We start from the raw sequence: 72,089 nt of genomic DNA on the forward strand, positions 1-72,089 counted from the left end.
TACCGGTATTAATTATTTATTAATCTTTTGGTTGATGTTTTTTGGTTGTTGCAAATATCCTTGTCATAATTAAACTTATAGCAATGATGGCTACTGAAAAAGGTCTATTTTACCTCACTGGTGATATAATAATGAATATTATTCAGCAAAGTTATGTTATTATCATTTCCATTGAATTCAGTTTATTTATACAGCTTTAATTATTTTTTCATGTCTTTTTGAGATACAGAAATATATAAAGATGTGGTTTATATTCATAAATATGGGAAATAATTTGGTGTAGTGAGGGCTTGGATTGAATTAGCCCGCCCACACAGAGCGGACACAGACTTTATTATCGATCATATTCTGTTCATCTTAATTAGTTTTATACATACATGTATGAATAAATCTACATTATCTATAACATATTTGGTTAAAATAGATATTTTGAATTAATAAATATATTAATCAAAATTGATTTTAAACAGCAGTAGGTGCAAATGGGTCAGAAAAAGATGCAAGCATAATGTTTTTCATCTGTGTTGAGGCCAGACGTTTGGTTCTCTTGTCTGCTTTTATCAGTAAAGGTCTCAGTGTCTTTGAAACATTAAATCCAACATTTGAGTCCAGACATAATTTATTTTAACAAGAAAATTTAATCTTTTTATTAGTGTCCTTAATTTAAGCCCAATCTTTAATTTTCCTTCAGAAAAATCTGTAAATGGGACCATTGATCACACTGATTATCTTATAAAGCACACACATCATTTAGTTTTAAAATACGTTTTATTTCATAAAAGAACTTTACCTGAATGCTTCATCAAAAATATTTAGTCTTATTTGATCAAAAATTACATCCAAACATGTTTTGCAAATATTTGCTTTGAGGCAGAGAACAGTTTTGCAAATTAATCTGATGCTTGTTTGTCATTGGTGCATGGACCAGCTGGATTAAAACTTTTCTGAAGTTTGCTCCAGCAACCATTGATTCACTTGCTTCTTGTTCAGGGCCACCCAGTTAATGTTGGCCTTGGTTCTCTCCAGCACTTGATCAAAAACCCCAGCAGCTGATTCAAGCTGTGCTTCAACCTCCTCTTTGAACAGCTGCAGCTACAGAGGAGAAAGTGGGAGAAGCGATTATCACTGCTAATGCTCCTAAAACATAAACATTTATATATGTTTAAATCATTGAATGCCTACCTGTTTGTATTCAAACTGAGTGGAGAATCGTTCAGTCAGTCCATTCAGAATTCTACTAAGGGAAATTGATCCACGACCATATCTGAAGATATAGAAAAACAAATGTTTTGTTTTTTGCAGAAATAATACATTTAGACAAATATGTTACATAAACACAAGCTAATCTGTCTGCCCCTACTGTCGCCGACACTAACAGCCTACCCAAAGAGACAGTTCATGGTTTTCAGCTACAAACAGAGGTGTCAAAAGTATTAATGTTTATTATTCCAGTAGAAGTATAAATCCTACAGTTTAAAAACACTTTTGTAGAGGTCAGAGGATCAGCTTAAGCTTTTTTACTCCAGTAAAAGTGTTAAAGTACCATTTTTAAAGATACTTAAAGTATCAAAGTAAAGGTAATGCAGAAAAAATATTAAGGACAGAAGCTTTACTGCACTACCCTATTAAAGGAACATTTTTCTACAACTTTGGATGATAACTTCCTTAGACTTAATTTTCTTAGTTTTATAACTAATGGTAACAGTGTTAAATTTAACGTTGCATCATCTTAAAAAATATCTATTTATTTTGGTATGTTGTGAACAGCACATTGAGGCAGCACTGAGTCCAACTACATACTGTAGAAATAAATTGTCTGGATTTTTATTTTATTTTTGTTAAACATCAACAGGCCATAATGAAAATGAGCTAAAATAAAACAAAACTAATGAGTCTATTTTTAAAATGTGAGGAGTGGAAACTAGAGATAATTTTAGTTAAAAAAAAAATGTAAGGAGTAGAAGAGTAAAGTTTTCTAAAAAACAATAATTATTCCAGTAAAGAATAGAACAGATAGCCTAAATTTCTACTGAAGTAAGATAACCAAGTATTCATACTTTGTTATATGAGATCTCTGGTTATGAAGCATTAATGCATTTATATATTTGAACAATGAAAAGACTCACTCATTCAATAAATAGTCCCAGTTGCCTCTAAGAAAGTCCCAAACAAGAGGATGGCCGATAGCGTTACGTGCGATGTAAACAAGAGTAAAAGCAACATCCTGCTTCCGGATCTTCTCTGGATCCAAGCAAAGCTGTATATACCTGATATTGACAAAAGGGTTTATAGAAGAAAAACAATTAGTCTACTTAGAAATTAGAAAAGCAAATGAAACCATGAGGGTCAGTCATGTCTTTGTCTGAGACCTGTTTAGCAGCCAGGGCTCCTTGGTGCAGGACAGAGCGTACATTAGCTTCTCTGCCTCTGTGGCAATAGTAGCATTCATATACATTTTCCATGCAAAGTCCCACTCTTTTTCTCCTCCTGCTGCAATCGCATTGCAGTATACTGTAGACTTCAGGTTCACATTTATGCTGCAGTGTTTGATAAAACAAAAAAAAGTTAGAAAAAAAGTCCTAATGAATAATTAAGGTCCACTTTTTAGCAGAAGTTTACTTGTTGACAGCAGGGTTGTTCATCCACTCTTTGAACCATCCAGATGTCAGTTCTTTGCAGCCTTCCACTCCTGCACTGCAGGCCAAGGAGATGGCATTGACCTGATTATATCTGGACAGAAAGAATACAGCTACCATGAGAAGGTCTGAAACCACACAGCTGTCCACTGAAAGAAACAGAGGCAAAGAGCAAAACACGTCAAACATAATGCAAAAGCAAATTTCAGAAAAAAATTATTCCGATCTTTTTTGCTACATGTGCCGCAGCCTTCACTCTTATTTCAAATTCTAGAGAAAAACATGCATAGAAGCCTGGATTCCCCTTTGATAGATCCAACTCAGCTTTGCATCAAATTCAGCAGAAATCTGCTCATGATCCATTAATACAAATCAAGTCTGTGAGAGTAGCATCTCCAGATCAAGGGTTCTTAAAGTGGGGGGGTTATGAGGAGTGCTAGGCATAGAGCTTGGAATCCTGAGGTTGTGAGTTCAAAACCCACTCCCATAGACTGCTATTCTGGGTCCCTGAGCAAAGACCCTTAACACCACACTGATCTCCGGGTGCTGCAGAGTCTTGACCCCCACTTTAAGAACATTTGATCTAGAAATGCTACTTCCACAGATTTGATTTAGATTAATGGAAAAAACAAAGTAAACCTAATTAAGTTTGTCTGATTGTAATATTTGTTCTGTATTTTCTTCCCAATTCATCCAGTTCAAATGTGATTATAGGAGAGTTGCTCCGAGGAGCTCCAGTTTTATAAACACAGATTTATAATATGAATTTATTCTGTATTCATTTTCATTCCTTACTAACTTCCAGGAAAAACATTTATGTTGTTTTTTTCTTATTTGAGATGGAAAGAATACAATGATAAGAATTAAATGCTCAAATTGAAAGATTAGGTAAAATAGTTTTGTTTTATAACCAGTTATGGTACTGGTGAAGAATTTCAGTCGTCCTTGTCATAGTCATTCCAAAAAATAAAAAAACAATCCACTGGACTTTGTATCCAACTCTGAAGATGTTTCGGTTCCCATCCAGGAAGCTTTTTTCATTCTAAATGTCAGCCATTGAGTTACCATTGAGTTCCAAAGTTTATGGAGTAGCCCAACAAAGCCTTGTTTTGGTTTAGAAAATATGCAAATTAAACCAGAAGAACTCCCTGTTCCTAAGTCCACCCTTTAGGAATGGGGGGTTGTTTGAGGTATTTGTTAGCTTGCAATGCCCAATACTGGTCTGCTGTAACATAACGGTAGGAAGATTAAACACAAAAACATCTCCATCCCATACATTGCTGGAGTCTCTGAAAAACTCAAGAGGATTTTCTCCAAACACAAAATCCCAGTACATTTCAAACCAAACAAGACCCTTAAACAGAGACCTTGAAACGGTGTAGGACTTGCAGAGATCTATTTTTTTTTTTTATTATTTGTAAGAAGGGATGGTTAAAATTTCACCCATTTATTTCAGTATTTTTTACTCCCCAGGGTAAAGCTGTTGGGATCCTCAGGCTTGCCCACCAGAGGGCGCCGAGGATCCTCCTGTTTTATGTTGTTTTTCTCTTAGGACTGGGGTTACTGTTGGGATCTGGAGAGTTACCATCTGTCTCCAGCAGAGTGCGCTGTGGGTCTTCTGGGCTGGAGCCCTCCAGCACACCTGAAGCTCGTCAGTCCATCAGGAGACCTTTCCTACTTAAGCAGCGACCAGACCTGTCTTCAACGCCGCAGTGTTGACTAAGTTTGGAAACCAGGGGCCTGTTTCAATAAGGAAGTTCAACCAACTCTGAGTTCAAACTTGAACTCTGGGTTGACTTATCCTGAGATTGGAAACTCTGAGTTTTGGGTTTCAGAACAGCTGAAATGAGTTAGTTCAATCAACTCTAAATTGACTGACTCTGAGTTAAGCGTGTGCACCACAACTATAAAAAGCCATTATCAATGGAGCACAGATATTAGGAGTCACCATGGCAACAGCGTCAGACAAAAAAAGGTGTGCATATTTCTCACCAGCAGAACTGGATGTGCTTATGCAAGCATATGCAGAATTTGAACATGTATTTAAAAAAAAAGCAACACGGCTGCAGTGGTGAAGGAGAGAGAGTTAGCTTGGGTGAAAATAGCTGCTCAAGTCAATGTGTAAGTTTACATTTTAATTATTTTTATACAGTGTTGGGTGCAATTAATTAAGTTACTTAAGTCATATAAATACTGTAATTAAATTAAAGACTATAAAACAATAGTGGATTTAATATCAAATTTTAAAAGGTATATTTTGGTTTGAACTTTCTCCCTCTAGTTACACACTTTGGTCAATTTAAGATTAATTCATGCAACTGAATATTGTTTATTTGAAAGCATTAGAAGTGCAGTTTCTTGTCTCTCCTTGTATTGTTCAAGTTGTTGAGGTTGATTTGGGATTTAGAAAGTAATAAGTAAGTAAAACAAATTAGTAAGTAGACCAATACTTTCTAGAGACAGTAATTATTACATTAATCTAATTAGACTTGTTGAAGATAAAATTTGTAGTTAGTAATTAAGAACTATTTTAGAGTAACTTACCCAACTGTTATAATATCAGAGGTGAAACTGGAAGAACAGTATTTTATTAAACCTAATTTAGTTTTCATGGATAGGTGCAATCCTGCAGGCATCAAAAGAACATGGCAGCAGCTGAAAATGAAATATAAAAACATACTTCAAGCAGGTAAGCCTTGAGCACATCATGGGAGTAGAGTAGCTACCTGGCTTTACAAACAGGATCATCCATAAAAGGACATGCCATTTCATTCCCTTTGATGCGCTCTACGTGACTGAAATGTGTGCAATGAATACTGTATGTCCCCAAAGAATCAATGAGGTGTTTAAACACCACTTCCTCTTTAAAAAAGGGCAGGAGACCAAAATAAACTCTGGATTTTCTGAAGAAATCCTGCTCCCGACCAGGTTAGGTTCAAAGAGTAAATTCCCATGGTAACTGACTCTGAGTATAAGTTATCTCTCTTTCATAAACGGGCTTGACTTACTCTGCTTTCTCAGGTTTAACTTACCTCCCTTTCTGAAACAGAAAACCCAGAGTTTCCCTCATTTCAGCGTTAACAAACTCAGAGTTTTCACTTAACCTCCTTTCTGAGACAGGCCCCAGATCAAAGTCTGAAACTCTGGATGAGCTTTGTCTGGAAACCTGCCTGCCTGCCCAAGGAAGCCAAACCTGAAGGTCTTAGTCTGGATTCCTCCTTCAGCTCTCAGGGGAGAGCTAGGAAGTTGAACCTGAAGATCTCAGTCTGGATTCCTCCCTCAGCTCTCAGGGAAGAGCTAGGAACCATACCCACGTTTGAGGCCCACTAGCCAGAAACTAGACGCTGCTGCTGCTAACTTCAAGCCTCAGACCTCAGCCAGCCGTCTGCCTCTGAACCCTCCTGGTTCCCTCCTTCGTCCTGCTAACCTCAAGCCTCAGACTTCAGTCTACTGTCTCAGAATCCGCCTTGGACTAAAACCCCTCTGCTGCTCAACTCAGCTCCAGGCAGGAACTCAGCTTAGACCAGCCCTGGACCTGATGACTTCCTGATCTGCTTATTCAAATTATAATAAACCTTTGAACTTTTTCCCTGCCTCCTGGTTGTGTTTCTGCATATGGGCTTGAATCCTTAACCCATCATGACAAAAGCTTACCTTTAAAATGCAAAGAATAAATACTTAAAAAGATATATGAATACAGCTCATTTATATGAACCTTTTAAGAGTTCCAGTAACCATAACATTGCTGAATTTTTGAGGAATAAACAAGCAAAATATTTTTTTCCTCCCCACTGTCCCTACAAGCATGCTTGGTGCTAGGGATTGCCTTTGAGTCAATGAGTCGATGCAATCAGCTGGTTTTCCTTAGATAGAAAACTACATTGTAAATAACCTGACTGGATGATCTGGTTAAATTGTCTCTGTAAAGTGCCTTGAGATGACATGTGTTGAAAATATAAATAAACTGAAAAGAATTTATATGCAATTATTAAGGTTTCCAGTAACCGTGACACTGCTGAATTTTTTTCTGTCAAAAATTTCACTTACATCAAAATTTGTGTTTGCTTCAATATTTCAGAGATTTATCTTTTTCTGTCCGACAAATTTATGTTTAGCTTTGTGTCACATCTTTTACCGAGGTGCCAGAAATATTTGACAGCATGTATGTGCTCTAAAAAGAAAAACAAAACGGAAAAGATGCTAAACATTCTTACTGATCTGTGTGATTCTCTGGGATCTTTGTCCAGTTTAGAGTGAGAGCCTCAAAGTGATGAAACAGAGGGGTTACCTGCTTTCTTATATAGGCCTGAAGGTGAAGGACATTAACATTTATTTGTTATTTTCTTCTGTGATAATATGAGAAAATCACATTTATATTAAAGTCTTAATGTTGGAAGGATCAGTTATTGAGCAAACCTTCATGGGACCATACACCTCAGTGCGGTCAAACATAAGGAAGAAGTAATTCAAGTTGCGTCTGGCCGTCTCCCAGGGCATATATTCAAACTCTTTGTTCAGGAATGTAGTTGTCCTCAGAGCCAAGGTTGTATTTATTATCTTTGCCCTGAAAGTAAAAAAGAAAAAGAAAAAAAGAAATTAAACGCTTGAAGCTCAACCAAATGTTTTACTAAATGTTATGCTTACTTGGCAAGATTAAAGGCGTCATCGATAATCTGAGCTCTGTTGATCACAGAAATGTCCTGAAAATGAAGGAAAAGGCTGTGAGCAACATTAATATCAGCAACAGAGCAGAGCTGCTGTCAGTGTATGGAGTGAACTTTGTTCCAGTATTTTTGTAAGCAAAGAACCAATTTTGTAGATGGACATTTATAAAACTAATAATTGTTTTACTAATGGAAATTTGAATAAACAAATTAACTCATGTCCAAAAATTATAAATAAAAAAATGAAAAAAATTAAGAAATAATAATAAAATGTATTAAATCTGAAAAAACAGCAAGGTTCCTCTCAAAGCCTTTTTTTAATTAAGAAGTTAATTTCTTGATTGGGTTTTTATTTCCATTTAAGAATCGTTTTCTCTTATTGGAGCAATAATTGAAAAAAATTCACACCATATCAACGTCGTTTGAGCTCAGCTTGGCAATTAGACGCTCCCAGTTGGCCTCGTCGTAATTGACTCTATAGAAACCCTTCATGTTGATGTTGGCCACCAGCCAATCAGCATCGCCAACAACCAAATCTGGGTTTGTAACTGAGCATGAGGAGGAAAATACAGAGTTAATTAAACAACAACAGTAACCATCTCTCTTAGTTGTAATGAATCTAACCTTCCTTGCTGAGAAACCAGAACTGCTGTTCAGAACCACCCGTCTTAATCCAGGTAAGAGGGACAAACCACTCATAGCTTGAACCAAATCCACGGAACAGCACATGGAAACGAATAGAAGCAGCATTCAGAGACATGAAGAAGTTTGACACCTTTTTTTTTTTAGACGTTGGATCCTACTTGAACTCAGAGGGTCTGTCTACAACAGACTCTGGATCCAACAGGAAATGTTCCTGTGTGATTTTTCCTGTGCGGGTGTCGATGGTGACCACTGGGAAGCCCATTTGAAGAATCCAGCGGTTCATAATGTCCTCCACAGAATGGGGCAGCTGTATGTCCGCTTTATCTACTGCCTTAAAAAAAGCAAAGATTTGGTAAGAAAGAAGCTGCTCTGCTTCACGGAAAGCAAATCCAATCCATGTTTACAGCATATTTTCCAGCCTAGTCCATGCAGGTTTGGTATTACATTGCAGTGCCAAATTAAATCATTCTTATAAAAAGAAGTTTCTGCTCAATGATCACTAAGGTTCGTTCAAACGTGACATATTTAAGCCGAAACTCTATTGACCACCTAATAAAGGATTCATCAGTCTAAGATCGTCCTTGCCTCCTCTTCTTAAAGATGCCTAAACCAGGAGTCTGCAACCTGCAGCTCCAGAGCCAATGAGGCTCTTTAAGCCCTCTACTGTGGCTCTTAATATGGCAAAAAATGATATAAAGATTTAAGTTATACACTATAATAATAAATACCATTCCTAGAACCTTGTTGTTTTTTATAAAATATATTTAAATTGAATTTTTACTACAGAATGACATTAAAAGCATCAGAAATATATTTAGTAGAGCTATTTTTCTTGTTTTTTAATTATCTTCTTTTTTTGTGCATCCAATAATACTCTTTAGAAGAAAGCCATGCTTCATATTTATTCAATTCAATTCAGTTTATTTATATAGCGCCAAATTCACAACGCATGTCATCTCAAGGCACTTTACAGTTCAACCAGATCATACAATCAAATTGATACAAAGTTTTCTATCTAAGGAAAACCAGCTGATTGCATCGACTCATTGACTCTTCAGCAATCCCTCACACTAAGCATGCTTGTAGCGACAGTGGAGAGGAAAAGCTCCCTTTTAACAGGAAGAAACCTCCAGCAGAACCAGGCTCAGTGTGAGCGGCCATATTTATGAATTATGTCACTGTCTTATGCTAAAAAATAAAATATATAGTTTGTTGTTTAAGATGGCAACAGATTTCCAATAGCAGATTTTTAACAAAAATAAAAAGTTGTTTTATTATAAAAAGTCATATTTTGCGGCTCTAAATGATTTTTTTACGTAGCCGAACTCAGGGCAAAACGGCTCTTTGTATATTTAACGATTCAGAACCCTGGTATAAACCAACAAATTAGGTCTTGTGATTTTGCTTGTTCAATGTTTATTCTTTTGCATTTTGCGGGGGGAAAAATGTCTTACTGATTGCTCTGCAAGGTTATTAATTAGGTTATGGAGCCTTAGGGATGTTTATTGCTAACTTTAAAGATCCACAATATTATCAACATGCTATTGGTAACAGCTAACATTGATTAAAAAACAAAATATCAGACATCGTTTATTCCAACAATAGGATTCACCAGCAGTGCTTCTCAGGATTATGCTTACGCTAGCAGGTTACTTGCACCCAACTGATGCAAAAGTCTGTAACAAAGGAGATGCTTAAGTACAAAAGTTGCATAAACCGATACTGTAAATACTATTTGCACTACCTAAACAGGACAGGAGAGAACTACGCATTGTTTGTGAGTAGATCTAGGGTAAAATATTATCAGCTGATTTTGGTTTAACAATATCTGCATATCAGATATCAGCCACATTTCAAATGTTGTGCGTCCCTTGTTAAATGTAATTACTAGTACGAAATTTCACTTTTGTAAACTGTATATAGGTAGAATCACGACAAGTGGTCTAAGAATCTCGTTTTGTTAATTAAAAATGTTATGATTATTTATTTCAAAATACAATGGCTAATAATCTGCTGGTGCAATGAGGTATGGATTGAAAGCAAGAGGGGAAAAAATTATAACGTTTTGGTAAGAAACAAAAACACCAACGTGTAAATATACGTTAGGTTTGGTTTTTGTACAAAGCAAAGGGAACCACATGTTTAGGACTGAAAACACTGATTACTGCTGCATTTTATATTGTAATGTTATCTTATTCCAACTGCAGTGTAATTACACGTGTAAGCTGTATGTAGCAAAAGTTTGTTTTCTATAAACTGTGCATATAAAATGACAATAAAATCTAAGTCTCAATAGAACCTCATAGCAGCTTAAGGCCAAAGAAAGTGAGTAAAGAGAAATGATTGATATCATGTATCATTAGCATGATTGGAAAAAATGAAAGTTTAGGAGTGGCTTATTCAAAGTTAAGAGGTAAATCTGACTGAGATATGATTTAAATTGAGACAGTTGTACGAATAAGAAGAAGCCAGAATTTCTCCATTCTGACAGATTTGAAAACAGTTGATGGATTTAGTGTGAGGGAGGCCTGGTCCAGTTAGCCATTAATGATCGTATTTAAGCTGGGTTATCTTTCTCTGTAACCACAAAGTGTTTATTGACCTCAAACGGTAGTACAATTTGAAAGAAATAGTACTTTTAGGAGAAGGTTAACTATGCAGTACTTCTGTCTTTTACTTGAGTAATATTTTTGTAAAGTATCTCTACTCCTATTTGAGTGAAACTCTGACTACTCCGTCCTCTGGGAGTCATTTGAACTTTTCCAAATCAAGTAAAAATACAGTAAACATTAGATATTAGCAGTGGAAGTTTGTTACATTATTCTTACATATATACAGTTCTCATTGTAAGGATTGGTTCTCTCAGTTTTATGTTGAACAGAAAAAATTGCTAAAAGTATTTTTTTTCTACACCAACTTGTTCTTATATATTTGTTACATTTATTTGTATTTTTTAGGCATTTGAGTCTTTAAAACACATAAACTAAACTGGCACATAAAGTCTGTTAATCAGCATAATTTCTAAACATGAAATCTGATGTTATCCTACAGTTGCTTTTACTTTTACTTGAGTTAAAAATGTTTTTTAAAGTACTGCTACTCTTACTTAACATTTTTGGGTAATCTCCCCATATTGTAATTCTGCCCCTTCTGGACTGTTTGTTTTCTTTTTGGATTCTCAGTTATGCTTTATTTTATGTTATTTTGTGTTTGTCAGGTTTTTATAATTTTTTTCATTCTTGGTTTTTCTCTCTCTTGTTATTTCTTCCAGTTATCTCTTTTCAGCCTTTTTTTGGTATCTTTGGTCTAGTTTTAGCTGTAGTCATTAGTTGTTTTTTTTCCCCTTTAGCTTCATTTAAGTTCTTTCCAAGTTCCAGTTAGATCCTGTTTTCTTGGTTGTTCTTTGTTGCCCCCTAGTGTACGTTTCTTTCCCCTTATCTCCTTTTTAGTTACTCCTGTTCACACCTGCTCCCTATCAGCTGATTAGTCCATTCATTGTTTGTTTCTCCCATATAAACACCTCCTGCGTAGTTCCTGTATGCTGGATTCTCTTCTTTTTATGTGTATATTCCTCCCAAGTCTCTCCTGCTTTTGTTTTCAAAGTTCCCTTCCGGTTTAGTCTGGATTTATACTTCTATTGCCACCAACATCATTATTAAACCTACAAGAAAGCGTCTGTGCATTTGCGTCCTCTACAAATATCCACCAAACCTGACAACCCACCTCTGAGAGTCGAGTATCTAACCCGTTCTTCAATAAACATGAGAATCCCTGAAATCTTGTCCTTTGTAACATTTAGCACTAATTACTTCTTTTACACCTCAAACTGTTTTTCAAACTCTGAGGCCATCTTTTGTCTTACCATTTGCAGGTGCTTCCAGAGGTCCTTGTAGCCTGTGGTGCTATACTGAAACTCCTCTAGATATGTCTGCAGATAGATAAAATGTTGTTATAAAACTTGTATTGTTGTGAGGCTTCTGCCATTAAAAGGATGTTTAAATTATTAGTGCTAATATCTTGAATCCATACGCACATGAAGTCCTTTTGAGAAGACGGCCTCTGTGATAAATTCTGAGAGCATTCGGAGGACTGCTGAACCCTGCAATGGAAAACAGGTTTTAGATGGAAACCTTTGAGCTACGATGATATAATCACCCACTGTTCCCTATAACAACAGTTAGAAGAGCATCTGAATGAAAGGATGCCCCAATCATATGTTACGGTTAAAGCAACTGACCTTGCTGTAGGTGATGGAGTCAAACAGCTGATTGATCTGGTCTGGTCTCAGGATTTCCTCTTCTTTGGAGGAGAGGGGGTGGGAGTAAGCCGAAGCATCCACAGACATCACCCCGATAATCTCATTCAGGACTATTAATTCTTTCTGCGGATGCAAGTTAAATATATTTTCTATCAATTGCCTTTAACTTTTATTATTATTATTAATTAATTGCTAATTGTCATGAGAAAACACCTAAACTCACCATATTCCATTTAGGTTCAGCATAATCAGCTCCTAGGTAAGAAACGTAGGTGGCAAACCCTTCATTGAGCCACAAGTCATTCCACCACCTCATGGTCACCAAGTTTCCAAACCACTGAGAGGAGAGATCTTCACTCATTATACTTTAATACGTTTCACTGTAGGTGGAGGAGTACTTTATAGTTTACCATGTGAGCCAGTTCATGGGAAATGACGGTTGCCACCCACTCTTTGTCCCCGTTAGAGGACACTCCAGGATTATAAAGCAGTGCTGTCTCTCTGTAGGTGATCAAACCCCAGTTCTCCATGGCTCCAGCGGCGAAGTCAGGAAGAGCGATCTGGTCTGGAAGCAACAACTAAACTCAGAGCAGATCATCTTTTTATCCTTTTCTATTTTCTTTCATCTTCACAGCAAAAAAAGAAAATTTCTCAGAATCTGAGCGGACTGACTGAAGAAGTATGTTTCTTTAAACCTCTACCTGACTTTCTGAGAGGGTAAGAAGAGTTGTAGTAGTTCTCAAAAAATGCTAGAATGGGTCCGGTCTTCTCCAGAGCGTAGTCTCCCTGGCCTTCTTCGATGGCCTTCTTGCGAGCCCAGATCCTGATCTGAAAAGGCCAAAAAGAGAAAAAAATAGAATTCAAGCATCAAGACTCGAGCTGTAGACGGATATCTGAGTCCAACAGGGGGCAGCACAGCCGTAGTGCATTGATTTTACAGCTCTGTTTGAAATATGAGGTCCATTTATTATATACACTCATAAAACACATGGTTTAGGTGAAGGCTATGGCAGGCTGTTTTGACACTTATTAGCTTGACTGAATATGTTATCCAGATGTCTCAAATTCATTTCTTCTTAGTCAAAATGAACATTTCAGGTATCTAAAATAACATTCTTCCTATCTAAAATAAACATTTTAGAAATCTTAAGTGTAATTCTTACTAGTACAAATTATTTAACGTTTCCCATTCATTTGTATTGGGCTTTTACTTCCAGATATCTAAAATAAACATTCTTCCTTTCTAAAACTGAATTCTAATTTCAGATCTCTATAATAAAGTAACTGCTAGTCATAATTACTAATTCAGATATCCAAAATCTATTTAATATTATAGAACCCAGAAATCCAGTCATATATCAATAGTTGATATCTGCAAATATATTTCTATGAGTACAAATATATTTTTAGTTAATTATGAGTAGAAATATATTTTAGATGTCAAGACATCTGAAATATATTTCTACTCATAGAAATACATTTGCAGATATCAACTATTGAAATATGGCTAGTTACATTTTAATTACATATATCTAAATTTTTATAATGCCTATCCAAAATGCAGTTTTAGAAACTTAAAAACATATTTTGACTAACATTCAAAATAGAAACAGGGCTCTGTTTTTACATAAAATAGCCAGGCTGAGTAGTAACATTTCTATTATAGATAGCACTAAAGCATTCTCCCTAATTGCAATGACAATACTCCTAGTCAGAATTGTATTTTAGATATCACTAATTACATTTCTACCAGTAAAAAATTAAATTTTAAGTACTCTGGAATCAAATGAGTACTATTAAGAACTACATTTCAGATATCTACAAATCTTTACTTATTTTAAGCGGCCGTTTTAACATATATTTGTTTGTATTTCAGATATCTTTAAAAGTATTCCTCCTATCTAAAATGATCATTTCAGATATTTGAAATGTAATTCTTACTAGAACAGATGACATTACTTTTTCCCATTCATGTCTATTGGCCCGTTACTTTCAGATATCCGAAATTACATTAGTCCTATCAGATCTCCGTAATCGAATTGTTACCGGTCACAATTTTTATGACCATTATATCCGGAATTCTAATTTAACTAGTCATAAAATAAGTAGTTGATGTCTGTAATTAAATTTCTACTAGCAGAAATATACTTTAGATGTCAAAAATTGGATTTCTAGATATCTGTAATGTTATATTCATTTTTTGATTTCTGAAATTGTAATTTTGACTGGCAGTAACTCTATTATGGAGATCTGAAATTAGGAATTCATCCTCATCAGAATTTATTTTTAGAAAGAAAGAATGTTTATTTTAGATATCTGGAAGTAAAGTAGAAATAAAAGCCCAATACACATGAATGGGAAACATGATGTCATCTATACTATTAAGGATTATATTTAAGATATCTGAAATGCACATTTTAGATAGTAAGAATGTTATTTTAGATATCTGAAATGTTAATTTGACCAACAATAAATGCATTTGAGACATCTGAAATATATATTCAGTCAAGCAACTTAAAATTTTTAAAGATTTCTTGGTATTTGAAGGTTTATTCTTACTAGAACAATTATATGTTTGGTAGCCTGAAATGTAATTTTGCTGGCAAAAATGTAATTTAGGATATCTATATGTACATTTCTGGCTGGTAGGAATGCAGTTTTGAACAGGAAGAATCTTATTTTAGAGATCAACAAATGGAACAATAAGAGACGGCGCTTCTATTAAATGTCAAAAAAGCCTGCCATAGTTACCGATCATTTGAATAGAGCTTTCAGCTGCAGTGATCTGCTGGAAAAGGAAACCGGCAGATCCATAAAGCTTGGCAGCAGGCAGAAGTGCTGTGAATTACCCTATAAATATAAGCCTGAATTGATTACGGACATGATAAAATACAGCACATAAGCACGCCCTCAGCACAAAAGCTTCCAAATGGACCTTAAACAAGTCTGACTTTAGGCCTTTAAACGCTTCCTCCTGACTCCTGGAGCATGAGTCCTCAATGAAATATAAAATCTATTTTTGTCTGAAAAGAGGACTTTAGACTAGTGAGTAACAGTTTAGTCATTTTAATCCGAAATGCAGCAAAAAAAAAAAAGAGATCTGTCTTGTTTTTCATTCAAATTAACAAAGAGTTTTGGTGCTCCTCCAAATAAAATACTGCAAAATGATCTAGAAAGAAATAAAAATGTCTTAAATTAGGTGTATTTACGTTTGATTTGAGTAGGTAAATAAGATGTTCTTCCAAAGAATTTGTTTTTTTACTCTTAAAATATGATAATTGGATAATATGCACTTTAAATAAGACAATGCAATTGTTTTTTTTATTATTTTAAATGTACATTGTCTTGTTCCATTGGCAAAGCATCTCACCTCCTCAATTTATGAACAAATCCACCTATTTTAAGAAAAAAATTACTTTTTTAGATTTAGTTTTTTTAACTGTGTGTTATTGTTCTTAAAGGACTGACTCCACCTGCAGTCAACATATTGTTAATTTCTACCAAACGTTTCAGCATTCATTTAAACATTTCTTTCTACTCAAACTGCATGCATGCAGCAATTAGTCATTGACTTAGGAAATTTTATGGCTTACCCCCCCCCCCCCCCCCCCCCCCCCCTATGGTGACGATCTCTATGATAACTGCCATGTCAGCACTTTTCCTCCCGTAGTTACATGACACATCTGTACTTAAGCCCTTATTACATATTAAAACTGCAACGCTGCAATAGAGGTACAAACGTTCTTCTTTTTTGTCTCTCAAAGTTCTTATTTCTTAAGAAAAAAAAAAAAACATTTGAAATAATCAGTTTTAAGATCTGCAAGCATAAGCTGCATTAATTCCTTCTTTATGTTTTCATACGGCACCAATCTGTTTTATCAAAGGTCAGGGGTGGCGGAAAATATGGGGCTAATGTTTAACCACTTTATTGCATTTTCTCCTTTAATATTTTAGCATTGATTCCTTTATATGACAGCTTTTACTGTGGTTCCTATAGTCAGTTTCCACCTCAAATGTTCAAGTTCACAAGCAGACGCCTGCTGAGGTTTGTCTCACTCATTTCACTGCATATATATGTTTTAATTTAAAACAAATCATATTATCCTAAAGAAAACAACTTGTTCTGTGTTTCCAGGAATAATTACCAAAACTTCTGCATCCGGGTTTGATCCAATGTAGGTAAATTCACATACAACAAAAGCCAACAAGTATGTGGACATGATCTCTGTGGGTTCAAAGCTGGTCTGAATTAAACTCTCGCCGTCCACAGTGATGTTGACAGGCTCTGCGAAGGATCAGAAACAACAGCAGGTTCACAACCATAAGTAAATAAAACCATATGTAACCATAAGAGTATCTTATTAATTGGTTTTTGGGTGAGCAGCTTCCTCTCTCTCAGTGATAAAGGGTCAGACTCACCATAGTTCATGGAGTTAGACAAAGCCACCGTCCCCTGAGGGTGAATCAGAGTCATGTGGAAGACAGCTTTCATAGCTGGCTCATCGAAGCAGGGAAAGGCTTTCCTGGCATCTGTTGGCTGCATCTGAGTCGTCGCTACGACTCTGATAAGCATGAAACACAGTAATGATGCCAACGTGGAGGTAAAAACTGAAAAGACTTTTCATAAACTGGATTTTCCTGTAGATCATTAAACATTTTGACTCTTAATTTAATCTAAAGATCAATGCAACATATATTGCATTAGTTTTTATTGAATTTATTCTTCCTGTCTACTGCTTTTCATCTAGTTAGATTAGACGACCATCATTTAGCTCTAAACTACCACCTCAAATGAAGAGTCTTACTGGAGATACTGGGAGCAGATGCAGGCAAGCGACCGGATGCTGCTGCCGTTTTATCCCAGGTACTGAGCAGCTTGTCAAACACTTTGGGCCGGATCTATCAAAGGTTTGCGTGTATAAAAACGTGAGCTATTTCACTGCGCACGCTAAAAAATGTACAAACTGATCTATCAACAGCGTGCTAAAAGGATTTGGTCTTTAAAACTTGCTAAATAGCGCCTCTTATCCATTTAGTACTTTTTCTGCAATGAATATGCAATATGGGGCGTTTACACGCAAAAGTGCGTCTTTTGGGAGGAGAACATGTAAATATATTAATTTAGCACTCGCAAAGTGATTTATTAAACCTGAAAGCAATTTTGCTAACGGTATCTGACTCTATATTTAACACGTTTCAAAAGAAGGTGCAAATGGTCTGTATGCGTAATTGCGCACACATGGCAGCGGTTATTGTCGCAAGAAGGAGACATTGAAATGAAGCAAGGAGACGCAGAGAACGCATTTTTTCACTCCGTGTGAATATTTTTGGAATGAACGAGGAAACGATCATCAAAACATATCGTTTATCCAGCATTGCCATTTTGGAGCTGTTGGGGGAACTCCGAATGGATTTGGAGCCAGCCACAAGGAGGACCCACGCAATACCAGATATCACAAAACTCCTTGCAACGTTGCACTTTTTTGCATCTGGGTCATTCCAGCGTACGGTTGCAGCGAGAGCTGGGATCTCCCAATCTCGTTTTTCAGAAGTGCTGTCCGACGTTCTAAATGCCATGTCGCCCTGACGCCCTACCGGAGAACCAGGACCTCTGTGCCTGTGGAGCACTATGCCAATGCTGCGGGGATGCGTACGCGCAGTCATCTCATCCACAGTCACTTCTTGTGAGCCATTTGGTATGTGCATTTTTCTACAGGCCAATACAAAATACCTGTTTTTTTTTTTGTTTTTTTTACTGCAGTGAAGTAGAAATTCAGCCACATACCACCTTAGGGAATAAAGGTTGCCAAAGTTTTTATATATATATATTTTTGGAGGGGGTGGGGGGTCACTGTAAGAATTTCTCAATGCACTAGTTTGCACAAACTACAAACTACTTTGCCGCAAACCACAAAACGAGCCAAACCATCATTTAAATAGGGCGTCTCCAACAGTTTTGCACCTGCCACCAGTTACGCAATCACTCTTGTTAAATCACCCGCAAACCATGGTTCAGCCCCTCGCGCAAAATTCCAGTTTGCGAGCGCAAATTACTGCACGCAAAATTGGATCTTGATAAATCCGGCCCTTAGTGTCTCATCGGATGTTACGCTTTCTCTAAAGGCTTTTGTTGTTCAAGGCAGGATTGTTACTTACGCTTTGCTGTTTTCCTTTTGTTTTTTTGTTGGCAAGAGATAAAAAAAAAACATCTAACAATGCTTTAAGAAATGGAAGAAATAGCAGAACAGAATATTTAAACTACATCAGAGCTGAGGTCCAAAATGTCCAGGAGGAATCGCACTTTGAAGAAGATTAATGCCATTGAAAAGTAGTTGCATTAATGTGGATTTAAATGGCCTATTTGCCAGGTGTTTCTAGCATTGCCGTTGCCAAACTGGTTCTTATTTATCAAAGTATCATCTGTATTTCACCACTTAGTTACATACTGGGAACAATGGGAGAGACTAGAAGGAGGTCTTTACTGTTTTGGACCAGGTACTATTGCATCGTTTATATTTATAATATGTGTTTATATTAAATACGTCATTATTTGATTAACTACTATGACTTTTCACAAACCAAATTTGTTTATTCTAAAAATATATATATATTTCATACAAGGAAAAGTGTTTAGCTTATTGAAATCTTATGGTAGTGATATCATTTCTTCATTTCGTTGTTTTTAACAGTCTCTTTTAGTTATCTTTAATCTTTGTATTTCCATGTTTACTCAGTTAGGCTTAAAGTTAATAAAATAGGCTTCATGATACTTTGAATTCAGATCCTATTGATTTGATTTACAACTAGCTTCGTTTTCTTGTTATTACTAATAAGATCAATAGATAAATCTGTAAAAAAACAACATATTACTCATATTTTTTGTTGCATATTTAAATGGCATTAAGGGGGAAGTGATGCTTATTTTAATCCACTTAAAGCCCAAATTAAAAGCAAGACCCTGAATGTTTTCACAAAGATAATTTTAACTCATATTTCTGCTAATTTAGATGTTTATGGCCTTAAGCTAATAAAAGAGAGGCTAAAGAAAGATCTACATTCCTGGTCTGCACCTGAAGACTCTCTTAAGAAGGGTGGAGATGAACATAGTCATGTTGCTTGAGGTCAAATGTGATGTGGGGAGCCGCTGCTCGATCAGAGCCCAGATTTTGGTTTACATCTGCTGACGAGCTTCAAAGCGGCACTGGTTTTAGTTCCCAGCAGGACTCTCAGTACCAGTACCAGCCTTAGAAGCCATTGTTTCCCTGTGTTTTAATAAATAACTTGCCTCATCTAAACCTCTGAAAATGTTTTCTAAAGTCCGACCCAACAACACAGACCAGGTGAAGGAAGCAACCTCAGCTCCTCATCATCAGAGCCACAGGCTGCTCTCTATGCTTAAAGCCACAATTATCAGAACTAACAGAATCAAAAGCAAATCTAACCTAATCAACATCCAGATGCTGATATATGAGAATTTTAGCATTTTCTTCTTAAATCTCAGAACACGCAGTAAGTTGACTAACTTTTATGACTCCTGTAGTTATATCAGTAGAAAACACTTCAATTGATGTGTCTTAAAAGTATGATGAAAAACATCAACCTAACCCATTAAAAAATAAAACCCACTTTTTCACGCCGTCTTCATCGTATTCGCTCCTGTAGAAGCCTCCGAGGTCATCTGACAGCTCTCCAACAAACTCTGTGTAGAGTTCATACGTGCTGCCCTGCTGCAGCGGCTCGTTGAGCTGAATCACTAGGAACTGGGTGGGTTCCACCAGCTTTGTCTCTTTCATGGTTGGTGCTGTAGCTCCATCCAGACCCTTAAGTATGGCATGAAATCCTTCAAACTTGGTGAAGTTCAGCCTGTTGGAGTGGATGAGGATGAGGTCCGTCTTGTTCACACATCTGAACACCACCCTGGAGTGTCCGGTGAAGATGTACAGACCATCGGCGTTTGGCTGTAGCCGTGGCCATAGGGTGTTATTGTAGTAGACAGGAGAAAGGTTTCCTGGAAGCCTGTAGTAGTCCCATGGCTCTTTGGGTCCAGAAGGTGTGGTACTAGGAGTGCTGGTTGTGTTGGGTCCGGACGTGGTTGGAAGTAGCTGTTGGTTCTTTGCCCTCTCCTGACTGTACACCACTGAGAGGGCTATGATGGTCGCCAAAGCTGCAGCAGCTATAACCAGACCGGTCAGTGCCACCACTTTGCTGATGTAGAATCCTTCCCCCATGTCTCCAGCTCAGAAGAGGAAGAAGACAGAAGGAGGACTGTTACTCTATTTATGTCCAGCCTTTCAGAGTCCAGCCCAAGAAGTTAATCATTGATACAGTGGGCAGGAATCTCAGCTGAAAGTCCAAAACATTCCCATTTAAAATGTTCCTTATGATTAGAAAAACGTTCTGCCTTCACATAAACTTCCATCTTGGTGACCTTAGATAATGTTGGACTGGAGAACATGAAGCTAGATCTGTGTTTGTCCTTCTCTGTATGTTTTTATTTAATTTCAAGTGTGCCCGGGTGTGGCTGTCTGAATGTCAAATGGACTGAAGCTGCATCCTAACAGATACCAAACACGGGTTTATAGAGCAGACTAAACTTTTATGCTCTACATCATTTCATCTAATCTTAATTTGATGTGTATCAGAACTGATTTACTGTAAGATAAAGGTCTGAAAGTCAGCTGATTGATATTGCTGCTCAGGGCCAAAGGCAAGAAGAATTTTAAAGCAGAACAAATTTAAAGACTTTGCTGCAAACCCAAAACATTATTTGTTAGTCTACATAGAAACAGAATGGCGGGGATAGACTACATTTGGTACCCCAGAGGCCCTCTGTCCAGGACTTTTAGTTTTCCAGAGCCAGGATTCACTGCAGACCCATCTGACTCTGGTAAAAACCTATTCCAACTTCTCCCCTCTGGTTGGCGCTACAGAGCACCATATGCCAAAAACAACAAATTCAAGAACATATTCTTCCCAGAAATCATCACTCAGTTGACTCTGACTCACCATGTCTGGAATAACTCCTGCCCAAAAATCTAGCAACTCAACTTCTATACAGACTGCTTTGGACTCCTGCTTAATGTTTTAATCCACCTATTCTGTAAACAGTCCATCCAAATCTCCTCTTTATTCTGTATTCTGCATTTGAATTATTATTTTTTTAATTACTGCTTATTGAGCCCAATACTCATACGCGGCAATTAAAGCAGATTAAAGCTGATTCTGATGTGTTTGGGGGTTAAATGATAGTATAGGGGAGATAAAAGGGATTTTAGATCACTTTTACATTCAGGTCCTGTTATAACTCCAGGCCTGTAAACATAGTTTAGTTTTCTTTTCTTTCCTTTTTGTACAAATGCAATTATGTTAAGAGTCTTTAAAGAATCTGGAGAATTCATTCACCTCTTTGGAGGTTTATTTTTCTTCTTCAGGGAACCATTCAAGGAGTAATAGCCCACACTTAGAATCTGCTTGGATCCCTCTTACCTGCGTCATCGTTTGTTTTGTTCAAATTAATCTCTTAATCCAGCAAATGCAAAAAAAAAAAATTATAAAATCATGTTTTCCCTATTTTGCATCCATCTTGTAAAACTAAAGGAAGAGTGCCATCTTGGCAGGCGAACAATAGTCCAACATTGTCCTTAGGTGCCTTTCTAACTTATGCAAAAGTTACACATTGAGTTTCTCTGCTGGCTGATGTGCCTTTCTGTTTTAGTCATCATAGGTTTCGTCCATAATTTCTGTGAACGCCAGGTTGCATAACTGCAATAAAGGGTATTGTTTTCTACATCTGTGCCAGTGTTTTTGTAGAACCAGTCCAAACTGAGGATATATGACTCTGCTGGCTACAGAGAGAGGAGCTGTTCCTGTCAGCAGAAGAAAGTGTTAAATAGCAGATTGTTTTACATTGCTTATAATACCAGACCTACATTTAGGTGTGAATGAACGGTCAGTATGTTTGAAACCTTTTACGACTCTGTTGAAGCATCAGCCATCTTCTATGGTCAGCCAGCCCTATCTGAGGATGCCTTTAGAAAAATCATTTCACCAATTGAACATTGTCTCCTACTCCTTGCATTGATCCGTTGTCAAAACAGAGTTCCTTCAAAGCAAGTTAATTAATGCAGCACATTTGAGTAGCAACTTAATTCAGTGTTGCACATTATATGAAAACTTGCAGGGAAAAGAAGACTGAAAGAAGAATAAAGAAGAATTATCATGATCAATAGTAAAATGGAAGAGATTTGGACCAAAGTCCACTCAAAAAAACAACTTATTATTTTAGCATTTTTACGGTTTTGTGGTTGTTGGTTCACATTAGTGGAGCTTAATAACTTTAACTTCCTTTTTCATGTTTGGTTTTGGTTCTGCAGAGCAGATAGAGAGCAGGAGGTCTGAGTCGGTAACGAAGGAGTCCTAATTCATGCCTTATTCTAAGCCTCCTTAAAACAGAAAAATGGAATTCACTGTCGGTCAAAACGGGTTGGATCGGGCAGTAATGGTATAGCCTCGTGAGACCATCCTGATCTCGCAAGCTTTCAAGGTTTCACTCGCTAATCAGTCTGGCTACTTTCCGTTAAAGAAAATTTGGAGCCGTTCACCAAACGAACGTCCAATCAGCGTTGGCTTTGAGGCGGGTTGAGGTGTGACGCAACGAGAAGCGCGACAGTTCAGTCTAAAGAACATGACGGCTTCAGCCGATGAAACTAGCGTTAGCGTGGCTATCGAGCAAGTTTTATGGGAATTACAGAGTATTTCTTCACTGAAAGAAGAGCAAAACACTGCTCTGGAGGCTTTTCTCAGAGGAAAAGATGTTTTTGCTCTTCTCCCGACTGGTTTCGGCAAGAGTTTGATCTATCAATTGGCTCCTCTTCGTCGTCGCTCTGTTAGTACGTCATATGCTTCGTTGATCTGATTGGTTTATTTGGCCCGTCTATCACCAACATAGGCCAATCAGCTAACCAGTGTTTCTTCCCAAAATTACTTCAACAAAAGGTTTTCAGATGGATATGCGGAGCTAATCCATCTGGCGGAGTCAGGTTAGCAATGGTAGGCGACGGTGGCAAAATTGTGTGATTAGGAATCATTAGTTTTCTGTCACCCAAAACAGGCTTAAGATGTTTCTAGGTGAAAATTTAACTTTGTTGAGCTTAAATATTTGCTCAGTTTGTAAAGATTTTGCTTCATCAAAAAAAAAAAAAAGAGCGGTGTCGTTTCTCTCCACAAAAAAAAAAGAGCGGTGTCGTTTCTCTCCACCAGCTGACTTTGGCAGCTGTAAGCCAACAAGGCGACCTTCCCTTCTCTCCTAAACCTTCTGTTGGGTTAAACTACTACTGGAAACACATAACTCAGGGAAGTAATATAAGCCCATGTTTGGCTTATTTAAATCTTCTGTTTGTTACTCAGCAAATACAGGCTGATATAAAAGCGTAGCTTCAAAATTAGATCCATTTGTCTAACTCTAATCACTTACTGGAGGGGATTGGTTTTTTCATCTTGGACACAAGTCTTGGATTAAATTAACTTTAAAAAAAATTGGAGCAAAAAGTTTGGATACAGACCATCTTAAATGTGTTCTCAATTTTGTGAATTCAACATTCATCTGTATGATCAAAAACCTGATTGTTCCTGTCGGTAATATACAAATTATATTTTTTGAATATTACCCCTAAATGTATATATTTGCATGAGGAAATTAGTTTTTTCTTCAATTCTCTGAAATGCATCAACACAAAAAATGCTGAAAGAATGCCCTGTTTGAGTTTTGATGTATTAATAATGAAACACAGGACTCCTCATCTTCATCTTAATAATAACTGCTAATTTAGTAACATGGCTTTTGTGGTACTACCTTTAATTTGCATTTCTATAAAGATTTCTTCATCAAAGATAATAGCGTGTTATGTTTGTGTTCCCTTCAATAAACTATATTTAAATCAGCATAAAGAACAATAAAAAATATATATATAAAATCCAGGCTCCACTGGCTTTGCAGGTCTATTCCTAATGGTGTCACAGTTGAGACAGCTGCTAAAGGCTAAATGTCCTTATTCGTAGTTGATCACTCCCGGACTTCATTGCTTTTGAGGATGCAGCCCCTGCATCGAGATACACTCTTAGTTTTCACATCCATGCTGTTTTCTGTAAAGTTTGTTCTTTCTTTAATGTTCCTTTGTTTCTTATTCTGACTCCTGTTTTTAGTGGCATTTTTTTTTATCTGATCATTTTTGCTTTTTTCCTTTCCTTTTTTAAGAAGTGGGATCCTATTTCTTCTGTTTACCCTTTTTGCTTTAGTGATGGAATATCTGAATTTCCAACTGTGTAAAGAAAATGATATTTTTGTATTTATATTCTCCCATAGGACCTTTGAGAATGGGCTGATTGCCTTCGTGAGTAACATCTATGAACCAATCCAAGGTTAACTCTTTATTACTGGAAATTACAGCTGCGTTTTACAGAAAGTAAATAATTCCTTTAGGCAGTATCTCCACTGGGACTGTAAAATAACTATGGTAAGAGCCAAATAAATTACTCTTATATGTTGTAAGGTTTAAGCATCTATCCTTTGTAATTATTGAGCTTGTTTCTGACATGGTGGCTGCATACTTAAAGAGGCCAGGACTGGGAAAAAGTGAGGCCGTCAAAAAGTTAGTAAGGCCATCAATGAGTTAACCTGGGTATACAGGAAAGTGAACTGTCTGCACTTGTGCACAGGTGTTCAGCTCTGTTTACTGGCTTTGTCTCCTGTTAGGTAAGAGGCTTTTCTGTTTCATGAGTTGATTTAGATATTGTCATGCGTTTGGCTCTTACTGTGTGAGCATTGTTCTCGGGAGCAGGCTGTGAGAATCACCCCGCCTCTAAACTACGTGAGGACGTGGGCAAGTTAGACGGGGTTGTTTTAGTTAGGAAGGTAATGAGTAAAAGGGATGGTTGCTTTAGGCTTTGTGCCGTGCACGTGTTTTCACTTCATTGTAGTGTATAGCCTTGGTGTGTATTCAGTTGCGTGCATGTATTTTGTCAGAACAGATGCAAAGATGGAGGCCCTTGTGACTAATTCCACAAGGGAGCAGCTTGATGTTTATATCAAATGAGGAAATTCACTCTGCATTTAACCCATCCCATTGGGAAGCAGGGTGGGGTATAGCCTCATGAGGCCATCCTGATCTCGCAAGCTTTCAAGGTTTCACTCGCAGATCAGTCTGGAGACTCTCCGTTGAAGAAAATTTGGAGCCGTTCACCAAACGAACGTCCAATCAGCGTTGGCTTTGAGGCGGGTTGAGGTGTGACGCAACGAGAAGCGCGACAGTTCAGTCTAAAGAACATGGCGGCTTCAGCCGATGAAACTAGCGTTAGCGTGGCTATCGAGCAAGTGTTATCGGAATCAGAGTATTTCTTCACTGAAAGAAGAGCAAAACACTGCTCTGGAGGCTTTTCTCAGAGGAAAAGATGTTTTTGCTCTTCTCCCGACTGGTTTCGGCAAGAGTTTGATCTATCAATTGGCTCCTCTTCGTTGTCGCTCTGTTAGTACGTCATATGCTTCGTTGATCTGATTGGTTTATTTGGCCCATCTATCACCAACATAGGCCAATCAGCTAACCAGTATTTCTTCCCAAAATTACTTCAACAAAAGGTTTTCAGATGGATATGCGGAGCTAATCCATCTGGCGGAGTCAGATGGTCAATGGTAGGCGACGGTGGCAAAATTGTGTGATTAGGAATCATTAGTTTTCTGTCACCCAAAACAGGCTTAAGATGTTTCTAGGTGAAAATTTAACTTTGTTGAGCTTAAATATTTGCTCAGTTTGTAAAGATTTTGCTTCATCAAAAAAAAAAAAAAAAGAGCGGTGTCGTTTCTCTCCACCAGCTGACTTTGGCAGCTGTAAGCCAACAAGGCGACCTTCCCTTCTCTCCTAAACCTTCTGTTGGGTTAAACTACTACTGGAAACACATAACTCAGGGAAGTAATATAAGCCCATGTTTGGCTTATTTAAATCTTCTGTTTGTTAATCAGCAAATACAGGCTGATATAAAAGCGTAGCTTCAAAATTAGATCCATTTGTCTAACTCTAATCACTTACTGGAGGGGATTGGTTTTTTCATCTTGGACACAAGTCTTGGATTAAATTAACTTAAAAAAAAATTGGAGCAAAAAGTTTGGATACAGACCATCTTAAATGTGTTCTCAATTTTGTGAATTCAACATTCATCTATATGATCAAAAACCTGATTGTTCATGTCGGTAATATACAAATGATATTTTTTGAATATTACCCCTAAATTTACATATTTGCATGAGGAAATTAGTTTTTTCTTCAATTCTCTGAATTAGAGTATTTCTTCACTGAAAGAAGAGCAAAACACTGCTCTGGAGGCTTTTCTCAGAGGAAAATATGTTTTTGCTCTTCTCCCGACTGGTTTCGGCAAGAGTTTGATCTATCAATTGGCTCCTCTTCGTTGTCGCTCTGTTAGTACGTCATATGCTTCGTTGATCTGATTGGTTTATTTGGCCCGTCTATCACCAACATAGGCCAATCAGCTAACCAGTATTTTCGCCCCTTCCCAAAATTACTTCAACGGAAGGTTTCCAGATGGATATGCGGAGCAAATCCATCTGGCGGAGTCAGGTTAGGGGTTAAGGGTCTTGCTCAAGGACCCAGAGTGCAGGGTTTGAACCAGGTGCTTCGAACCTACTCAGAGCACAAGCGCACTGCTCTAACCAACTAGGCCAACACTTCCTACGTTTATGACATTTAAGTGATAAAGCAGGATAAGAAAGACTTGACCAGTCATGTGACCAGGCCACCCTGGAATGGTTACATGACTGACGCCTGGCCTAAATAAATCTCCCAGTCTACCCCTACGAGTCCATAATCACATTCTTGAGAATTGAGAAATGGCCATGCATTGCTAACAAAGCCAACAACACGCTGAACTCATTTGTATGGTTATAAATCAGTAGGTGAATTTTCTTCACCCAGAATACATGTAACTTTACACATTCTTGTTATCTGGACACAAGACTGGCTAAAGATGTCATTTAAACACCAGAAGTTTCAATTTAATGTGTTTAATAAGAGGTATTTTATGTAAACATCTGTTGTTGTTTTTTTAGGTGGAATTAACTTTTAGGGTATTTAAACCTCATTTACAGAAGCCCAGAATAATTTACTCTTAAATTCACATCAACGTCATCCTCTAGGAATTATTCGATCGTAAAATGAGCAGTTAAGGCTTTGTACAAGGTGAGAAATACTTATCAAGTTTGGGTATGTTTTGTTTGTTTGTGGGGTGGATAGACCACAAGGATTTTAAACTGCCCTCATTAATCAGGTATCTTTACCACTATCAGATTTGACTTTTTATATTTCAGAAATATTCAATATTATAGGCTAAACATTATTCAAAATGTAAAATGCAGAAGCTTATTTATCAGAGTTGTTAAAGAAATTGTGTTTTTAAGATTTTGTTGAAATGTATCTTCTTAAGAGTGGTTGATAAAACAAAACAAAACCTAAACAGCTGAAGATGTTTTCTGTTAAACTCGTATGATTTTGCAGAAGTTAGAAGGTAAAAAAAAAACAGATCTATAGCTATCAGCATTACATAGTGCAGGGTATGTTAAACATCCACAAGAAAAAAATCTGGTAATTACAAAGGAATGCAAAAGACTTGAACAATCACTGTTGGCTAGATCTTTTTTTAAAGTAAAAAATGAGTAACAGAATTGCACCTCTTCAAAAACAACCAGGTTTTTTGCTGATTTCCAGAGAAGTCCTGTTTAACAGATCACCTAAAATAAAATGCACAGAAACACACAGTCTGATAGGGAACTGCTCTAAGAGTTCTTTATATTAAAGCTTTCCCAGCTTACCTGCTGTACGTCCTCAGAGGTGCTCTGCATGCTACTGCCATACAACAAAACTTTCCTTTCTCAGAACAAGACAAAACTTTTGAAGCAATCCTTTCCAAACTTGTTCCATCATGTCTGACCTTAAAGACTAACTGTTTCTGCCTTCTCTGCTGAAGGTTATCATAAAAAACAGCATTTTGGTCATGTCTGTAATAGACATTTTAGAATATATTTTCTTTTTACATTGTTGATTTAAATACAGACATGAATGTTGCACATATCTGTACAGTCTCGAGTTTAAAACGAGTCCAAATGATTCTGATCCGTTAATACACCAGGAAACCCCAAGTTAAACAGGAAGTATTTCATTCAAGCTTAAACAAACAGATGTTCACTGATGGTTTCTGTCAAACGGAAACAATGAGTAGATGCTTCACTGAAACAGTCCAACATGCTGGATGCCAAGGCTGAATCTCCAGATGCACTCGCATATCCTCTCAGGGTATCTTATTTTTTCTACAGCTGAAATAAGATACCAAAGTGAGGAAATATTGGCTCAATAACGTCAACATACTTAATAGTGGCATTATTAAAGTCAAAATAGGAGGTTATTAGATCCCTTACTCTGATAAACATTTAAATGTTGAAATCTCTCCCTAAACCTAATTTGTGACCTCAAATTAAAAACATTGTTGTGTGGTTATTATCATGACTGTTGTGCAACCCTTGTTATCAGTCCATGTCATCACCTTGAACTGTGTCAGACCGGCTGCTTCGGACAAGCAGAAACAAGGGAAGTGCCTTTAGCACGCCATTCATCATTGGTCCTAAACTATAACAGATGCTGAGTCTTTTCTAAAAAGTTTTTGATTTATGTATCGCTGTTCAGTAATAATAATAATAATCTCTCAACTTCAGATGATTCTGAACCTGACCAGCAGCAAACCTTTTTTAGGATAATTTGGTTATTTTATGAAATCTTACTTTGTCTTGTTTTTCACTAATAAACTGCAGGGAAAAATTAAGCTCATATAAGAATGATTAGTATGAGAAAATCCTTCAGTAACATTAAGACAACAAAAAAATGTACTTAATTTATCAGATCAAGATACACTATATTGCCAAAAGTATTTGCTCACCTGCCTTGACTCACATATGGGCTTAAGTGACATCCCGTTCCTAATCCATAGGGTTCAATATGACGTCGGTCCACCCTTTGCAGCTAGAACAGCTTCAACTCTTCTGGGAAGGCTGTCCACAAGGTTTAGGAGTGTGTTTATGGGAATTTTTGACCATTCTTCCAGAAGCGCATTTGTGAGGTCGCACACTGATGTTGGACGAGAAGGCCTGGCTCTCAGTCTCCGCTCTAATTCATCCCAAAGGTGTTCTATCGGGTTGAGGTCAGGACTCTGTGCAGGCCAGTCAAGTTCATCCACACCAGACTCTGTCATCCATGTCTTTATGGACCTTGCTTTGTGCACTGGTGCACAGTCATGTTGGAAGAGGAAGGGGCCAGCTCCAAACTGTTCCCACAAAGTTGGGAGCATGGAATTGTCCAAAATGTCTTGGTATGCTGAAGCATTCAGAGTTCCTTTCACTGGAACTAAGGGGCCAAGCCCAGCTCCTGAAAAACAACCCCACACCATAATCCCCCCTCCACCAAACTTTACACTTGGCACAATGCAGTCAGACAAGTACCGTTCTCCTGGCAACCGCCAAACCCAGACCCGTCCATCAGATTGCCAGATGGAGAAGCGCGATTCGTCACTCCAGAGAACGCGTCTCCACTGCTCTAGAGTCCAGTGGCGGCGTGCTTTACACCACCGCATCCGACGCTTTGCATTGCACTTGGTGATGTATGGCTTGGATGCAGCTGCTCGACCATGGAAACCCATTCCATGAAGCTCTCTGCGCACTGTTCTTGAGCTAATCTGAAGGCCACATGAAGTTTGGAGGTCTGTAGTGATTGACTCTGCAGAAAGTTGGCGACCTCTTCGCACTATGCGCGTCAGCATCCGCTGACCCCGCTCCGTCAGTTTACGTGGCCTACCACTTCGTGGCTGAGTTGCTGTCGTTCCCAAACACTTCCATTTTCTTATAATACAGCTGACAGTTGACTGTGGAATATTTAGGAGCGAGGAAATTTCACGACTGGATTTGTTGCACAGGTGGCATCCTATCACAGTTCCACGCTGGAATTCACTGAGCTCCTGAGAGCGACCCATTCTTTCACAAATGTTTGTAAAAACAGTCTGCATGCCTAGGTGCTTGAATTTATACACCTGTGGCCATGGAAGTGATTGGAACACCTGATTCCAATAATTTGGATGGGTGAGCAAATACTTTTGGCAATATAGTGTAGTTACCTCATAAAATATCATCTCAGTCCATTGCTGAATTGTTGAATGATGATTTGAAAAGTTTTCTTTTTTGGTTTTGAAAACAAAAAGGAAAACAGTAATGTGTAATCGATAATTGTCGAATTGATTTGTTTAAAGCGGTTCCCAAACTTTTCAGATTCTGACAAACCAGAGTCGTCTCACGAACAGGAACCGACCAAAGGAGGTTTTGTCTGTTTTTAAGTTATGCATCTCTATATCACTTTAGCATAAATATTTATTTCCCTCGTTGTCTCCTCTCACACCTGCTCCTTGTCAGCTCGTTAGCCCTCCCTTTGTCTCACTCAGCTATATATACTCTCCCTCTGCTCTCTCTTTGTTGGTTCCTTGTCTTTGCTGTCCTCCCATGCTGTTGTCCACCTACCTTGTCTCTCCCTGACTCCTAGTGTTTGGTTTCCCCTAGATGTCTCCATAGTTCTGGTTTGCTTTTCTTTATTAGTTGGATTTTTGCATTCCTGCCTTTGTTTACTTTTTCCTTTGATTAAATCCACAAAAAATCACCTCAGCCTCTCTGCCGCTGCATTTGGGTCCTAAACCACAACCAACCCTGACAGATTGATAAAAAACTCCAACTTTAGGGATTGATGGTTTAAAGAACTGCCCATTAGACAAAACAGTGGAAAGACTTAAAAGTAGTGAATAAAAATAAAAATTCAGACACCCCGAAAAATACCCATCCTAAAGCTTAGTGGTGTTGTTTATGCAGTCCAGTGCAGCAAAGGCTTTATGGACTAGATAGGGACATCCTTATACACTTTTTAATTTCAGATCCAACACCGATATTGCAGCTTTGAGTATGAAATATAACAATATTGACCCAATATGCTATTGACATGAATCATACATACTTTGATTGCAAATTTTAAAGTGTGGAGGCTTGATCAAGTGATATTTCTCAGACAGAGAACAGTAAGCAACAACTTGAGGTATGAAAACAGCTAACCCATTTCTTATTTAGCAGATAGAAGTGTTTCTATGAGCTACCTAATGTCTGAGATTTTAGAGGCAGGTCAATAAAGTTCAATATTCTTTTTTGGCTAATATCGCATTGATTTCCTAAATCCTTATTGAATCAAAACTGTCTTATTTTGGACACCTGTATTTCAGAAACCAAACAACAACAAAAACCCATGGTGCAGCCCAGGAGAACCAGCAGCTCTTTGCAGGATACAGGTGTAAATTCACACCTCAAGAACAAAGTACACAACTTTGACAACTGAAATGTTCAGATTATGTACTGAGAAGACAGATGGTTTGAAAAGGGGGAGGAAGCCATCTTTGTTCAAAGAGAACAACCATCACTGAACGAGGGGGTAAGAATACAGTTTCAGCTCACATGCATCTTAAATAATATAAGCTCACTCATCATGATTCAAATGGCCAAACATAAACCCATACACAACAACCCAGGAGAACCATGAGTGGGTGTTGGATTTGCATCCAACTTAGGACGATGGACCCCCATGCTGTTTAAAAATATCAGCACTTCAATTATAGATTGCTCTGGTGAGAGCCAACATTACCTACATAAGTGTCTTCGGAAAAACTGAGCAAAAGTCTGGTTGCCTCCTGCTTTGTAGTTTCCATGAGCCATATTTGCACACTTCCTGTTTATCATAGCCCAGCGTAAGCTAAATGCGTGGTAACACTACGCTATGCATCGCCTGGCTACCTCATTCCAGTGGATTGAAACACTTTTGATTTGCTTTTGCGTTTTTATTTAACAATATAAAAGTTAACTCAAAATTTGCATTACATGTGGTGGAAAACAAGGCTAGGAATATATTAAAGGTGCATTGTCACAATATATGCCTATACAAAAAAAGACTGAAAACCATGATGTCAGGATTGTGCCGAAAGTCCACGCACCTAATAAATACTCTTACAAGCAGCTTTACCTCATACAGACTCTCATAAAATTCTACTCACAGGCATATTTTGCATTTTAAATGCACAAATATTTTACCACTTGCCCCAAATATATCCCCCACGAGTGCTTTTTCCTTCTTTGCACGCTCAAAGTCTCCCTCGTCTTCGCGTGTGGACCTGCTCTCTGCTCACTCCTGTCAACTTGTCTTTTTGAAGGCGTTACCCACCAGACAACAAATTTAGCCTAAACTTTTTTTGCATGCCCTATAACCCTTTTTAATGGACAACCTACAGCCAATCAGAATCCATCTTTCATCCAGACCATGCTATATAATGATGACTTTGCTTTTCAACTTCAAACCCTTGAAGATAATTGGTTAGTCTTGACTTGATTTTCCAGTAGGAAGAAGTGTACAGCCTCAAGAGGCAGGTTTTCCTGAAAAGTAGCCAATTACAGACAAAATAAGCGTATGTAACACATTAAATATGCATGTGGGGAGTAGTTTATGAGTGTCTGTATGAAGTAACGCTGCTTGTAAGTGTCTATATTGCCTGTGTGGACCTTTAGCAGAATCCTGACGCCATACAAACCATTTATCGAGTTAAGTTATACACACCGAATATCTGTCTTGATAGTGTTTATATAACTTCTATCTAAGCTTTAAAGTCGTAGAGAAACGGCTCTTTCAACCGTTGCATTTCCGAATTCTCCCGAGTGGTGTCCAACTTTACACGAGTGAATAAAGTGAATGTGATTGGTCGATTATCAGGGGGGCGGGATTGTTGTGGCGGAAGCTTTACAAGCAAGTTTGGTTGTGGCCGGTTTCTCTGAAGCATCTTGCTAACCAGTTAGCAACTTAGAGCTAGCAGGTTCCCAATGGGAAATTCCATTGGGACCAAGTAGCACTAAATTGGTGACTTAGAAACGACGCTGTCAAGGAACGCTATGGACAGCGGAAACACGCAAGAGGAGGAGAGTTTAGTGTCGGAGGTCGTGGATGAGTCTCCTCCGTCTTCCATTTTTTATTTAGAGGAGGAAAGCGGGGACGAAGATGTTGTGGAAGAGGACGCCAGGGCGGCAGAAGCTTGGTTTGGTGTAGAAGGCTTCCAGCCGTACATGTTTGAGCCCTTGCCTCGCAACGCTGCCAGTTCTGTTAGCTCTACGCCTGCCGAAGACACAGACGTCCATCCCCGTGAACACTGGGACGCAACTCAATGGGAAAGGAAATTATTCTCATTTCTTATTTCAACCGTTGCGTATATTAGCTGAGACACATGAATCAAGATGCTATGACCAAAAAATTTGATTGACAGATGACCGTTGATATATGATTGGCCGAATTTAGGTGTTCAGGCTGACGTACAACTAACTGGCCTGCAGAAGATAACAGGAAAAAAAAACAGATTTTAAGAAAGGATTTTTTTAATAATAGAAATTTTAAACTTTTGGGACAATATCATCTGATGAAGAGAACATTTATATAGATGTTTAAGCCATAATGATTTGACATTTAAATATGACTTCCCTACGATTTTAACAGATGTGTTTCCAGCAACCACATCTGAACGCCTCAGCAGACGGTATTCCCAGCCTGTCAAGAGTCTTATTCCTCTCAGAATCTAATATTTTTTGTGATTTTTTTTACACCGGATCTTATATTTTTCTTTATTATTTCCTCACCTCCCTGGGGGGTGCTAACTGGCTTAGCCCTGGTAAGCTACTTCCTTGTTGACCCCCTGCACACATGCTGAGCACTGTTCCTCTGTTTTTGTAGATATACAAGAAAGGCTTCCTTGACTAACAAAGTGAGCAAAAACAAAGTGTACAACACAAAAAATTATAAATACTGTAATAAAACAGAAAAAACATTTAATTTAACCAGAGTGACTTACACGGCTAGGAAATTAATTTTTTTTTTAAATAATATGACTATGCACCTTTAAGCTTTTGAGTGCAGCTGACACTTTAATAAGACATTCCTCTTTATCGTTGCATGTTTTTTTGATTAGTACTCATAGACAGGAGGCAAGCAAATATTTTTTTTAATTATCATCTAATTTGTTATATATAAAGTGGTGAGATTAGTTGAACAGTTCCAGTCTAAGTTTCTGGATTAAACCACAAGTGGAGTCAGACTATGTTATCTCAAAAGCATTTATTTCCTAAAACCATTTCAGTGAATCACGCTTATAGAGTATATATATATTTTTTTTTATTTTGAATACATCATGATGTTGCACAAAATAAATGTCTAAGAAAATAAAATTATTGTTTACCTCCTGCTTATTTCAAGTGATGCACAAATATTTGTGCATCTTCTTGTTTTGCTTGATTTCTATTATTCTTTCTTTCAAACATCATACAATCCAGACTATACAAAAGCAGAGCATCATCTGAAATTTCCCGCCACTGTCTTCTCAGAAAGCCACTCAAGAACTTTATCTTTGTTTTCTGCCACCCATTTTATGTTGGCTGTCGTTTTTTCAATAGCTTGCACCAGGGCCATGGTAGCCGAGCCAAAACCAAGCTGGCGGTTATCTTCTTTGAATTTCTTCAGCTGGGAGGGAGAGAAAAAAACAAGAACAGAAAAAAACTAAAGCTCTTCATATAATGTTAAAATATGTCTTTTGCTTTTATAAAGAATTAGAAAAATCCCGTGTGTGGTTCAGCGTGCTTGTTGCCATGGGGGCTGCATACCTCCTGCAACTCAAACTCTGTGGAAAACCTCACTGTGATTCCACTTATGAGATTAGGGAAGGAAAACGATCCTTTTCCATACCTACAGAAAAAAAAAACACAATTTAATGGAAGGGCTCAATGTGCATCCTGCCTATCGATCGCAAAGGAAACCAAACAACTGACCTCTGTGGTGGACCAAAACCGGTGTATTTTAAATAAGATTACAGCACAACATGTTGTGAATCCTTGTCAAGGAGTCGTAAATATATACACAGCTTATTTTTGTTTTGCAAACTCAGTCATAAGAGGTAAAAAAAAAAAAAAAAGAAAAACAGTCTCTTTCCTCTCAAAGTCTCATGTTGGGTTTTTATCATTCATTAAATACCTATGCACTGTTTTATAATGGTGGTCATGCCTCTTAACTTTATTTTATCACGTTGCTATTGTAGACTGATGTATGCCTTTGGGGATTTATCTTAAAAAGCCATGCAATTTTTTATGCAATTGAAAAGCAGAGGGAACCATTATTTCTAATTAAATAAAGATTTTGAAAGGGCCTTAATGACAGTAATCAGCCCAACCCAGTAAGATGTTTTCTAGAGTTCGTCTCTGCCTCATTTTCACCCCTAGAGCCTAAAATACTGACAAACCTGCCCAAAAATGGTGGGATTGGAAGGAGAGCATCACCAGAACTCAATATGATTCTGGTCTGGACTTTCTGAACTGGGCCGGTTTGGCACAGCTGCAGGCTTTGAGGTGAGCAAATTTTTGCTTTGTTTGTTTATCTTTCTAGGAGATTTTAACCTGTTATGTAACTTTATATTTTATTTGCTGCTGGAAAATAATAAAAACATGAATTTGAGACAAAGGGGGCCAACAGATTTCAACTGAATCTGACTGTTAAGCCGGTTTAAAGAGGCCAAAACACATAGAAAGAAAAAAAACACGTAACCTTTTTTCTTCCCCCTCCAAGTTATGGAGCACTATGTTCCAATAAATCACACATTTCCCCAAAACAAAATTTTACATTAGGTAGTTATTGTTTTTTTTATTTTTTATAAAGTTTTCTCTTACTCTTGGAAGATGTGGCTCCATTTTGCTCGGACAAAGTTCCAGGCCAGGGGCATTCCTACAACGTTGTAAGCGATGTTCTGGATGGTGGAGGTGGCGTCTTGTTTTCGGATCTTGGTCGGGTCGAGGGTGTATTCCAAATATCTGCCTCAAAGCAGAGTCATTAAGTCAAAGATTCACTTTGAAGGAGTGTAAAACATTACAAGGCAGCTTTTGGAAGTTAAATCAGTCACGTAAGTTATGTGTAGGCTTCTTTTCAGGTAGGACACAGTAAACAGAGCTTCTAACCTTAAGAGTAAGAGGTGAAAAGACTCAACAAAGATAAATTTAACTCAGGATTAATGAAAGCACAATAGTGGATCATAGATGCACATAGGACAAGCATAAACACACGCAGGATAAGCTTCAGTAATGTAATCCGTCAAAAAAAAACAAAAAAAAATCATGAGGATTATGTTATATTTTACTTTAGAATTATTTGTAGAATGTATCGTTGTCCCCTTTATGTTTCTATATTAGATTATAAAGCTAATAGCAAGTGCATTTAAATGATCAGTGTATTCTCATTATCAGTTAGTATGAAATCGTACGAAAAGTGATGCACAGTAATTTCGTACGTTTTTGACGTTTTTTTTGTCGTATTTTTACGTCTTGCCTCGAGACAAGATATCCTTGCGCATGCGCATCTTACGCACCATTCAATAACATAGAATTTAACATAGAATTAACCCTCACCCTAACCCTAAAATACAAAACATGCGCACTGATCTGTTTTTTCGAGGAAAAACGTCAAAAACGTACGAAATACTGTGAAAAACTTTTCGTACGATTTCATACGAACTGATAATGAGAATATGTTGAAATGATTTGGTATTTGACTAAAATTACAAGAATGTTCACATGAATAAATGCTTTTCAGGTTTTATAACAGAAACAACAAAAATGTAAGATTTTAGAGCAGTTTTGTATTTAGACCTACTGAATTACCATGGAGGAATATCTGATTAATTAACATTGCTTTTGTTAAAAATACATTTATTAATTGTGTTCAAACAACCACCATAGTGTTCATAATATGGTTAAGGAATCACAGAGATGGCATCTAAATATAATGACTAATAATTATAGAAATGAATGCCTGAGCTGGTAAAATGTCTTTAACTTTTAGTTAAATCTGTCCATGCTGCTGTGAGAGACACAAAAATAACGCACTTTGTTAACAAATGTAAACATTTCCAATTAAACATTTTCAAATGAATTACTTATGAAATCAGAGTACAAACCAAAAAGTTTGTTGAGGTGTTTTAAACTGTTTCTTTCAATACGTATTCTAATCTTAAAGCATCTTTTCTAAATGAAAATAAAATTAAGTTTAGAATTTAAACTGAGAAATGATTTACACTATTAAACAACAAAATACATTTCATTTGAGATCATTTGCAAGTTAAGTTTGTAAAATGTTCACTATCATGTGCTTAGAAAACTCTGTCTCCCTCCGGCTGCTAGACTTACAACAGAGAACCATTAGGAAACACAAGACTGTGATTAAAAAAGAATGAGTAGAAATGTGTTCAATTGAATTTAGCTTTAATAACCAAGCAGTTAAGGTTTTAACTGCCCAATTATTAGTAAGATATTATAAAAATAGTACCGACCTGTTCAAAAGCCACGGTATTTTGGTGCAGGCCATAGCCGACCTGAGTCTGGATGCTTCCGATGCCAGAGTGGTGTTCTTAAACATTCGCCAGGCGAAGTCCCACTCCTTGGCTCCCCCAAAGGCTAAGGCGCTACAGTAAACTGTGCCTTTCAAGTTGGGATGGATCCTGACCAGCAGAATGTAGAGAAGATGGAAAAACAGAGTGAGTCTCAACATAGCATCCGTGTTTATATCGTTACATTATGCTCTTCTTTTAAGGCTTTTAAAGTCTCTAAACCTGAAAAATAAGTAGTTTTTTGTTTTCACTGAGCTGAAAAAAGCAGAAACAATCTGGAAGGATTTACAAACACAAAGATCAACACAGTGATGATTGATAAGACATAGAGAAACACGACGTAATGCGTAGTGTCGACAGTGAGCAGATGCCTCATATACAGAGCTTTGAGGTCTTCAGTATGGGTTTGGTTCTTTGGCTGTATGTCTTCCTCATTTCTTTCCTTAACCATTTCCTGTCTGATTACTATCAGATCACCATAGCGACACAAACAAATACAACAAAGGCAAAGACAGATTCATAGTTGGGGATTTAAACCTTCAATAGATAACCCTCTAAAGGAACTAGAAATTGAAAGTTTATTTAGATCAGAGGTCTTCAACAGGGGGTCCGCGACCCCCTCGGGGGTCCACAGAGGTCTTACATGGGGGTCGCAAAAGTTTTGGTTGATTAGACTTTTTTTTAAATTGCTCCCTGCAATTTTTTCCCGCTAACTGAAATGTCTTTAAATCCACGTTAACATGAATTGAACAGACTGTAGTAAACAGATAAATGGAGGCAGAAGATGTCTTTCAGTCATCAATGCTCACATTCAGAGACACACAGGAGCTCTTTCAATCTGGGCACCGTTTCATTCACAACACCTGTCCAAACAACCAGGAATCAGAAATACTTTAATAATCCCAGGGTGAAATTACATGACTCCATCTGTAATAGAGTGACTTAAGGAGCAGTTTGATAGAACACTATTTCATACAATATATATAATTAGGGGTCCCCGCTCCATCTCGCCATCAGTTTGGGGGTCCTTGGCCTGGAAAATGTTGAAGACCCCTGATTTAGATTATGGATGGATGGATTCTCATAAATATTTTTTACTGTTTTTTTCAGTCATGAATAAAGTTACTAAAATATCATCCAAACTGCTCCTTCTTTTACTTAGGTGTTATTATTCTGCAGTTGAGATCCCAGGTAATTTAATTCAAGCCAACAAAGTGTAATATTTTACTGTCCGGGGTGAGCTAGTAGCAGACGGGGAAAGGCAGGAACTGGAGATGAATGGGAATGAGTCAGACAGTTCAGGAAGAAGCAGACTAGAACCACAGTAGCAGTCAGAGTTAGACTTGATCAAGAAAAGAGGCTAAGCTTTGGGTTGAATCTGTGGTGAAGATCATGTGAGACTTAAAGCTGCACAGAGGATCAAATGAGGCCTGAAGCTGCTGCGTTCCCAGTGAGGCAGAGCAACAAAAACAGGCAAAGCAAACAGTTACTGGGAAACAAATCGTGCAGGCAGAGTGAAGAGTGGAGCAGGTAAATAAAGGTAGGGAAACAGGTGGAATGATTGGGGGTAATAAGTGGCAGCAGCTGGAGCTGACTATGGTGCTGAATGGTGGATGTGGGTGACTGAGGGAAATGCAGGTTTAAAAGGGAATCAGTTAGTCCAAAATAAAAAAAAATTAAAAAATAAATTACATTAAGTGATAAGCAAGGGATGATTAACACTCAATTTTCAAGAGACATCCCATAAAAGAAGTTTCTGAAAATTAGTTTTAAAAAGTCAAATGTTTATATTAAAATGCATGAACAGAAATACATATTTATTTTCAAATCAACGCAGCATTTTTCTACTCTCACATAAAATTAATAATAGATAAACTCCACCATCACTTAGAAGTGCAAACTTAAATTTGACTTAAGGAACGCTTTTAGCAGGGTTGGCATGGAAACAAAACAATTATTTTGTCTTAGTTTTCTCTTTAGGTCTGTCATACAATGAGAAGCCTTGGGGAAGAAAATAAAAATGCAGTTTGGATGATCTATTGGAATTAAATTCATGAGGGAAAAAATGCAGCTTTGAATTTAAAACGCAGGAGGAAATTTGTTTTAAAAAATTTTGCGTTGAAACTGGACATTTAAAAACAAAAATTTGTCACTTGTTTTGGAAATCTTTCAAAAATTTAATATAAAATTGAAACGTGAATGAAAACAGATGCCTCTGTTATCATTAGAACTTTAAATATATCTGGCAGTTTATTTATAAAATATAAGATATTTAATATTGATAATAAAATGATGAATAAATTAATTTAAATGACCACCTATCTGGAAATACGATTAGTAATCGAGACACTCAAATACAAAATATTTATGATGAGATGAAATTTTTATGTCTAATGTTTTTAATAAAATAACAATAAAGCAAACTAGATGTTTAGAATTTGATGTTTTGCCATTTGACTGACTTCAACTGGCTAAGAATAACTTTGGGAAAAAAAATGCGTTAAAAGCATTTTAACAAAAACAAAATATGCTTTTTTTTATCCAGAAAGACTTTACTCCCAGTATTATTGTCAAAAATAATGTTATATATTGCAAGCGCATAATGCTGAGAAATTAAAGAGCAATGTGATGATAAACTAAGTCAGCCTGTTAGTTAGCTTCATTAGATCACAGCCACTTTTAAGCAGTGTGGAAAAAAATTTTTGTTCTCAGACATAATGAGCAAATTACAGGAACATTTGGCCTTTGACTACAGAGACCGCTTCAAGTTTAGTAGTTTAGTCATGTGACTGTACAGGACTCTCCAGGATCACCAACATTACAGCTCCTCAGCCTATCAGAATGTCCCCTGCTCCGTCGCTCCACTGAATATCTGAAAGAATGAAAATTTGCTAGTTGTAATTAGATTGCAATTAACATATTGTGTTACAAAAATAGGAAAAGTAATTAGTTTGATTACGGTAGTTTGAAAGTTTCTGTGCCATGTTTTGATTATTGATAGTTTTGTCTTCTTTTTTTTTTACTCATAGTCAGGTTAGGTGAAGCAGGCAATGATCATATGTAAACAATAGAAAGTATTGGATTGCTTTTTGATAAAATGCAAAATCTGCTCTGATTTTTTGGCTTTTTAAACAACAAATAATATTTCTAAATGTCACTTTTCATGAGATTTGTAAATTATTTACAAAGCAACCATCAGTGACGGTTCTTTTTAAAGCTACAGTGTGTAACTTTTAGCGACATCTAGCGGTCAGACTGCAGACTGCAGCAACATGAACATCCCCCCCCCCCCACCGCTTCTCCCCCCCAACAGTACGGCGAGCGTTACGGGACAAAATGTCTTCCACGACGTCTGCATCAACTACCTTCTCAAGTGATGAGGTTTGTTTACATAGATAATTTTACAGATAGTATTTCATTAGTCTGTGTAGGGTATAGATTTCATGTAGACTTAAGATAATAAATATACCCATTATTTTTTCTACATCATTGTGACATTTTGGCGATCTCGCAATCGCTAGTTTGTTGGCTCTGCGCTGCCGTAGCGCAAAGATGTCTGCCTCCATGGCTGCGAGACCCGCTCCTATGTAATTATAAATAACGAATTCTAAGGCAACGCAAATATTAAGGTTAAGAGGCTGAGCTCGTAGATGATGATAAATAACATAGTTATGTATAATATATTACATGTCTGACTGTATATCCCTGTAATCATTACACACTGTAGCTTTAAGGCTGCAAAATACAAATACTTCAGCTACTGAGTAAAAAGTAAAGCGAAAGGTAAATACTTGGTAATTGGGTAGGATGCTACCAAGTTTTGGGCATAAAAAGGGGGCTAAACAATTAGCAATGTGTGTTGATGTAAAATCCACAATTCAATAAATGTTATTTCTTTATTAAATAGCTTCTGAATCACAACCCAAACTTTCAGGTCCGCCTTCGTTAGTGTCAGCACATGCGAGTTAAAGGTGGTGAGGGCTTTGATGTCTAGCATGTGAAAACACTGCAGTTTGTAATGGGTTATGATTATAAGAACATGTAGCCAGAGGCATTGTGGGGGATGGGACGTTTCTTCAAATGTTCCCACTCTGGAAGATGGTTTTGAACACTGTAGGTCTCACGGCAGCTTTGTCTGGACCAGACGCCGTATCAGGCATAGAAGATTGTCCGACACACCCACACCTCACCTCATATCGACTCTGCCAGATGAGCAAATGATGGAGGAGACTGATCAGCCAATCAGTGAAGGAATCTCATCTGTACATTAGATAAAAAATAGGAAATGGACTGCTCTCTATTTTTAAATAGCGTTCTTAGACAATAAGAAAACCAAAGATCTCATCCATTTATTATGGGGCCCACTTGAACTGTTTTCACATTTGTATTCAGGGTTTGACCTTTTAATTGAGCAAACTAATCGAGAATCATAATCATTCATTAATTACTTAACTATACAGTTTTTAATAACTGGCTTTAAAACTGTAAGCACTCAAACAATTATTTTTTTTTATTTATCTACCCCAAAGTCATAAAATCTTTCATGTTTTTAAGATCCTAAAACTGTGTGTCTGTGTGAAATTGGATGCTAAAAGTCTAACAAGAACATAAGGAAAGAGCAAAGCAGTCAAAGAAAGTGGAGAAACACTCACCATCTTACATTTGGTTTAAAACAAAGATATTTTTAAACACAAAGATAATTTTCTTCACACTCACGGATTGTGACCTGGATTTTCCATCCACTGTCTGAACCAGTTGTTGATCAGCTCCCTGCAGCCCTCCACACCCACACCACATGCTATCCTGAGAGCATTGATCTGATTATACCTGAGGAGAAACATCTGCTGGTCAAACAACGAGGAGTCAGAATGAAAACTAGATCTGGCGTGATGAGAATCCTTACTGGTCCGTGTGTCCAACAGGGATTTGAGTCCAGTTGGAGGTGAGCGTTCGAAAGTACTCGAAAAGGGGTTCGATTTGTTTTTTAAGGTAGGCCTTAAATAAAATTTTAACAATAATTATTTCTATCTAGAAGTGACATTGTAAGCTGTAGGAAGTTGGTCAGACGAACCTGTAAGACTCCGTAGACCTCAGTGCGGTCAAACATGAGGATATAGTAGTCCAGGTTTCTCAGAGCTGACGCCCAGGGGATATAGTCTCTCTCTTTTAAAAGGTATTCTGTTGTTCTCAGGGCCATTGTTGTTGGGATTATTTTTGCCCTACACAAAAAATTACAATGAATTGTTTTGTTTTGGTTGTATTTTTTTTAATAAGCAGCCCTTATTTAAAGGATTTTGTAGGACCTTTTCTTACTGTACCTTGCCAGGTTGAACGCATCATCAATGATCTGTGCTCGATTCAAAACAGACAGAGTCTGAAAGAGGAAAGAAGAGCCCAAACAAGGCGGTGAAGTTTTGTTTTATTACAACTTCCAGTAAGTGATGGGGTTTTCATTTTTATCCAAAGAGGAGAGCATCAGGTCCCTTTGTGTTCAGAGCGAATAGGATGCTGCCTACCAGGTGGCTGGTGTTAAGCAGAGATAGGAGACGATCCCAGTTGCCTTCATCATAGTTAACCCTGAAGTAACCTGACACGTTTGTGTTCGCTAGCACCCATTCATTTCCTGAAACTCTCATCTCAGCGTTGGTGTCTGGGAGGATTACAATTGCATTAACAAGCATTTAAGTACAGCCATCCAAGTAAAATAAATATATTTTACAGGGTTCTACAGTGAGAATTGCTGTGAACGTACCTTTTTCCATAAGAAGCCAATATTGTTGCTGATCCATGCCATTCTTCATCCACTTAATCGGGACAAACCATGTATAACTAAACAAAACAATATGTTGGTTAAGATTTATATATAATATTTAGCTTACGGTATGCATAGCTTGTTAATGATAAATCGTTTTTACTCTCATCAACTTGTTCATAACAACAACAGAAATGCTACTTAGAGACTCAACATTACATCATAATGAATTTGATGTCTGTTATTTCAGGCTCAAACTGGAAGTTTGTTTATTTTAACTCTATAAAATGAAATTATGGAAACCTTGGGATGCAAATGAGTTTCTAGAAAAAAGCATTCTTTAAAATAATTGTTTGCATGAACCCTGGTGCTTAAGATCTACTGTCCTACAGATTTTAGATACTCCAACAGTTGATAAAATTTAATTACATTTTCAGGATGCCATCAAGTTTTGAAAAAACCTTGTTACAAGCCATTAATTTGTTTCATCTGTGTTTAAGCAGGGATGCATTTAAAAACTGCAAGTCGGTAGATTTTAGGGACCAGGGTTGGAGATCCCTGCTCTACAGCAGTCTCTCATACTGAGAATGCATATAGCGACAGTGGAAAGAAAAACTTCTTTTGAACAGGAAGAAACCTCCAGCAGAACCAGGCATAGTGTGAGCGGCCATCTGCTGAGGCCCACTGGGGATTCGAGGAGTTGGAGGAAGACAGACAGGAGAAAAATAGAATCCCTGATCTGTAAATGATTTCTATATTAGAAAAGATAATGGTAAACTAGCTCCATATGTGGCTCTGTCAAGGAAAGAAACATTTCAGCAGTTTCCATGCCAAAAGAGATGAGAGAGACAGTCAGTCACAGTAAAAGCTGAGTCAATAGTTATGTCTAGGAATCTATGATTAGACCAACATTTATCTAATACTAGAATGTCACATTTGCTTTCGTAAGAAACTGAAGGCAGTGTTTTTATAAGCTGTTAGGGCATAAGTCTAATAGTTTCAAATTCAAGAATAATAAAGTTAAAAACATTTATACTTGAATTGGGACGGCATGTCCACTTTAGAATCCGAGTCCAACAGAAAGTGTTTTTGGCTGACCCCTCCTGTTGTGGTGTTAATCGTGACCACTGGGAAGCCCATTTGGAGAATCCAGCGACTCATGATGTCATGTACAGATCGTGGAATACTCAGATCTGGCGTGTTTTCAACTGCCTGCAGTCAAAAAATAAATAAATAAAAGCAGAACAGTAATTTTATGTGTTTTCCTGGATAAGCTGTGTAAAATAAGGGCCAGCACATCTGGCAGCTTCAATCTTTTCTCTGACCAACCTGCTGGAGATGATCCCACAGGTCTTTATACTCTGTGTTGCCAAAGGCAAAGGTGTTGAGGTATGACTAGAAAGAGGAAAAAACAGGAAGAAACAATGGGTAAAGTATTTAAACAACAGGATGCAATACATTTCATATAGTTAAACAAACAGATAGATGTTGCTCAACCTTGTTTTGTCAAACCAACTAAATAAAAAAAACCTTCTAGCTACTGTAACCTTAGAAATCACAGCAGCAGTTACATTATTAAAATGTCTGTACATTTTAGGTAAAATACAACATGTATTGTAAACATACTAACATTACCAAGCTAGCGATTGTTTGCTTGTTGTTGTTTACCCCTGAGAGCAGTTAAATAACGTCCCAAAAGCTGAAATAATACTTTACATACTTCTGCAAGTCCCAGTTGAACTTAAAAAAAGCTCCAGAAGTTGCAGAAGTGGAGAAGGAAAAATCAAGCCATATCTTCCATTAATCATAGTGGGCAATCTGAGATCTTTGAAAAAAAAAGGAACTTGCACTTGCAAAGACCCAGCCAGGATATAAGGAATGGAGTAATATGTGTTTAACTGAAACATGGACGCAGGAACATATCCCTGATTCCAATGTCGGGCTCTAGCAATACCAATAGACAGATATTCAAAGATAACTTGGAAATGCAAGGGAGGTGAGTTGGCAGGGCTTGTGAACAACATATGGTGTCACCTAAGACATTTTACTCTGAAACCGCTTGTTGCAGTTAATTTTTATCCATATTATTCTCCAGAGAGTTTACCAGTGTTGTTTTGGTAACTGTTTACATTCCACCCTCTGCTGTTGCTTAAACTGCATGTAATGTCATCACCACAGGGGGCAGTCCTCTCACTATCCCCTTTTACTCTGTACACCTCCTACTTCCAGTACAAGACAGAGTCTTGTCATCTGCAGTAATGCATGGATGATTCTGCCAGTTTTTGGAAAAGAAGCTGAGTACAGAGTATCAGTGAACCACTTTGTGACATGGTGGGGAACCATGGTAGATTTCAAAAGAAACAGCAACAAGTCAAATGCTATTAAAATCATAGAGGGATTGAAGGTTGTCGAGGAGTATAAATATCTTGGTGTTCACTTGGGCAACAAACTCGCCTGGAGACGCAACAGTGATGTCCTTAGAGATCTTACGTCCTCCAGGGTTTGCAGCCAGATGCTGCATATCTTCTATGACTGTTGTGAAGACATTATCTGCTGGGGTAAGAGCATCAGAGCAAATGGCCTAAAGATGAGCTGATAAAGAAGGCTGGCTCTGACCTGGAAACTCCTACAGAATGTCTGGAGATCATTTCACAAAGAATTCATCATAAAATTAAGAACATTATTGACAACCATGTGCATTCTCTTTAGAAGACAGTTAAACAAATGCAGTGTCTCCATTCAAAGACTTCTTTGGATCTGGTGCAAGACAAACTGCTGCAGGAGCGTTAAAGGTACAGACAAAGTCAGACTCTGAGTATGTCTGTGGTTTAGGGACCCAGAGTGGCAGTCTGTGGGAGTGAGACTCGAACTCAGAACCTCTGGATTCCAAGCGCAATGCCCTAAGCACTGGGTCACCACACCCCTAATCCTTGAAATGTGTTGACAATGTCTTTATATGATGGCCTTACAGTCCCATTGCCATGGATACGTGGTGAGTGCCTTCGGGTTGGGATACTAATTGCATTAGTATTTAAGGATGGGGATGGGCGTGCAAAAATTCACTCAACACAGATGGGAATGTATGGAGGTGTGCGGCGACTCGTGTACCTAAATTTTTGGTTAATATCAATTTCTTTGTGTACCACACTTTTCTGCATATGGCCCAATGCCTCTTCCTTGCAAAAGTTCTCCAAATCTTTTAGATTACATCTCAGATTCCTCAGATTTAACGTTTTTTTTTTTTTTGTCTTATATAGTTAATGATTTAGACTTAATGAAACACTGGCCAAATAAATTCCTCCCCATCTTCAGGTTTTTAGCAGACTTACTTCCATTTGGAGCTTCTCACATTCAGAAGAACTACAGCCATAGAACTTAATCCCGCAACCACCAAGTTTCAATTTTGTCTTCTTCTGATCATGCTGATACTATGAAGAATACTTTATAGTATCCGGAATCAGAGCCCAAATTGTCCAGTTTGGTTTTATCAAACCTGAATGCATTTGAGATTTTAATGAGACTTTGATGTTTTCTTTGCAGAAAAAGCTTTAAGTGTAATTGACAGAAATGACTGCGGCTCTTTCTGTTTTACCCCAGGCATCCTGGCACTGTCAACTCCATAACCAAGTTCTTTTTTGTGGTTTTGTAAATTTTTTAATTTTAATTTTTTGTCTCTTTATATCTTTGGCTAAAGAGGCCATAGAATGATTCTATAGGGTATTTGGTCCTTAAGGTCTCTAAATAGGGTGTGTAACATTAGTTTGGCTGAAAATGCCATATTTGCTGTTTTATGCGCCCAAATGCAAGCCTGGCTAAGAGCCCCAGAAAACGACAGGTTTGCTCATGAATATTTAGATGAGCTGTGCGCTGATTGGTTGGTTTACAACGAGCGAGGCTGCTGAGCAAAGATGCATCATAGCAACAAGCACTCACTCACTGAAACATCAAATTGTTGATATGGTAGGGTGACCAGACATCCTCTTTTTCCCGGACATGCCCTACTTTTCATACCTAAAAAAAATGTCCGGGGGGAATTTCAAAATAATCCGGGATTTTAGTCGACTACAATGCAGCAGAACTGAGCCGTCAGCTCCCGAGCTGGTCCTGGATCTGGTCTAATTCTTGGAACAAATGAACAGCCAAGCATCAAACTTTGCAAGGATCTTCTGATAGGCAAAATAATCCATGCCTGTCAAGTCTTCGAATCCTTGGGAAGACTGTGAAAATGTTCCCCTTTCTCCGTGGAGCCTGGAACACTGCATTTCCACCCGTAGTTTTGGCTCATTTTCAATAGAGAAAGTGCCTGCTTTGTAACTATTGTAGAAGTTAACCCAACTGGAGGCTAAATAGCTCAACTGGTGTCTTACATCTACCTCTATTCATGTTCTTGGGCCAGAAGTGACGTCAATTCGGGGCTTTGTTTGAATTTGGTCGTTTTATGGTGGAAGATTAGAATTGTGAGATTTCAAGAGAAAGGAGATGTCGATGGGGTTTGTCGTCTCTGTACGTCCATTTCACCCACTGAACTATTGTTATTCATCTATGACATTGTAAACTCAGTTTTGTATTCTATGACACAAGGGAGGGGGGGGGGGGGGGGGGGGGGGGTTGAGGAAGATTAACACAAACAGCCAGTTAAAGTTAAAAGTGAAATGTGAAAATAAATCAAAAGGTGTTTCTGGTGGGATTCTGGATGGATTTCCTTTCTTCTCAAACCAGATTGTTGCAAAAACTAAAACTTGACAGCAGATAATATCACACATTAAACTAGGATCAAGTTTGGAGACGATACATCCTGAGGAATCATTTTTAAGTTCTGAAATCTCAAAAAGCTGCGTTTATATACCCACACTGAGTCCTTTGGCAAACACATCCTCGGTGAGAAACTCTGACAGCATCCTCAGCACTGCTGCACCCTGAAGGAAGAAAAAATGTATTAACCACAAGAATTCAAGTGGTTTGAACTTCCTATAACAGCAAAGCTGAAATCCGCTGTGCCTGAGCCAGTTTGAAAGGAAAAGATCAACAAAGGAAAACTACATAAACCCCCGACTGTGATAACTTCAGCAGGATAACCATTCTAACAGTTTTATAACTTCACATAGAGGCTGCACCTTGCTGTAGGAGATGGTGTTGAACATCTCACTGATCTCACTTGGCTCATTAACCTCCTCTTCTTTACGGGACAGCGGGTGAGAAGAGGCCAGGGCGTCTATGGCAAACACCTTTTGCATGTCATACAGAATGATTTGGTCCCTCTGGATCAAAGCAGCGAGAAGTCAGAACAAACTTCCTGAATTGTTATTCACTGTGGGGGCATTGAAATCTTTTCATTAAAAATCCTTTTAATCTTACAATGTTCCAGGTGGGCTCAACATAATCAATCCCAAGGTATTCCACATATGAAGCAAAGCCCTCATTCAACCACAGGTCATTCCACCAACCTAAGGTCACCAAGTTACCAAACCACTAAAAAAAAAAAAAAACACAGGTGTTTGTCATGTTGAAATCATAGAAACAACTTTAAAAGACATTGATTTTGGTCACCATTAGGCTGGTTTTGTTTTTTGAAAGAAAAGGAATAGGGATTTAAAGGCAGAGATGACAAAAGTACTCACTTTCCGTACTTGAGTAAAAGTACAGATACTTGTGTTAAAAAATACTCTGGTAAAAGTGGAAGTACTGATTAAACTTCTTTACTCAAGTAAAAGTAACAAAGTACAGGCTTGTAAATTTACTTAAAGTATAAAAGTAAAAGTAGAAACCACTTTTTCCATGCCGTTGCCTACATTTTAAATGGATGTCTGCCAATAGGACTAGATCTCCGTTGTGTTCATTTTCAATCATCTCGTCGTCCATGCTACTATGCTAACGCCACCGCCACCAAGCTGCAATGATTTGCCGCCAATGAATACCGCCGAATCTGTCGATTCATCTTGTAGTGGTGCGTCAAATGCAACGTAGATTCCCATCCAATTAGATTGAATTTGGTATTGATGACGTGAAAAATAATAACGGTAACTTCATTGAAATGATTCAAAACTAAAGTAACGAGACAATTTTTTAAAATGTAAGGAGTAGAAAGTACAGATATTTGTGTAAAAATGTAAGGAGTAGAAGTAAAAAGGCCATAAAAATAAGTAGTAAAGTAAAAATATCAGAAAAATATACTTGAGTACATTAACGAAGTATTTGTACTTCGTTACTTCCCATCTCTGTTTAAAGGAAACTCCTGCTTACTGCAGATAGAGGAAAGAAATGTACCACATCCTGATTGTGAGAAGAAGAGGGACATACCATGTGAGCGAGCTCATGGGAGATGACAGAAACGACCCTCTCTTTGTTTCCTGTAGAGGAAAGCACGGGGTCATACAGCAGGGCCGTTTCCCTATATGTCACCAAACCCCAGTTTTCCATCGCTCCAGCATGAAAATCCGGAAGAGCTATCTGATCTACAGAGAAAAAGGATACACTTAAGAAAAAAATGGACTGTTTTACCTCATTCTCAACTGAGAAATTGTTGTTTATGGTCCTAATGAATAAAAGAAAGGGCATACTCAAAACAATAAAATAATATTGATGTCTTAATCATTTCTATACATTCTTCTGCTTAGTTTGGTTTGGGATTAACAGCATTAGCATTCTGCTTACAGGCCCATTTTATGCCTTACAGTCTTCAGGCTCTCCCAGACCATCCAAACTTTAGTGGAAATCCACAAGGAAAAGATTTTGTAGGTGTTAGGGCAATACTGACCAACCTGGTGGTAGTTTACTGTTACTTTCTTATGTCAAAATGTTTTCTTAATTAAGTTTCCTCTCAGTCTATAAATGTTTTCTACACACCCACCATTAGGTTTAACCTTGCTATGTGAAGGAAACGCAGTCAGCATTTTATCTGCTTATCAGCAGCTTGACGGGGGGGGGGGGGGGGGGGGGGCGGTGTCACATCAAGAGGTTTTCTGTACAGAAACACAGCAGCTCTTAGGGTGACCAAACCCTCCTCCCAGCCTGATGTAACACAGTGTTAGCGCAGTCAGAAGAAGTTATCCACCCAAATCGAGGGTTCTATGTTTTATACAGAACTAATCTTGTGAATTTGAAGCCTGAGGTTGATTTGTATCATTTAAATGTCATACAGTATCTTACTATGTTGCCAGAAGTGCACAGTGTTAAAAAAATTATTTAATGTGTTCTTGTTTTTGCTACAGTGATACTCTGCATTTTCCTTCTTTGGAAAGGCAATTCTTATTGTATTATATCATAATGGCATAAGAACCCAGATATGCTGTCATGGAGATAAATACACATACAACTTTTGTGCTTAAAATAAAAGTGGCAATGCACTATGACTCTTGATGAGGAATGTCTCTGTTCTTGTTGCAACTCTAAGGAACTTGCAGGTACAACAGTCAGGATGTTTCTTTGCAGTTGTGACACTGAGTTCTTAGAAGGATAAATTCATGCATTTTTATTACATTTCTTAAAATGAAAATAAACATGTTGCCCTTAAAAGATAAGCACACATGGAAAACACACCAATCTCACATTATGCTATTGTCTTAAGAAGAAACATTTCTATCCTATAAATGTTGTCAACAAAATATTAATTTTATATTTTACTTACCTGACTTAGAGAGTGGATAAGTTGTGTTGTAATATTTCTCATAGAACTGAAGGATTGGTCCTGTTACATTGAGAGCGTATTCGCCCTGCTTGCTACCGATGGCTTTTCTTTGTGCCCAGATTCGAATCTGTAAGAGATTTACAATCAGATCGGGCTAAACAATGTTACCAGATCTATTTGAACACCAGAAGCAGGGAGGTTTGGTCTCACCAAAAACTTGCTTTCCTGTGAGACGATGGAATCAAAATCACAGACGATGAAGGCCAACAGGTAGGTGGACATTTTCTCAGTTGGCTCAAATGTTGTAACTTTGACAGGAATGTTATCCAGGATGGCGTCGGAAGAATCTGTGCAACATCAGCAGAAGCTAAACTTTGGCACTCTGTTAGTATTAATGGTTCAAAATAACTGATTTTATTTTTATTTTTAAGCTACAGCTATTAATCTGCAACAGGGAAACAATGAGTTCATCTTATTGGATTAAAAAGCCTGAATCATATTCACTTATGTCAGTTAAGATCAGTGTCTATGGTTTATTATTAGGAAAGAAACTGGGCCAATAAGTCATCTATGGGAGAGCTCTAGACCAAAACCACAGCTTACCAGAATAGAGATATGCGACCTCATGAAACTACTGTGTTACCTTTTCTTAAATATGCATCCTTTTAAATCTGGAGTTAAACCATGCAGGACAAAAAGATCATACCAGAAATTATACCTCCAGGGTGATAACCTGATGATATGGAGCTGCTTTGTAGGCCCAGGACAATTCAGTATTTGAGGGAACCATGACCCCTAATAGAAAATCCTGGAGGAGAAGGTTCCACTATCAGTTGGTAACCTAAGAACCAAGACACAGTACCAAGAAGCCAATCTCTGAATGGCTCAAAAAGGTCTGCCATAATGGCTGTAAAAACTCTTTTACCTGGTTGCTAGGTTGCTATTGATAATCATTGTTTATATCTCCTCTTGGGAATTACTTATTTCACCATCTGTCTACTCCCCAACACTGCATCATTTTCTCCTGGTATTTCCCTTTTTGGATTTTCTTTTCCATATTTACACAAAATACGTTTCAAAAGGAATATTTTCCAAAAGACTCTTTGAGTAGAGAGTTGTTTTTAAAACAAACCCATCTCCTTGCTGTTGGAGAGAGCCTTGGTGCCTGGGTCGTGGATGATGGTGACATTAAAAACTGCTTTCATGGCGGGTTCATCAAAGCAGGGAAATGCTTTTCTGGCAAACGTTGCTTGCATCTGAGAGGTGGCTACAACTCTGAAACAGTATTCAAGTGAAAATAGCACAAAAAAGGGCATCAGAGGGGCAAAATCATCAAACCACAACTGTATCTGAATGTGTGATTATAGTAAAAGAAATGTTCTTTATGGTTTCTTACTTCTTTACTCCATCATCCATGTATTCACTCCTGTAGAAGCCCTCTAGGTCGTCTGCCAGCTCCCCTGTAAACTCTGTGTGGAGCATGTAGGATTCTCCCACTGCTAGTTTTCCGCTCAGTCGAATAACAAGATACTCTGTCCTCACCACAAGCCAAGTCCTCTGTATGGTCGGCGCAGTGGCTTTACCCAGGCCAGTAAGAGTAGCATGCTTATCCAGATATGTAGTGAAGTTCAGCTTGTTGGCATGAATGATTATAAGATCTGTCTCTTTTTGACACCTGAAGAGGACAGCAGATTGTCCCGTGAAGATGTACATGCCTTCAGCGTTGGGCTTCAGCCGGGGCCATAGAGTCACAGAGTAAGAGTCCGGGATGAGGGAGTCTGGGAGTCTAAAGTGGTCCCACGGCTCTTTTGATGTGAAGGGGGTCGTTGGGGGTACAGAGATGCTACCAGTACCTGCGTCATCTCCAGGATTACCTTGATTCTTGGCTTTTTGCTTATCATAAGCAATAGATAGAGCGATTATTGTCACCAGAGCGCTGACGGCAATCACCAGAAGTCCAACGGCAACATTCTTACTGACATTGTAGTATTTTCCCATCTTAGACTCTGGATTTATCTCTGAGAAGTTTCAGTCACTTTTTGTCCAATAAACTGGAGTTCTGATAAAAACACCTGAGGACAAGAAAATACTTTAGTATTTTTTCATATTTACATTCATCACTCTTTTAAATGACTTAGCATAAAAACTTTAACTTGATACAAATAGATTTCACTGGATTTCACCAAGCACATTGCTACTTATTGCATTTTTTTCAACATATTGCCAAAAAATATTTTAAAATTGTGCTGCTAAAGGTGGATGTACTTTAGAATAACTTTGCTAGCTTTATTTTGATATTCTGCTTTGTAAGAACTTTATTTCCTCAATTCATGGATCTTTTTTGTTTTGTTTTTTTGTTTTAGCTCTGGTGTGGAATTCTGTGCAGCCAAAAGGGTTTTTGCCAATGTCCTTTCATTTTTGGCCATTTGTTATACTGTGTTACCATATCAAACCTAACAACTTGGGTTTTTTTTACACCTGGAAGCTGCTCAATAACATCTCAGTAGCTGACATAATACCTCAAGTACTTCTGAAAGTCCCAGCTGAGTTGAAAAGAAGGTATTGAGGATGCAGAGCAGGAGCAAGGAAAAGAGAAAGGAGGAGGAAATTCAAGCCAAATCTTTCATCCATTGTTGTGGGTCCCAGCAAGGACAAGTTCAATAAAGTACAGTACAGTAAATGAATTAAACGCCTCTACAGACTCAATACAAGACACACGGCCACAGAAGATGCTTACTGCTATCAACAACTTTTTGAAAAAAACTCCAAGGTACTACACCACTTACAGTAGTTTCTCTTTGGGATGAATAACATTTAATTACACCTTATAGTATTATTTTTCAGAAAAGTGTGTTGTGCAATAGTTATTTTACAATACAGCTAAATAAAGGGCTGTGCAACATCTGAATTAATGGGTCACCTAAGCAATAAATGGAGAGCAACCCTTGGAAATTTTAATTTAAGCATCAATGTTATTATTCCGAGGCCTTTGAGAGCCTGTTAGAGAACAACAGTTTCCAAGAAGCATTATGACAACTAACGGAAACACTGTGCAGGTCAGAAACATTGTGGTGAGTTTAAATCAAGGTCACAGCACAATATGTCACAGAGTAGTGCTTAGCTGACAAGTGGAGACTAAGCAGATAAGGGAAAAGGCTGGAGGACCATTGGTAACTGGAGGAGCTGCAGAGAGCCACAGCTCAGGTGGGAGAACCTTTAGATAACTCAACCATTAGTTGTGCACTCCACACTTTTGGGCCCAATTCCAGACCGTCCACTGAGCACTAACCCTGAGCACTAACCCTCTGTTTGTGCATTCCCGCAGAGGATCCGCCACATTAAAGGCCTTCCCAAGCCACGTAGCGAGTTGCTCGGGTGGACCAATCAGCAGTTAAATAGTCTGAATCAGTGCAGGATCGCTAGAACTGGGCAATGGCTGTAACGGCGAACTAGTTGCAGATAAAAAACATGGCATTCAAATATAAGCTCCACTGGTTTGCTGCATCTTTGTCAAACTGACAGAAAATTACAAGTTAGGTACAAAAACTTAACTACTTCCAAAATGGACGGTCCTCTTTGAAATAGTTTTATTTTTACCGCATACATTTGTTATTTGTTCTTCTTGTGTAACAAAAGAAGCCAAACGACCCCCATTTCAAAGGGGGGGACCCGTTCGTCCGTTTCAATTTGCATGTTTTCTAAAAAAAAAAAAACGAGGCTTTGTTGGGCTTTGAATAAGGCCTCAAACTCAACACTATTCCTGACAGTTTGAATTGAAAAAGCTTCTTGGATGGAAAGCGAAACGTCTTCATACTTGGAAACAAAGTCCAGTGGATTGTTTTTTTGTTTTACCTTTTTTGGAATGACTATGACCGGGATGCCTGAGAATCGTCACCAGCGTTTAACGTTATGTTACTCTGCTCCACAGAGCTACAGCCAAGCATATGAGGCGTCACTGTTGTGCACGAGCAATGACTGCTTTCCCTTTCCGTTGGAGGGAAGAAGCCTTCACATTCTCATGGACAACACTAAACATACAGCCGGAGTGACAACAGGAAGGTTTAGATCAAAGTTCATGTTAGATGGTCCGCCCAGTCAAAGTGCAGACCTACATCAAAATAAAACTATGTGGCATGACAAAAAGATGATCTTTCTCTAGATGTAAGTTTAGAAACACCTGCAGCAAAGGTGGTTTTACAAAGCCTTGACCTGTTCTTTAATGTGGCTTTTCACTAAAGGGTTTAATAAGTTAGTCTCAGTGAAAACTTTCTAAACCAGAAATCTTTAAACAACTTCATGCTCCAAAAGCTGAGGGGACAGTTTAAAGAAGTGCCCTTTGTCTTCTGAATCAATTGTGCAACGGTGTGCGAAACAAGGTCCATACAGTCATGGATTAACAAGTAATCATCGTCTCTATGTGGCATCCCTGAAATAATAAGAAAGAGCACATGGGAGAAAAACACAACATGAGTGAACATGTTTAAAGGATCTATTCCTGATCCTGTGCTGGATGAACTGTAAATCCTGCTCCAACTGTTTTTTGTTTTTTTCCCATGAGAATCCCACTTTCTCTCCTCCTGATCTTTTGCACAACTAAACACGGGCCTCAAGCTCGTGCACCATTATTAGGAACACCATTTCGCATAGCTAAGTCAGATAAAATGTTGCTAACACACAGCTATGAGCTGTTAACTGTAACCTCCAATATGGTCCAACACTGGAAAATATGGATATCTAGAGAAGTAATTTTTTTCTTGAATTGAGGACTTATAAGAGACATTTTTCCAATAGAACCTGACAATTTACATTTAAAATAAGCAAACACAATTATTAACACAATTTATTTCAAGTGCATATTATCTTATTAGCTTATTTTAAGCGAAAAAATACTCATTCCATTTGCGAGCTATCTCATTTACTTACTCAAATTAAGGGTAAATACACTTAATTAGAGAATTTTTTACTTATTTCTAGATCGATTTTCCAGTGAAGGTGTTACCACAAAGTTCTTCACCTGATGTTCTTTCCTTGGTCACAGAAAAAACCTTTTTTTAGGTCGTCTGTGTCAGCATTCCTCCGGACTTCCGTACGGTCTTCAAATTATTTCCTCTATTATGATGTTTAGGTGAGGTTCTTCTCACTGTCTATGGCAAAAGTAAACTAGATTTTAGTTGTTTTTTTTTTTACTTTAAACTACAGGCTTTGTTTCAGATTTTTAGTATAATTATCTCTGTTCTTACATTCTACAGTTGAAATGTTGTTTAGGAGATTGATTTGTTAGCAATACTTTCTATGTATAGTTCTTCCCTTGAGCTTCCATCTAGTATGTTTGCTTTAATTTTAACCCTTTAGGCCCTGATAACAGGATATATAAACATTCAAATTTTCCTTTCTGCTATTTTAACTCCTCTTCTTTCATTATAAAGATGCAGCCTCACCCAAAGTTTGAAAGATGGTTCAGCAAAATTAATATAAATGTTGATAGCTCTTTTCCTCAAGCCCTTTGACCCACTTTTATACCTCAGTTTTGTTCCAAAAGGTAGATTGCAGGAATCCAGTTAATTTAGTGAATGTGAAACTATAAAGTATTCCTTTAGATGTCAAACATTAACATATATGAATGTATATTTTGCAAAAACAGATAACTCTGTTTTTATATTTAAAAAAAAATTTACATTTTATTACCAGCACCATACAAAGAGTAAATGACAGCTCTTTTTTTTTTAAATGGCTTTTGTCTGTTTGTGCAAATTAAGTCCTGTATCCCTAAGAAAACTGATGAGTCCCTTTTAGTCTTCACAAAACTGTTTATTGAACATTATTCTCTAGCAGATCTGAAACCTTATACTGAGATTAGATTACAATTATTCAAACTCAACTGAAGGTAAGTGGTTCTACTGGGCCAACAGAGCAAAGGTGGTTGAATACAACATTAAAAATGAGCTGCTTTCTCTGATTTATGACAAGAAGGTGACAATTTCAACGTCCTGTGACTGATTTTAAAGGGCAACATATGTTTAGACAAAACAGACCTGGCTGTATTTAAGCTCATTCACTGAAACATATTCTATTCAATTATTACAATGTTATTGAACTATTAAAAACTGTCAAAAGTTTTATGGTTTTAATCCATTGGGCACTCGATTTCTGATGTTTGCAGCAGTTGCCACATTCCTATGAATAAAAAACTGCTTTACGTTATCAACAGTTGTAAAAAAACAAAAAAAATAATAACAAACACTGACTGAATATGGGAAACAGCAGGAACACAGAGGAAACCTTATGCGAACTGCAGCAGAAAATGTCTGTAATTTCAGTCCTCTGGACTGAACAAAATGTGCATGTGTGTCATCTGCCTGGTCATCTAAGAGCTGCCCCGGTTTGAGCATCAGCGGGTGAAGGAGGGAACATCCTGGAAAGGTCACCGAACGTTTCAGGATCAAACGAAGACAAACAGTCACACCTTCTGGGAGTTAAAGTTCACACTTTGACACTTAACATCCATGTGGAGCAAAGAAAAATCCAGGAGATAACTTTCACACAGGAAGAGGGCAAAGAGCTTTACGTAAACATAACAATTTAACAAGCAGTTTGGTAATAAAAACGGCTCCATATTTTATCATCCTACTTAAAAAACCCAAAACATCTCCAACAGTATTGTGCAGCAAATACTCAAAATGCGATATTAAACACCTCGAAAAAAGTCATTTTTCTTCAACAAAATTTTTTTTTAAATAATTTTGTTGTAGATTTATTTAGAAGATAAATATGAGATGTATAATTAAAAACAAAAATATAAAAATAGCCTGAATCGGGGGTAAAGTCCAACTCTCTATGTGAGTTGTTCAATCTGTTCAAGTGAAAGATTCCCATTTCAGTAAATGATTAACATTTTTTAGATAAAACTGTCATCAAAATATGCTACATTAAGTTATTAATCATTAAGGGGGTCTTAGTTTGTTATTATCTATTAATATGAAAGCTTCAAACATAAATTATCCCATTTTGCCTGAAGATAAGTAATTTGGATTTAATAAAGAACTTCAGATACAACAATTTATTCTAGACTAAAAATCGACTCTTTTTACGCATTTTAACATAAATAAAAGTGAGAAAGGAAGAAATGCCATATTCTGAGTTGTAAATCTTCTCAGAGTTAGGATTTCTGACTGGATATTTGAGTAAATCTCAAAACTAAGAAGCTCATAAAGCAACATTTGACAATTTGTTTAACAAAACAAGCAATGTGCCGCAGCAAGAAAGCTCATTTCCTCGTTATCTGCTCATTTTATTAGTTTGAGGAAAGATATGGTGCTGATAAGTTCAAGGAGAATGAAACTAAAACACTCACATGGAGGGAACCTGTTGACAGGTTCAGGGATTTGCTAAATGTATTTTTACTTTTGTGTAAATTACTTCAAAGCTTTGGGGAGGGATTAATTCACTGTACTGCATGATTCTAAAGTGAAAGAAAAAATATAGACAAATGTTTAATATTTTTTTTTTATCCATAAAACTCTGAAAACTCTGTATCCTTTTCTTTCTGCTACATATTATTTCTTTTTTTGATCAAATCTTTAAAGCAATGAATATCTTTGAGATTACAGAAGGCTTAAAAAGCGTTTCAGTGATATGGATATCTGTGCAAGGCACAGCATGTCCCTCGTCTATCAGATGAAATCTCCCCCAGCTGATAAACCAAACTCTGAGGGCAAAAACCATCACAGAGGCCAAACAGGCAACACCTTTTTATCTGTCTTTAAAAAACAAAACTAAGATTTTTCAATCTTTTCAAAAATAATCTAAAGAAATAGTTCTATTTTTTAAAGAACATAGTCAAATGTTTGTCTTTTTCTTCCATGTTATAATGAAAGCTACGGTTTTCTTTTTAAAAATATTCTGGAATCAGTTCCTTATTATTTAGTTATCTTTGGGTTGCAGGATTATAAACAGCTTTTTTGAGATTGGAACATTAAAATGTATCTTTGAAGTATTCAGTTCCTACAGTACCGAGAAAAGAAATCTTTAGATTGACACCTCTCCCTAAATTCTGGTAATTTCTTACATTGAGTTGAGTAACTGATAAAACTATATACTGCTCAAAAAAAATAAAGGGAACATTCAAATAACACATCCTAGATCTAAATAATTGTACAAAGCATTCAATGAGAATATTTCTAAGTTGAATGTACAGACAATAAAATCACATAAAAACCATCAATGGAAATAAAAGGTTGACCAATGGAGGCCTGGATTTGGAGTCAAATACAAAATTAAAGTGATAAACATTACAGGCTGATCCAATTTTGATGTAATGCCCTGGGCAGTCGTGGGTGAGCGGTTAGGGTGTCAGAATTGGATCCCAAAGGTTACCGGTTCGACTCCTGACCCGCCAGGTTGGTGGGGGGAGTAATTAACCAGCGCTCTCCCCCATCCTCCTCCATGACTGAGGTACCCTGAGCATGGTACCGTCCCGCCACACTGCTCCCTTGGGGCGCCATTGAGGGCTGCCCCCTTGCACGGGTGAGGCATAAATGCAATTTCATGGTGTGCAGTGTTCACTTGTGTGTGCTGTGTCACAATGACAATGGGAGTTGGAGGAGTTTCCCAAAGGGCTTTCACTCACTTCACTTTAAACAGGCCAATATGAGGCAGTATTGTGTCCTCCACTTGCCTGTATGGCCTCCCTATAACGCCACGGCTGGTCCTGATGAGGGGACAGATGGTCTCCTCTGACCTGGACTAAGATGTGCTCAATGGGATTCAGGTCTGGGGAACAGGCGGGCCAGTCCATAGCTTCAATGCCTTCATCTTGCAGGAACTGCTGACACACTCCAGCGTCATGAGGTCTAGCGTTGTTCTTCATTAGGAGGAACCCAGGTCTCATAATATGGTTCATCTCGGTATCTAATGGCAGACATGGATGCCTGTACGGCTCTCCAAAGAAATGCCACCCATCACCATTACTGACCCACTGCCAAACCAGTCATGCTGAAGGATGTTGCAGGCAGTAGATCGCTCTCCATGGTGTCTCCAGACTCTATCATGTCTTCCACATGTGCTTAGAGCGAACATGCTTTCATCTTTGAAGAGCACAGGGCCCCAGTAGTGAATTACCCAATACTGGTGTTCTCTGGCAAATGCCAAATGTCCTGCACAGTGTTTGGCTTTGAGCACAACATCCATCTGTGGACTTCAGGCCCTCATACTATCCTCATGGAGTCAGTTTCTAACCGTTTGTGCAGACACATGCACATTTGTGGCCTGCTGGGGGTCATTAAGCAGGGCTCAGGCAGTGCTCCTCCTGTTCCTCCTTGCACAAAGGCAGAGGTAACAGTGCTTCTGCAGGGCTTATGCCCTCCTACTGCCTCCTCCCTGCCTCCTGGTAGTGCCTCTGGAAACTACGCTGATAGACACAGCATAGCTTCTTGCTACAGTTCACAATAATGTGCCATCCGAGTCTGTCTGATGCTACCATGAGAGTGAAAGCACCATCAACCATATAAAGTTAGCAAAACATCAGCCAGAAAACACAGGTACTGAGAAGGGGTCTGTGGTCCCCACCTGCAGAACATGTCCTTTATTTAGTGTGTCTTGCTAATTGACAATAATTTCCACATGTTGTCTGTTCCATTTGCTGAACAGCATGTGAAATTTATTGTCAATCAGTGTTGCTTCCTAAGGTAACAGTTTCATTTCACAGAAGTCTGATTTGATTGAAGTTTTACTGGGTTGTTTTTGTGTTCCCTTTATTTTTTTGAGCATTGTACTTTTTAGGAGTAGCACCATACCTTTTACTTTTGAGTAAAATGTTTGGGTACTTTGAATAATGAAAAAGCGTGTTATAAATTAAAATGCTCCAGACAAAAACACACAGTTATTCAGGTCAAAATAAAAAGATACACAGAAAAAGACGGTTACTTTTTGGTGAACAAGCTTACTGTATTTCTGGCAAACCATGACATTTGGCACTCAAGCTCATTTACAGTAAGGAATAAATATTATCACTTGAGGTGATTTAAACTGTTTTAGCATGTAGAAATTACCTAATGAGGAAACTGATTTGGAAAGATGATTCTTCGGTCTGAATTTATTTTTTGTTCAATTCATTATCCATGTTTTTTATTATTATTTTTGTTTGTCTTCAAAATTCTAGAATCTGCATATATCAATTCACATTTCAGTCTTTCTTATTACAGCCTATTATGATGAGTTAATAAGCATTTGTGTGGCCTTTTACCAAATACTTTGTACTCTTATTGAGTGAAAATATAACAAAGTAGCTCTACTGCTTGAGTACAATTCTGGGTTCTCTGGCCACCTCCATTTGCATTTATTGTAAAGTTCAGCATGAACAGTTTTTGTTGTTGTTAAACTTTAACAAACTTATCCAAAAAGAGTTATCAAAACAGGGAGTTTTGAGACAGAGAGACAATGTTTCTGCTCAAATGGTTTAGAAAAGTGTAATTTATCTATGTATGCATTTTACACTCTTTTTTTTAGACATGGTTGGGACAAATGTTAGCAAACTAGATTTATTTTCTATCCTTAACAACAAAAACAGATGACATATTGTAAATACATCCTAAATGGTTGCTGAAGGCGACAAAATAACTCTGAGGGCTTTAACTTTATCAACACGTTTTCATCAGAAACAAAATAAATCTCCAAGTGTGGTAAATAAAGAGTCACAATGGGCTCCGTTTGGATCCGCGGTGTTTGAGTCTGATATCCTACAGCAACATCTGGAAATAATACATCTGACTCTGATAAGATCCATAGCGCCTATAGGAAACACTTTCCCTCAGCTATCTGTGATGTCAGTAGAACCAGGCAAACTCCCACATGTCAAAGACTGCAGCATGTTCACCAGTGTTGTTAGATTATATCATGCTTCGATTTCATTTAAGGCTGCAGGGACTATTTATTTGTGAATCAGGTCTTTGAATAACTGCAGTTGAAAGAGAAATTAAATTGACTTCAAAGAAAAGTTTTACTTTAGTCTTTTCCTCTATTATGTGAATTTGTTTACATTTGAACAGAAAAGCATAATAATATTTATAATAGCATATATTATCATTTAGGTTCATATAATAAACCTCATTATGACAATGGCCTCCTATTAACACGATAAACATGATTACAGGGGCCTTGTCTAACATATGAAATAACTCATTTCTACAGCTGTAGCTCACTCTGGTTGCATGCAAAGGTCTTCTGATTCAACTTTCATACCTTGTTGTATATACATTTAATTTCTGTGTTTAACACCCTATTTGGTAGTAAACGAAAAGCTTTGTTTTTATGTTGAACAAGTCCAGGTCACTGGAGGCAGGATTTTGCTTTTGCATGCGACGACAAAAGAAGGCAGAGCCTCATTATTTCTATGGTAGAAGCAATGAAGCCAAGCGAGTCGGCAACACAGAGCAGAAGTGTGAAAAGAAAGAGTAGAAGTTTAAGCCGGTCTCCTACTGAAAATAGCGTGTTAAAGCTTTTTAAACATGGGTCGACCAGCTAATAATCAGCATTCGGCTCCTTTCCCACTAGCAAAAAAAGCTGTTTTATCCCCCCGCCGCCGCGTCGCTGGTGACACTATCATGCTGGGTTAGCATTGATGATGTCAGCGATGCAACAGAAATCAGGAAAGTAAACAATGGAGAGCAACAGGAAGCCAGGGCGTAATCAATGTGCTTTATTTTTTCTATTATCCGTCTGAATCCCTCTCACCAGAGCTGCTCCATGTTTATCGAATGTAAACAGAGTTGTTTCTACTTGTTAGATCAGAAGCAACTAGCGCGATGTGTTGATTCCATACGTTGCGTTCAATAGTGCAACGCAATTTAGAGGGTCAACCCTGCTCTGGTGTTCCCACAGCACGCCGATCAGAGCCAAGGAGATTTTAACGCGGGTCACTTGCCGAGTCATTTGACCCGGGTAGACACGCATCAGTCAGCTTTTTCCACTGCCACTAAAAGCTGATTGCTCCAGGGTTTAAATAGGTTTTTCAGCCAGTGGGAAAGACGTATTAGGATACAGAGGTGTCATAAGTATTAGTATTTATTACTCTAGTACAGGGGTGGGCAATTTTAGTTCCTGAGGACTGGTATCCCAGCCTTGTGAGACCATCCTGATCTCGCGAGCTTTCAAGGTTTCACTCGCAGATCAGTCTGGAGACTCTCCGTTAAAGACAATTTGGAGCCGTTCACCAAACGAACGTCCAATCAGCGTTGGCTTTGAGGCGGGTTGAGGTGTGACGCAACGAGAAGTGCGACAGTTCAGTCTAAAGAACATGGCGGCTTCAGCCGATGAAACTAGCGTTAGCGTGGCTATCGAGCAAGTTTTATCGGAATTACAGAGTATTTCTTCACTGAAAGAAGAGCAAAACACTGCTCTGGAGGCTTTTCTCAGAGGAAAAGATGTTTTTGCTCTTCTCCCGACTGGTTTCGGCAAGAGTAGCCTAGCTTGTGTTTTCGTCGTCGCTCTGTTAGTACGTCATATGCTTCGTTTATCTGATTGGTTTATTTGGCCCGTCTATCACCAACATAGGCCAATCAGTTAACCAGTATTTTCGCCCCTTCCCAAAATTACTTCTACGGAAGGTTTCCAGATGGATTTGCTCCGCGGAGTCAGGTTACTGGTATCCTCCACCCTTTAGATTCACCCTTGGTCCAACACCTGCTTCAGGTGTGTCTTTTGTCTCCGCAGTATTCAGTTAGTTCCTCCAGAGTGCTCTCAATTATCTAATTACTTGACTCAGGTGTGTTGAACAAAAGGCACATCTAAACGTTGCAGGACACTGGCCCTCAGGAACTGGTATTACCCACCCCTGCTACAGTAGAAGTATAAATTCTAATGTTTAAAAACACTTTTGTAGAGGTTAGAGGATCAACTTAAGCTTTTCACTTAAGTGTAAAAGTAGCATTTATAAAAAGACTTAACTTATAAAAGTAAAAGTAATTCAGGAAAAAAGTTAAGGACAGAAGCTTTCTTGCGCTACCCTATTAAAGTAACATGTTTCTACAATTCTGGATGATAACTTCCTTAGACTTATTTTTCCTAATTTTATAACCGCTGGTAAGAGTGTCAAATTTAACTTAGTAACATCTTGAAAAACTATTTATTTTGGTATGTGGTGAACAACAAGCGGGGGCAGCACCGAGTCCAACCATGGAGAAATTGACAGGATGATATTTTTATTTTTTTGGTAATGAAGTATTTGTACTTTGTCACTTGACTGTGGTAGGATACAGTCAAATCAAAAGTGGCAAATTGTCGGTGTGGTTTGCCTGGCAATGGTTATTGACATTCTGGCCCTCGACGAGCTCTCTCCACTGCATCACTGAATAGGAGGAACATCAATCCGGTTGCTGGTTTTTCTTGTGTGGCCCCAGTGGACATTAGTTTTACTGCTGCAGCGGAAAAGATCAAACAGATCAAGTCAGTTTCTGACAGTCTGATTGGTTAAGGTGACACAAATAAACACAAAACTTCTAATCGCTTAACTACAGTAAATTTTCACTGTGCTCTACTCGGTTATGAAAGACGCGTACTCTTATTGCCATTTTGCTCTGAGCACCCAATATGGGCGAAGGCGAATTGGATGCCAAAAGGGATCAGACTTTAGTAGCACTTGGAATATAATAATATATGATATATAAAAAAGGAAGTTGAGGTTCACAGAGTTAGGTTTCTAGTTACTGTGATGTAAGGTTTTGTATGAGTGAGGCATTTGCATTGGTTCAAATTGTCAGTAAGGTAATCAAAGCTTCCAGAAACTGGTGTACGGCACCTTTTATGATCCATTCAGAAGCAAAACTTATTTCTAGACTCAAAAGAAATAAATGAACATTAAATACAAATACCTGTCATATTTTTTTGTGTCCTGTAGTTTAATACAGTCAAAGTATCTGACCTGGCCTCTTTTAGACTTTTGGATGAAGGCAACCATGTTGGATTTCAAGTTTAGGAATTGTAAAGCTGATATAACTTTCCCAACTTCAAGCTTGGGGATTTCTAAATAAAAATAGACATCATAGGCTAAATAATCTCTTTTTATTTTAATCAACGTTTGTTGTAGTATTGCTTTAAAATCCCCAAAAGTATTGTGGTACTCAGAAACTTTGCATCTAGAGCAAAACTGTATAAACACGATCTTGCTGTCATGTAGACTGTCTTTGGCTGCTTTTTCAGCTGGTTGGCAATTTTTATCTTCCTGCTTGCTCCACTCTGATTAATTGGTGAACAGTTTCACCTAATGCTGCCCACTTAAAAAGAAAGGCTTCACATGTCTCTCTCAGTTACACTCTGCCAGATTGTCTTAATCCCTGCATGAGTCCATTCACAGTGCTTATGTGCACTTCCTTCCTTGTTGTGTTCATTCTGCCCTCACTGCGCTCTAATCTGTTTCTGGACATGACCCGGACTGCCTCTGCCTGCTCCCAGTCTATTTTAAGCCTGTCATCACCCTGTTCAGCCATCTGTCGTCTTACCAGCCTGCCAACAGCCCGTTCAGGCTACCAGCCTGCCAACAGCCCGTTCAGGCTACCAGCCTGCCAACAGCCCGTTCAGGCTACCAGCATGCCAACAGCCCGTTCAGGCTACCAGCCTGCCAACAGCCTGTTCAGGCTACCAGCCTGCCCAAAGCCTGTTCAGGCTACCAGCCTGCCCACAGCCTGTTCAGGCTACCAGCCTGCCAACAGCCTGTTCAGGCTACCAGCCTGCCAACAGTCTGTTCAGGCTACCAGCATGCCAACAGCCCGTTCAGGCTACCAGCCTGCCAACAGTCTGTTCAGGCTACCAGCATGCCAACAGCCCGTTCAGGCTACCAGCCTGCCAACAGTCTGTTCAGGCTACCAGCCTGCCAACAGTCTGTTCAGGCTACCAGCCTGTCTCCCTCCATCTCTAGTTAAGTCAATATTCTCCAATATTCACCGTGTCTGGGTGAATTATTGGCTTCTCTGTCAGAATACAGACTTTTTCTTGTTTTTCTAAACATGCAATAAAAAGATCTTTATTTCAGTCGCGACAAGCCTTGTTTTTGATTTGCTAATGCAATGCACTACATTGATAGTAAATCCTATAAGATGTGTGTTTTCTGAAACTGGGCTTGTTGCGTTCAAGGTCAAACATTTATTATTCGATCGGCTCCGTTTTAGGGAATCATTATTTCCACATCCTTAATCATCTGGTGTTGCAGAGCAACATAAAAAAACAACAGACCCAACAGTCACGCTGCATACGCTGCTGGAATTCTATGGTTAAAACATTAATTTTAAGGCAGCAGAGTGGTTCAATGGTCAATGGTTTAAAGGTCTAACAGTTAAAGAGTTGATTAAAGGGATGTAAACCAGAAAAAAGTGGAAGAATTAAAGAGAGAATGACTGTGACAAACGTAGCAAGAGAGCGGCTGACTTACAGGATCTTCATGGGATTTATTGATCATGTTTTGGTTCATTGTTAATTTTCCTCCAGCCAAAAGAGGTACTAACAACAATAGGGCTTCATGTTTATGTATGCGCTCTATAAAGATGATACGTCTTTAATGTGCTAAGATGCAATAATAAATATGATCTGAAAAACACACACATGCATGTCCAACTAAAAAATTAATTTTATTTATAGTAACACTATTTGGCGATATAGCATTTCTGATTCTGATCCAGATTTTCTTAATATGCGAGAGAAAGTAAAAGTTTAGTTGCATTAGCCAGGGTTCCTACAGCATAAGGCAACTTAAGTTTAAGACTTTTTAAGACTTAATGCCACTTGAAATAAAAATTTAAGACCAAATTCACAAGAAACACAAGAAAAACCTGCTTGCGACAACTTAACCCAAAGGTTTATTTTAACATAAACCACTGCAATAATGTTTCAAATGTTGAAAAGCTTCCCATACAGGAAGAAAGCTAAAAACACACAAATGACAGATATATTTGAACAATTATTTAACTGAATTCACAAACTTTGTTTTAGCAGGGAACAAAACAAATCAGTTTTAAAGCCCCAACATAACCAGGCTAAGTCTTTTTTGCAGCTATTTTTCTTTGTATGGTTTTCTTAGTCTGTTTGATTTGGTGATAAGTGGAGGCGTTGCAGAGACAAGGGTGGAACTAAACTGAGAAATACCGGCTGTTTCTCTGTAACTCCATTTTGACGCTTTGTGTTTCGTGCTTCGCATGTGCGACTCCACTGCCTTAATTCCCATCGTTCTGAGCTTGAATGACTTCTTGCACTAAATCCACTGAGCTTCATGTATGTTCCCTGGTTTTAGCCGTGGAGAAAACTCTTGGCTGGAGACAATTTGGTTACATTTACACTTGCTCATATTTTCCAGATAATAAGTTAATGGTGCATCTCCCAAATGTCCCGGCCGCAACAACGCTTTATTGGTTCCGCTATCGGGACGGAACCAATAATGGCGAGGCGTTTTTTTTTAATAAAAAAGAAAAAAAATGTGTCAATTTTAACGTTTTATTTAGAATACAAAAATAAATCGTAATAAAAATAATCCTATTTATGATGTTTTAAAAATTAGGATCTACGAAAGACTGATTTAAAGCTACAGTGTGTAACTTTTAGTGACATACATCCAGACTGCAGACCGCAGCAACATGAACGTCTCCCCCCCACCGCTTCTCCCCCCCAACAGTACGGCGATCGTTACAGGACAGAATGTCTTCCACGACGTCCGCATCACCTACCTTCTCAAGTGATGAGGTTTGTTTGCATAGATAATTTTAATACTGCCATCTATTGTTCACTACCGTCTCAGTTCATCTCTCTCAACTTGCCGTAGTTACTTTCGAGCGTAATGGGAGATCTCGCAATCGCTAGTTTGTTGGCTCTGCGCTGCCGTAGCGCAAAGATGTCTGCCTCCATGGCTGCGAGACCCGCTCCTAAGTAATTATAAATAACGAATTCTAAGGCAACGCAAATATTAAGGTTAAGAGGCTGAGCTCGTAGATGATGATAAATAACATAGTTATGTATAATATATTACATTTCTGACTGTATATCCCTGTAATTATTACACACTGTAGCTTTAAGACATTTTAATACCAATTAAGGCCTTATTCTTATTATGAAGAATTCAATGCCTTTTAAGACTTTTTAAGGACCCGCGGGAATCCTTTTTAGCAGTTCCTGTGATGGATTCCTCCAGGAGAGAGATAACAGACCGTGTCCATTTTTGTTAATGATTTAGAGGAGAATCTGCAGTGTTCCAAGCTAGTAAGAAAATAAAATAGGCGGCCATGTTGTTGATTCTATGTATCTATGTTCTATCAGGGTCATACTAAGCATAACCTTTAGGGTAATTTATATAACAGATCAGAGCATATTGTTTCAGTTAATAATTGATCGCCAACATGTTTTCCCTTTCAGTGTTTCCAACATGTCCCTCTGCACCAAGTTGACATCCAACAGCAGCCAAATAAATCAGTGCTGGTACTCCTTGCCAACAAAGAGCAGCATAATCCTGGCGAGTGGGAATGTTTTTCTTGGGACCTCAAAGTCACATATTTTCAGTGTTAAAAAAAAAGAGGAGGAATTAAAACAAAAGGGCAGGGTGTGCACATGTGACCTGGTGAAAGGAACGATAGAGCTTTATAAAGAGGCTGCTTCAGCAATACATTGGGTTAACATCATCTTCATCATCATCACCAAGTGAAATAAGCATGATGCCGAGCAGCAGGGTTTGGATCCAGAAACTCCACCATAGACAGGAGACATGAGCCTGAAGTCAAACTAAACACAAAAATAATCCTTTTCCTATTTGGTCCAATTCATATAAACTAACTAATCTCCCTTTAGAAGGCAGGGAAATTATTTTACTTTCTATTTTATGGAATTATTTTAATGTATTTACAACTATGCAATTATTCTTCACTTGTAAAAACTCTATTAGAAAAACTTCAGCTGCTTTCCAGCCCTTAGAAAGCTTAGTTACAGATAAGACGGCTAGAGCGGGGTTCCATTTAAATGAAACATTAAAGAATAGCTGTGGACAGATTTCAGCAACCTGTGGAGCGAACACTGTACATACCAATCACTGGATGGCCTCTGTGCGTCCCGCTCTGACGTGGAGGTTCAGCAGGAGAGATCCACGGTTCAAGCTTGTGGTCAGCATCTGTGAGCCTGATAGTGGGAGGCGGTGAGAGCTAGCACCGTTTTTTTTTTTTTTTTCTGAGAACGTCAGGGAGTAAAAGACTCCCTCATTTAAAAAAAAAATCCCCTCTAAATAACTGGAACAGAGGTGAGAAAGAATGCGGAAAAAAGCTGCAGCTTCTGCAAGCTGTTCAAGCAGAAGGTGAAGACGGCTCTGGGTTCCAGCCTTTGTTTAAATCACATCAGGACACTTTTAAATATTTCTAAGTGTTTATTTACTTCACCTTAGCAAAGGAATGTCTTTGACAACAAGACATGTTTATTTTCCATTAGAATTCACAAGATCTCTAACAAAATAGGACACAAAACATTGATAGAAACACAAAACATCTGCTTTCTCGCTAAAAAGATGTCAACCCCCCCTCTGACAGCACGCTGAGATTTGGCTGGAACCAGGCAGCGTTTACATCATCACTGTTCGCCCCCAGGAAGGAAACATTCATCAGGAGTTATAACAGAGACATGATAAATTACAGGGGAGAAAACAATCTGAAGACAAAGTTTAAATGATTACAGCACAGAAGTCAAAGGATCCCGTCACGCTTGGACTGAATGACGTCTAATAAAAGTCAGAAAATTACATTTTTTTAATCTGCTGAGAATTACTTAAAATAAGAAGAGCAGATGGTCAGAGGGACAGTGTGGGAAAATTCACACTGGGCTGAGAGGATTTCTATTTATTTGGAGTAATTCAATGATTCAAGTGCCAGAAAATGTATTGGATGATTTCAAGAATCAAACTTTAAGTGTGCAAATATATTAAATCAGGTAAATCTGCATGAAGGAAAGGTTAAGCTGTTGTGGTTCATTAAGTTAAGAATAAAAACCAGTGCTGTCAACGTGAGCCGCAGCGCTGCTTTTGGTAGCAGAGTTCTCCGGGCCCTGCAGAGCGCAGCGGGAACGCTCCTCAGAACGGGGAGAGGCTTGGCACTTTTATATTGATGTCTCCAATGTTGATGTTGCGAGGGATCTCTGGCAGGTTCATGTTCTTCACGGCAGAGACAGCGCGAGCAGGGGCCGCCGACAGACCGCCCTGCGCACAAAAAACAGGACAGAAAACACCTTCAAGGCCTTTTACAGAGATTCTCCTGGTTTATACGGATTACTTGATTCTATTGTCTTCTTTCTTTTAACTATGTTTGATTTTCTTTGAGCAAATGTAACAGTAAGAGCAGAAAATAAATGTTCAAATGTGTTTGCTGCAAACATTATTCTGCTATAGTTCTCTGGAAAAGAAGCCCCCTACGTGCCCAATGTGCCAGTGTTTGTAATTTATTTGCTGTATAAATACAGCTGTTCTTTGGAGGCCTTTGAAGGGTTTGTTCAAGAAACCCAGAGAGGTCAGGGATGAGGAGGAGGAGAAGATTTAAGCTGGGTTAAGTTTGAAAACATTTAGCCAGGATGTGAGCATCCAACAGAGAGCTTAGAGAACAGAACTACAAACTGAAAAGAAGGGAAATAGCTGAAAACAAGACGGAGTAAAAAAAAATAAATAAATAAAAAAAGCTGAATGTTACACCTTAACTCTTCTGAAACAAAGCCTCAGAACTCTGGGATCTCTTTCATACCGGCAAAACCAGTCATTTGTGGCAAAAATTGATAATTAAAAAAAATATCAGTGTTTGTTGGAACCCAACAGGTTTGTTTCATCTCTGTAGCGACTCTGTTTTATGGTTCTACTATTTACATGTCATACGAGACACTGAAATACGATTAACTGTCGCTTAATGGTTCATTACATTTAATTTGTTTTATCCTATATCACTTATACCACTTTCATACAGGCCAAAAATTATTTTCAGGCTCTAGCGGCCTTTATTTTGTTGTTTTTATTCAGACAGGAACCACAGCAGCACACAAAAACTCATTTTAAACCAAGGAAAGATCAGGTTTTAGTGGCGGTGGGAACAGCTCACTGTCTAACGACTCGCTAAGTGACCCGGGGTTAGATCGTCCTTAAACGGCCAGACTTCGGTCAGCTAACAGTAGTCAGACCCAGGTCGACTACCTAATTCATGTGATACCACTGAGTGCAAAGAATGGACGTCACAACATGGCGGCAGTCGCTTCTGATCCAACAAGCCGAAACAAATCTGTTTACATTTGATAAACATGGTTTGAGAGACGGACGGACAAAAGAACGAAACGATGAAGCACATTTTCTACGCCCCGTCTTCTTTTCATGTTGCTCTCTATTGTTTAATTTCCTGATTTCTGTCGCACTGATGACATCATCGACAATAACCCTGCATGAAGGGAGACCAATTCTGATTGCTAGCGGGTCGAGCCTTGTTTGAAAAACAAGCGTTAACCCACTAATTTCAGTGGGAAAGAGGCTTCAGAAGGTCAGTATTGCAATGTTGCCTTTGTCCACCAGAGGGTGCCATTGATAAAACGAAAGCAGAGGCCGACAGCAGGTGTTTCAGCTGAACAATGTATGGCAGAGCTTTGGATCTCACATATAGGACTTCGAACAAAAGCACTGCTGCAAAAGATAGTAAAAATATATTCCAACACCTAAAAAGTTAACCACAGCAAAATGATGAATGTTGTAAACTCTGCATGTCCTCGTGTCGCCGCTGACCAATTAAAAACACTAAATAAATCAGCTGTGAAGCCAAAGACGTTGGCCTCGCCGTTGGAAAAAGCGACCCGTTATGAATGAAGAAGGAAGATATGGAGGGAAAGCACAGCAGCTATATATTACGTTATTTAAATGTTTATCAGATGATCTAATACCTGTGATGTGATGTCGTCTTATTCA

At 38.1% G+C, this 72,089-nt stretch overlaps 3 protein-coding genes across 4 annotated transcripts in view; all 3 read right to left on the reverse strand.

Moving 5' to 3' along the window:
• Positions 1-749: 749 nt before the first annotated feature.
• Positions 750-28,217, reverse strand: LOC119797376 (aminopeptidase Ey-like). Of its 2 annotated transcripts, none has more exons than XM_038306436.1 (21): positions 28,075-28,217; positions 19,830-20,439; positions 16,623-16,765; positions 16,349-16,488; positions 12,905-13,031; positions 12,614-12,768; positions 12,427-12,540; positions 12,183-12,326; positions 11,979-12,044; positions 11,808-11,873; positions 8,104-8,276; positions 7,925-8,001; positions 7,709-7,848; positions 7,281-7,336; positions 7,053-7,200; positions 6,851-6,942; positions 2,620-2,730; positions 2,370-2,537; positions 2,127-2,267; positions 1,183-1,264; positions 750-1,092 (listed from the first exon to the last, which is right to left on the reverse strand). In XM_038306436.1, exons 2-21 carry the CDS (start codon positions 20,429-20,431, stop codon positions 934-936), a joined length of 2,904 nt encoding a protein of 967 aa, XP_038162364.1. In that variant the 5' UTR covers positions 20,432-20,439; positions 28,075-28,217; the 3' UTR covers positions 750-933. The 2 variants fall into 2 exon arrangements, with proteins under 2 accessions (XP_038162364.1, XP_038162363.1); XM_038306435.1 differs by lacking the exon at positions 28,075-28,217 and adding an exon at positions 23,677-23,707.
• A 6,407-nt stretch (positions 28,218-34,624) lies between these two features.
• LOC119797358 (aminopeptidase N-like) lies at positions 34,625-69,320 on the reverse strand. Its single transcript, XM_038306413.1, has 21 exons — positions 69,204-69,320; positions 52,557-53,232; positions 52,293-52,435; positions 51,371-51,507; positions 51,161-51,287; positions 49,834-49,988; positions 48,892-49,005; positions 48,651-48,794; positions 48,387-48,452; positions 44,866-44,931; positions 44,573-44,748; positions 43,537-43,613; positions 43,301-43,434; positions 43,103-43,158; positions 42,856-43,003; positions 42,688-42,779; positions 42,501-42,611; positions 37,728-37,895; positions 36,076-36,216; positions 35,020-35,101; positions 34,625-34,879 (listed from the first exon to the last, which is right to left on the reverse strand). Exons 2-21 carry the CDS (start codon positions 53,156-53,158, stop codon positions 34,712-34,714), a joined length of 2,907 nt encoding a protein of 968 aa, XP_038162341.1. The 5' UTR covers positions 53,159-53,232; positions 69,204-69,320; the 3' UTR covers positions 34,625-34,711.
• A 201-nt stretch (positions 69,321-69,521) lies between these two features.
• Positions 69,522-72,089, reverse strand: part of ap3s2 (adaptor related protein complex 3 subunit sigma 2) — a 7,642-nt gene continuing 5,074 nt past the window's right edge. Inside the window, exon 6 of the mRNA XM_038306437.1 lies at positions 69,522-70,358. Within this exon, the coding sequence (XP_038162365.1) occupies positions 70,233-70,358 (126 nt within the window). The 3' untranslated portion in view covers positions 69,522-70,232. The remainder of the gene's footprint in view (positions 70,359-72,089) is intronic.

This window comes from Cyprinodon tularosa, unplaced genomic scaffold (assembly GCF_016077235.1).
Source record: "Cyprinodon tularosa strain WSP-4 unplaced genomic scaffold, ASM1607723v1 ctg580, whole genome shotgun sequence".
NCBI lineage: Eukaryota > Metazoa > Chordata > Actinopteri > Cyprinodontiformes > Cyprinodontidae > Cyprinodon > Cyprinodon tularosa.

What these genes read in the sequence shown, in the direction of transcription:
- LOC119797376 (XM_038306435.1), bottom strand. Translation starts at nt 23,698, where the DNA reads ATGAAAAAACCAATCCCCTCCA. An exon ending in GATGAAGACGGCGTGAAAAA is followed by an intron (nt 16,766 to 19,829) that starts GTGGGTTTTATT and finishes CATGCTTATCAG; the next exon opens with AGTCGTAGCGACGACTCAGA. An exon ending in TCTTCTCAAAAGGACTTCAT is followed by an intron (nt 11,874 to 11,978) that starts GTGCGTATGGAT and finishes ATCTATCTGCAG; the next exon opens with ACATATCTAGAGGAGTTTCA.
- LOC119797358 (XM_038306413.1), bottom strand. Translation starts at nt 53,158, where the DNA reads ATGGGAAAATACTACAATGTCAGTAAGAATGTTGCCGTTGGACTTCTG. An exon ending in CCCATGAGCTCGCTCACATG is followed by an intron (nt 49,006 to 49,833) that starts GTATGTCCCTCT and finishes TTTTTTTTTTAG; the next exon opens with TGGTTTGGTAACTTGGTGAC. An exon ending in CAGAGTTTGAGTTGCAGGAG is followed by an intron (nt 34,880 to 35,019) that starts GTATGCAGCCCC and finishes TCTCCCTCCCAG; the next exon opens with CTGAAGAAATTCAAAGAAGA.